Here is a 71,905-nt window from a genome sequence, read left to right on the forward strand (position 1 = left end):
TTCTGCTATATATGCAGCTGGAGCCATGAGTCAGTCCATGTATAGTCTTTGGGTAGTGGTTTAGGCCCTAGAAGCTCTGGTTGGTTGGTATTCTTGTTCTTATGGGGTTGCAAACCCCTTTGGCTCCTTCAATCCTTTCTCTAACTCCTCCAATGGGGGCCCTGTTCTCAGTTCAATGGTTTGCTCCTAGCGTTCGCCTCTGTATTTGCCATGCTCTGGCAGAGCCTTCCAGGAGAAAGCTATATCAGCCTTCTGTCAGCATGCACTTCTTGGCATCAGCAATAGTGTATGGGTTTGGTGGCTGTATGTATATGGGTTGGATCCCCAGGTGGGGCAGTCTATTGATGGCCTTTCCTTCAGTTTCTGCTCCAAACTTTGTAAAAAAACTGAAGTCCAAGTAGATCAAGGACCTCCACATTAAACCAGATACACTCAAACTAATAGAAGAAAAAGTAGGGCCTTGAACACATGGGCACTGGGGAAATTTTCTTGAACAGAACACCAAAGGCTTATACTCTAAGATCAAGAATTGACAAATGGGACCTCACAAAACTGCAAACCTTCTGTAAGGCAAAGGACACTGTCATTAGGACAAAATGGCAACCAACAGATTGGAAAAAGATCTTTACCAATCCTACATCTGATAAAGGGCTAATATCTAATATATACAAAGAACTTAAGAAGTTAGATGCCAGAGAATCAAATAACCCTATTAAAAAATGGGATACAGAGCTACACAAAGAATTCTCAACTGAGGAATATCGAGTGACTGAGAAGCACTTAAAGAAATGTTCAACATCCTTAGTCATCAGGCAAATGCAAACCAAAATGACCCTGAGATTCCACCTCACACCAGCCAGAATGGCTAAGATCAAAAACTCAGATGTTGGTGAGGATTTGGAGAAAGAGGAACACTCCTCCATTGTTAGTGGCATTGCAGACTGGTACAATCACTCTGGAAATCAGTCTGGAGGTTCCTCAGAAAATTGGACATTGCACTACCTGAGGACCCAGCTATACCTCTCTTGGGCATATACCCAAAAGATGCCCCAACATATAACAAAGACATGTGCTCCACTATGTTCATAGCAGCCTTATTTATAATAGCCAGAAGCTGGAAAGAACCCAGAGGAGTGGGTTCTCAACAGAGGAATGGATATAGAAAATGTGATACATTAACACAATGGAGTACTACTCAGCTATTTAAAACAATGACTTCTTAGGCAAATGGATGGAACTAGAAAATATCATCCTGAGTGAGGTAACCCAATCACAAAAATCACACATGGTATGCACTCACTGATAAGTGGATATTAGCCCAAAAGCTCTACCCAAAGATATAATCCACAGACTACATGAAGCTCAACAAGAAGGACAACCAAAGTGCAGATGCTTCAGACCTTCTTAGAAGGGGGAACAAAAATATTCATAGGAGGAGATACAGAGCCCAGATGACTTTTTAAGGCAAGGTTCTATCAAAGTATTAGTTTAGCAGCTCCTGTCAGTAGCTGAGGGAGGGCAGATAAGGCCAGCAGGAGAGGAAGCTGATGGAGACCACAGGAAGAAAGGGGGGAGCACAGCTGTGGAGGGATAGAGGAAGGGAGGAAGGAGAGTGGGAAGGATCATCAGGGTGGAGAAAAGTGGGGAAATGCCTAGATAGGAGCCTCGCAAAAATCCCTACTATAGTAACCACTACAGGAGCTTCTCAGACTCCACAGAGATCTCCAGTTTTCCACAGCAGCTAGAAGCCAAAGGGGCTTCACCTTTACCTACAGAGAGAGGGTTTTACCCTTGCTCTTTGTGCTTGGAATCTGGACCTTAGCAAACAGGGGCCAGGCTCAGGGTTGAATAGAAAGGTTGAGAATCTCAGATAGACAAGGTTAGGGACTAAAGGGTGATGTACCGTTGAGTAAAGGCAAAAATGGGGGTCAGGGCAATTGCAGGGTAAAAATAAAGATCAAGGGGAGGAGGCAGTCTGGGTTGTGGCTGACTGGGCTGGGGAAGGTAGCTACAGACCTGGAATCGGGGTAGATGCAGCTCTTAGTCAGGGAAGTGAGCTGGAACTGGCATAAGCACAGGGGTGGGGCCAGCATGAGGGTTGTGGCCCAGATGAAGGTGGGCGGGCAGGATTGGTTAACCACCAGGAGGCAGGTGCAGTGCACCTGTGGGCCAGCCAGGTGCAAGGCTGTGGGAGAGCGGAGCACAGGGCTCCTCAAGCTAAAGCCGCTAAGGGACCTTGTGTGTCCTTTTCCTCCTCTTGCACCTGTGTTTGCTGCAGGCATCTTTGAAGAGACATGGGGCTCGCCCTGCTGCCCATGGCTTTGCTGATCCTACCTGCCCTGCTGCTGTGGCCTACATTAGCCAATGACTCTGAGGAACCCAACGTGCGTTGTGGAGGTGGGTATATGTGCATACGAGCGTGTGTGTGCATGTGCGTGTGCGTGTGCATGTGTGTGTGTGTGTGTGTGTGTGTGTGTGTGTCTCCCTCTGTGTCTGCTGTGTGTGATGTCTCAGCCCTAGGCTTCTGGGGACACAGCATGTTCCTATTCTGTGGGAGTCAGGCCACTGGGCAGTTCCCTTTCCTCAACGCTCCCGTGTCCCGGGTACTAGAGAGCCCCCGATGCGTCTGCCACGTGGCTGCTGGACAGTCTTTGGAGCGCACTGCTTGCTGCTTGCCGTTCTGGAATGACAGTGCTCTGATCTGGCTTCTGTGTGAAGCTGGAAGATTCTTTGTCTTTGCCAGCCTTGTCTGGCATAGGCCAGAGCCCCAGCGTGTCTGCAGGCAGAGGCAGGCAGCAGTCTTCCCTGGGTAATTTGATGGGTTGATGTTCGGGGAACTAGGTGTCTGGTGCCTAAAGAAGCGCTCTGGTGGTTTGTGATGTCAGCTAACCCCTTGCTAACCCCAGGATTCACAGCAACTCTAGCTATTGGAGAACCAAGGAAGGACAGAACCTGTCTCAGCCCTGTGATCCCCTTTACACCTTTAGTTAACAGAGCTGTGAGGATGGTAGGCGATAACAGAAACGCATGACCAGATGGGAAAGGGCTGTCATGTGCAAAGGAGAGGGGACCTGAGGTACAGTTGGATGCTTCTGGCTGGCTTAGGTTTCATTAATTCTTGAATCTTGAGCAAACTCTTTGCTGTTTGCCTGCCTCTAGGCATCACAAGATGACCACTGGAGGCTTGGGTTTGTGACCACTCAGTCTGTCTCTTTCTGTGGTGTTAGAGTTGCTTCTCTATGTGGTGTTGGCTTCTAGCCTAGCTCTGGGACCAGGATTGGAACAGTTGCAAAAGCACCGAAGTGGGTACAGGGGGACAGAGTACAGGGTTGAGAGGGGAGCAGAGTCCAAGAAGAATATCTATCCCAGGGTTTGCAACCTTCCTGATGCTGCAGCCCGTTAACACAGCTCCTCACATGGTGACCCCCAATCATGAAGTTATTTTGGTTGCTACTTCATAACTGTAATTTTGCTACTTTTACAAATATGGAAAACTACTTCTGGAAATGGAGGTTTGTCAAAGTGGTTGAGAACTGTCTATCCCGTGTGCGTTGGAAGGGGTATAGGGTAGAATGAGGTTGAGATGAAGTGCTCAAGGGTGGCAATGAGCAGGGTGGAGGTTACACTCTTCCTCAGAGTTGTTCTCTCAGTCTCAGGATCAGCTGAGCCTTTCTGCCCCACCCCAGGTCGTCACAGCAGCCCCCAGTCCCCTACGAGGCCCCCAGAGATGAGGTAGAGCTTCTAGCTCCTCGAACAGGCCCTCTGATGCACAGACCCCATACTGGATGTCTTTCTTTACTCTAATCTTGTAAAGCTTCTGCTCCCATGCAAATAGGAGGCCCGACGCAGGGGACCGTGGGGGTGAGGACCAACTGCCCAAGAGGGAGTATGCCTGTGACGGTAGCTGCCCGAGGAAACCTATAGCACCAGTTTCCAAGTCTTCCAGAGGGAGAGAGGTAGTGCAAGGAGCAGATGGCATGGAGAACATGGGCCCTTGGGCCTGCCAAGAGGAGATGTGAGCTGGGAGGGTTTAGAAGGCAGGATAAAAACCCCTGTTACCTTCCTCCTCCTCCCCCTGTGCTGCATGCAGTGGGGTTTCAGAGCTTTGGTGTGTGTTGTTGTAAAAATATAAAAATAAAAAAAAAGTATAGGGGTCTTTTACCTTGCTAGGTCCGGCACCTCAGTGCCCCAAGATATTTGCTAGACGTCTTGGTGGAAACACATCCCAACTCCTCCGAGGCCCACTGTCTCCTGCCGCCGCACACTTTCCTACACTCAAACCGTCACATAAAAGAACACACAACACAATAATCTTTGACCCAACTGATAAGATATAATGGCCCACCTAAACATACAAAGCCCTGTACCATCCATCCCTTGAGAATATTCGTAACAACCTGTAAAGGTGCAGCATGGAATCTTAACGTCACCCGCCATATTGTCCTGCCACCGCTTCTCTCCCTCTCCCTCCTGTCTCTCCCTTTCTGTTCCAGTCTCCTCCTTTTCCTTCAAACTTCTCTCCCACTCATCCCTCCTTCTCCTCCAATGACAGGCCTCCTTCTATCCTGTACCTGCCCCTCACCTGTACTTTAAAAATTCAATGCAGAGAAGGTTCTGGTGAAGTCACCTGATTCCTGAGTACAGGACTAGGCAGCTGTCCTTGGGGCAGTGGAATTAGCATCAAAATACAGACAACTCCAGGGCAAACCACAACAGTGTAGATTTTAAGTAAACATGTGTTAGGGGTGCTTTGTACATTTGGAGATGCCAATGAGTTTAGGACACACCCAGCACGGGCTGGGAACAGGGTCATGTGGGCAAAGAGCCCAAGACCTGGGTGAGGAGTTAGGAACCAGACAAGGTCCCAGCGTGGGCATGTCCCCCACCCCCACGCCTCCCTGTTCATTTGGTTGTGTGTGGGGGGGGGTATAGATGTTCACGCGGGGCGTACCTGTGGAGGCCAGAGGTTAAGGCTGGATATTTCCTGAGTTGCTCTCCATCTTAGTTTTTGAGACAGGGTGTCTCACTGAACCTGGAGCTCACCAGTTAAGCTAGACCACTAGTGGCTGACCATTAATCCACAGGGATCCCCTCCTATCTCTGCCTCCCCTCTGGGATTACAGGTGCCCGCTGCTGTGCCAGGCTTTTCACTTGTGTTCTGGGGATTAAAAACTCAGGTGGTCACACTCCTCACACCTCCCCTCACACTTTTCCTCACACTTCCTCCCCACACTTCCCCTCACACTTCCTCCCCCCTCCCCCCTCCCCCACACTTCTCCCTACAACTTCCCCCTCAACACTTACTTCCTACATTGCCACAGCAGCACTTTACTGACTGAGCTGCCTTTCTCACCCCCATTGTTCCTCTAACCTCTCTCAGTGGCTGCTTCCATTTCTATGTGAAGCAAGCCCACTTAGGACAACTGGATGGGCATGGCTCCTGGTTTGGTTTGAGCCCCTGTGTCCACGCAGATGACTTCAAGCAGACAGTGGGTACCAACATGCCAGAGGCAGTGCCACTCTGTGCTTTGAGGCAATCCTAATTCTCCTTTATGGAGAAACAGAAATGGAAGCCTATTGCCACCCAAAGGGAAAGAAAACACTTGCTGCCCCATTTAGGGGTGACACCGGAGGCGGAGGGCAGAGCAGCATTCTATCCCACCTTCACACTGCTCATTGTTGTCGTCACTGAGGACCTGTTTGCTGAGCGTGCAGTTCTGACTTGGTTTCCCCTCCAGGGATGCTGCAGATGGTGACTTTGCACCTAAGGCGTCAGGCTGTTCTTAAAGCCTGTGGGAGCTGATGGGACTGATAAACAAAGCGAGGTGGAACCCTGTCCCACACACCCGCAGCACTGGAGCAGTATCTTGTGGAAGTCGTCTCACAGACTTCCAAGGTAGAACCCCAGCCTGTGGGTAACCTGCTGATGTCCCTATGCTGTGAAGTCCTAAGAGCTTTGGTCTCCAGAGAGGTCTTAGTCTGAAGGCAGCACCAATGCCAGTACCTCTCCGATCAGCCCCCAGAACCCATGGTCCAAGCTGCTAGCTCCTTGCTCCTGAAGGCAGCTCTGAAGCTTGTTCTGCACTTGCTTGTTCAGCACATGGCTTTGGTAAAGGGTCAGTTAGAAGACAGCTTAGATTTCACAGGCCAGACAGTCTTTACACTGGTAAGACCTTTCTTTCTATAACACAAAAACCACCCCCCAAACATATAAATGGGTCAACAACGTGGTTCAGCAGGTAAAAATGCTTGCTACCAAGCCCAGTATCCTGGGTTCAATCCCCACAACCCACATGGAGGAAGGAGAAAGCTAATTCATAAAGTTGTCCTCTATTCTCCATGCATGCACTGTGGCACATGCATATCCCCTTCTGAGAGAGATAACCAAATATAATAAAAAGAAAGCCTGTAAACCCTTGAGCACGCCTATGTTCCAATAAACCTTTATTTATTTATAAGAGCAAGGCGAAGAGCTCATTCCGACCTGTGATTGTTGGTAGCTGCCCAGCCCTGCTGGACAGGCTCTGCGTCCGCCCGCCCACAGCTGTCCCTCAGTTGCTCCAGGCTCTTTACTCAGAACTCGCTCACTTCCCTGCACACCACTTCTTTGTCCTGAGGACTCAGTTTGAGACATGGGAATTATCATCCCATTCGCCAGGGGAGGCCTGGGCATGCCCTTCCCCAGGGTCCTGCAGTTGCAGCGCTGAGTTCTGGGCTGGCTCCATGCTGACTTGCGTCTCCACTGCCTAGTTGAATGCCGGGAAGGGAAGAGTCTACAAGAGCTCTGGGGAGATGGTAGGGAAACAAATGTACTGACAAGCACCTAACCCTTGGGGACAGGAGCCCTGTGGAGAGGAAACTATTCTTCTCTTCGGGAAATGACTCCAGCTGAACCCTACCTGTTGAAGACATGGGGTCCCCACTGTCGTTGACACTTCCTTCCACTCCTTGCCCTTAGTTTGCCATGTGGCCAGTGAGGTGACAGCCCTGTGGTTCCTTCCTTCCTTACTGATGCAGTCTAGCTGGAGCAGCCACATTAGACTCAAAGGCAGAAGCCACTTGTGGGAAAGCACTATGATCCCAGCCCTGAATTTCCGCTGACCTCTGACCTCTGGAATGCATTTCCACTTTGTCTTGGGCATTTGGTCTGGAGTCTTGTTACTGCTGCTTCCCAACCATCACTCCCAACCTTCCTATCAACACCCTACATCCCTCACCATCACCTCGCATCCCCCACCATCACCCCCACATCCCCACCATCACCCCACATCCCCACCATCACCCCACATCCCTCACCATCACCCCACATCCTCACCATCACCCCACATCCCTCACCATCACCCTACATCCCTCACCATCACCCCACATCCCCACCATCACCGCACATCCCCACCATCACCGCACATCCCCACCATCACCGCACATCCCCACCATCACCCCACATCCTCACCATCACCCCACATCCTCACCATCACCCTGCATCCCTCACCATCACCCCGCATCCTCACCATCACCCTGCATCCCTCACCATCACCCCACATCCCTCACCATCACCCCACATCCCCACCATCACCGCACATCCCCACCATCACCCCGCATCCCCACCATCACCCCACATCCCCACCATCACCCCACATCCCCACCATCACCCCACATCCCCACCATCACCCCGCATCCTCACCATCACCCCGCATCCCCACCATCACCCCGCATCCCCACCATCACCCCACATCTCCACCATCACCCCGCATCCCCACCATCACCCCACATCCCCACCATCACCCCACATCCCCACCATCACCCCGCATCCTCACCATCACCCCGCATCCCCACCATCACCCCACATCCCCACCATCACCCCACATCCTCACCATCACCCCACATTCCTCACCATCACCCCACATCCCCACCATCACCCCACATCCTCACCATCACCCCACATTCCTCACCATCACCCCACATCCCCACCATCACCCCACATCCCTTACCATCACCCCACATCCCCACCATCACCCCACATCCCCACCATCACTGCACATCCCCACCATCACCCCACATCCTCACCATCACCCCGCATCCCCACCATCACCGCACATCCCCACCATCACCCCGCATCCCCACCATCACCCCACATCCCCACCATCACCCCACATCCTCACCATCACCCCACATTCCTCACCATCACCCCACATCCCCACCATCACCCCACATCCTCACCATCACCCCACATTCCTCACCATCACCCCACATCCCCACCATCACCCCACATCCCTTACCATCACCCCACATCCTCACCATCACCCCACATCCCCACCATCACCGCACATCCCCACCATCACCCCACATCCTCACCATCACCCCACATCCTCACCATCACCCCACATCCTCACCATCACCCTGCATCCCTCACCATCACCCCACATCCTCACCATCACCCCACATCCTCACCATCACCCTGCATCCCTCACCATCACCCCACATCCCCACCATCACCGCACATCCCCACCATCACCCCGCATCCCCACCATCACCCCACATCCCCACCATCACCCCACATCCTCACCATCACCCCACATCCCCACCATCACCCCACATCCCCACCATCACCCCACATCCTCACCATCACCCCACATCCCCACCATCACCCCACATCCCCACCATCACCCCACATCCTCACCATCACCCCACATTCCTCACCATCACCCCACATCCCCACCATCACCCCACATCCCTTACCATCACCCCACATCCTCACCATCACCCCACATCCTTACCATCACCCCGCATTCTCACAGCACCATCTACACTTGTTACAATGGATGGATCTTGCTGTCTCATCATCATCAAAGCAACTTCCTGTATATTCCACAATGTGGGCACATAAATGGCATGAGTTACACAGAGTCACTTTGCTGCTCTGAAGCACTAGATTTTGAGCTTACTCCAGCTGGCCTTCCTTCCTTGTTTTGTTATAACCTTGTGTGGGTGAAAATGTAGTGATTCTTCTGTGTGGGTGTTGTATCCTGACCCCTGCATCACTAGCTAGTATCCTGGGCTTTACACTTGTAGATTGCCCTGGTATTTCATGCAACATATACTTGTCTGTGTTTCTGGCTTGTTCTGCTCCCTCAGCCTGATCACTTCCCACTCTAGTACAGACATCTGATATTCACAGCCTTTCATACACTTTTCTGGTGCCTATGGCCATGTAGTACCTGAACTTACCCAGACCTGTCCAGCCAAGCTCTGACCCATCTTCTCTGTGCCCTGTCCTTCTCTGTGGAGAACTTGGTTCTATTCCAGATGTTACCCTTAGAGCAGTTATGTGAGTGAGAGTGTGCAATGGGTGTGCATTGTGTGTGTGTGTGTGTACATGTGTGTATTTGGGCCATATGGGTTGTATGTGTATGAATGTATGTGTCTTTAAATCATGTGGGTTGTGTGTACATATATACAAGTATGTCTTTGGGTCATAGTAGTTGTATATATGTAGATGTATGAATGTACGTATGTGATGTATGTGTGTTGTTGGGTCATGGTTGTTGTGGATACATGTATATATGTGTATACGCATGACAGTTGTGTATATGTGTATGTGTGTCTTTGGGCCATGTAGGTTGTGATATATGTGTGTGTGTGTGTGTGTGTGCATGTGTCTATGCTTGCACATTCATATACATGTACACATATATCTATGCACACACACACACACACATATATATACATATATATATGCCTTTGGGCGGTGTGGGGTGTACATGTGTGCATTTGTGTCTTTGGGTCATGTTGGTTGTGTGTGTAGTTGCATGTGCATACACATGCGCATGTGGTGGATCTTATAATGACAGCCAACCTGCAATCATTATTGTATTGACCAACTTGTGTTTATCTTCTTGGGCACAGCCCCCTTTCTCTTAATGATCAATTCCTTCTCAAAGAAGTAGATATGGCCCAGGAAGATGAGTCAATAGGTAAAACTTCAGCCTGATGATCTGAATTTAACCCTCATTAAAAGAGCTCGATGCAATGGTGTGTATTTGTAATCCCAGCTCTTCTGCAGCAAGGTGGAGGTAGCAGAAAGGACAAGGGAGGATCTGCCTCTATAAGGAGGAAGACAAGAACAGACTCCTGAAAGCTGTACTCTGATCTCCACATGCATGTCTTGGTACATGAATGCACCCTACCCCATTTCAAATGTTTTTTAGAAAGGCATAGAAAGGAAGGAAGGAAGAAAGGAAGGAAGGAAGGAAGGAAGGGAGGGAGGGAGGGAGGGAGGGAGGAAGGGAGGAAGGGAGGGAGGGAGGAAGGGAGGAAAGGAGGAAAGGAGGAAGGAAGGAAGGGAGGGAGGGAGGAAAGGAGGAAGGAAGGAAGGGAGGAAGGGAGGGAGGGAGGGAGGGAGGAAGGGAGGGAGGAAAGGAGGAAGGAAGGAAGGAAGGAAGGAAGGAAGGAAGGAAGGAAGGAAGGAAGGTTGAAAGCAAGGAAGCCAAGCAAGCATGTGAAGCTGTGAAGCATGTGTGGACTCCTGGGGTGGTTTGGGGGTTTGAATGAATTTAAATATTGAAAACCCATTCTTTGTGGTGGCCATGTTGGCTGCTGTAGGGATGGCCCTTCCTGGATAGCAGAGTCCACAGTCCTTCCTGCATACTTTGAGCAGTTCTCTCTCACGCTCTGTGGATTCCTTTTTTCAATCTTCTCACCGGGGCTCACAGTGCAGATGCAGCCCAGCAGGTCATTCCAAGGTCAGTCCTGCTTTCCTGGGGACACCCGTGCTGTAGCAGCTTATAGATAGCAGCTTTCTGTATCTTCTCACCCATCAGCCACTCATAGAGGACACTCTGCCTTGTTGCTGGCAGACCTCTCAGCCCATCAGCCCTCAGCATAATGGACAGTCTAGGCTATTGATTTAGTGACAGCCGCTCCTCTGAGACTAGAGCTAATGTTTTCATTACACTGAAAACACTGTAACAAGTTCATTCTGAATTAGGGAATGGGTAGTGTTTGCTGAAGGAGGGTGACATTTTGGAAACCTGAGCTAAGACCTACTCACAATGACCCAGAGGCATGTATCCAGTCAGAAGCCTGCGACTCAGGAGCTCTGCCTCCTTTCTTTCCCACCTCACTGGGGCACTGGCAGAAGACCCTTATGTCTCTGGGTTCCAGTTTTCCTCCTCTTCTTCAGCAGTCAGCTTGGACTGCATCTCCGAGAAGTGTTCAACCTTCTCATCTGGCTTCTGGGCAATTTCTATGGACTTTCTTCACCCTACCTACTCACATTTTGTACTGTTCATAGACCCATTTGACTCTCTATCCCATTGCCTTTAGGTTCACACGTGTGTTAGGTACATTTTATTGTTGTGATAAAACACCATGGCTGTTCCTCCTTACAGAAGAACAGTTCATGTGGCTTAAGGTTCCAGAAGGACAAGGTCTGTCACCATCCCAGCAGGTGACAGCTATGGCCACTGGGGCAGCCAGCTGAGAGCTCAGACCCTGAATCTCAAGCAGGAATCAGAGAGAGTGCACTGTTATGAGATACTTTCTTCTACAAGGATACCTTCTAATTCTTCCCAAACAATAGAGTCTAAGTTGATTAAATTTCCTTCTCCATACCTGAAGACTTGTGGTTGGGTACAGGGACTGGTGGCTAGATGGGGCTTGACTTCCACTGTGGCTGTGGCTGGTAGACCAGAAGTCTCTTTGGTGTTTTCTGGTAGGAGCCAATGGGAAATTGAGCTGTGTGTTAAAACAGGCCAAGTGCTCTCCAGCCTTGCTTGTGTCTCTGCCACGACAAGAAAAGAAACACAAAGGACCCCTGTTAGAACTGAAACATTATAGCAATGGTGGTGTTCACTCATAAGCAAATCAAACTTCTTATGAGTTTGGGCCACTGCTCTCAAAATGTCCATTGGAGGAGCCAGCACAAGCTAGCTGCCTCACTGCACACTGCCCAGACTGAGCTTTGCATGTTGCAAACCAGTTTCTTCATTGAAATGTACTTTAAACTGACTTTATTGTGACATCATCCTTCTTCCTGGGCAGGACAAGTTTCTGAGCCTGTTGGAGTAGGTCCAGTGCCTGTGCATGGAACTATAGGTGTTCAGTTATAGTGATACCCAACAACAGAGGTGGTTGGTTGGCTCAGAAGACAACAGACAAAGCTGGTCTGGGTGGTTTCTCTATCTCTTTATGAGAACTCACATGAACTGTGTCTTTCAATTCTTTCTACAACCAGACTATTTTCTTAGGTTGTTTTTTGTTTGTTTGTTTGTCCGTTTGTTTTTTGAGACAAGTTCTTGTTATGTGCTCTGGGCTAACCTTGATCTCACTGTGTAACCCAGAGTGACCTCCAAGTCACAGTAATCCTGCTTCAGCCTCCTGAGTGCTGGGATTATAAGCATGCATCATCACTGTGGGTTGCACCATACTTTTCCTCTGGAAATGTGGCTCTAGCTGGAGTCTCAGGACAGAGTCTGGCCTTAAGACCACTTTCGTGGCTATACCTTGAAGAGGTTTTACATGCCCACCCTCTGCCCACTAGCTACCTACTCACATGCTTCAGAGGGAGTCACGGAAGACGATAGCCAGATTATGGGGCTCAGGTAGCTTTTAAATCTTTGACCATGACAGAATGGGACCCAGACCTCAGGCCTCACCTAGCGTGTTGAGCAGTGTTCACTGAGCATCCAAGGCCAGCAGTGTTCACTGAGCATCCAAGGCCAGCAGTGTTCACTGAGCATCCAAGGCCAGCAGTGTTCACTGAGCATCCAAGGCCAGTAGCTGCTATTGCTGCATGTGGCCTCCAGCTCCCCCAGGAGCCTCAGGGTGGAGCCTCCCCTGTGCACCTCTAATTATATAATGGTTTCTTTTCACTGACACAGACCCACAGGACCCATGGGATGGGAAATAACACAGAAGCACCTGCCTGTGTCTTGTGAAACAGCGAAGCAATCCACAGCCTGTTGCTTTTTCTATTCTTTTGTCCTCCCCCCACCTTTCCCTTTTCCTTCCCTCCATTGCTTTGCTTTTTGAGGCAGAGTCTCATCACAAGCATGCACCAGTACATCCAGGTCCAGACCTAAAGCTATTAAATATTTTATGGTTCAGCATGAAGGAAACGTAGAGTCTCTCAGACTAAGAGCTGCCTAATTCAAAAGCATTCAGAGGCAAGGCCTGAGTGGTGTCATCTGGCTGGGCTCGGTGCGTTTCCAGCTACCTGAAGGCTGGCTGCAATTGCTCCATTTGGTGTTAGCACTCAAAATCTTACTACCATGTGTCTGCCCATATTTCTACCAAAGCAAACAGCATTTTCTAATCATGGTTCTCGGTGTCCTTAGGCACACAGGGCCATCATCTTGAGCACCAAAAATGATTGCGGCTGGTGGTAAACAGAAAGATAGTGAAACTAGACAATTTCCTAAAACAAATCCCCCACACTCCAATACATTCTTACATCTTCCCAGAAGCAAGAGGGAGCTGCTTTCCGGCTCTGTGCAGTTGGTCTGTTTTAAAGCAGTATTCAGTAGGGTTTTTGTCCTTCCCAGCATCCGTCCCTCATCTTTGCCTCTCAGCCAAGGCATCTTAAAGTTGTGAAAATGAGTTCTTTCCTTACAGTGGCTCCGATTTTAGACCTGGAAAATATAATTTGGGTTAAAACTCAGTGGGGAGCCCCTCCCTCAGCCGGGTTGCCGTGGTGATGGGATGGGGGGGGTGCAAGACCTGCTGCTACTTGCAGGAGCCCCGGGCTCCAGTTTTGTCCACACCAGCTGGTGAGCCTCATCTTTGCAGACCCCACCCCCACCTGCTGCCTCCTGAATCCCTGCCCAGTGCCTGACCCTCACAGAGTGGGATGCTGCTCTCTGGCTAGACACATACTTGCTAGCTGAACCCTGATCTTGTTTAGCTAATGAGCAGTCAAGAGCTTTGGAGAACGGGCCAGATCTTCCCTAGCCCTGAAGGGTGACCACAGCCTGCCTCTGCCAGGCATCCTGACTGCTTCCGTGTAGGAGACAAGGTGAGGCCAGGCCACAGGCTGACTCTGGCCAAGGCAGCAGGCCTTCAGAGATGGAAAACATTCCTTTAAAATGACAAGTGGACAGGCTTGGGAGACCCAGATGCAGGGCTCGGATTCTAAGGCCTGGAACTGTGGATGACACCCAGTGTCCTGCAGGGAGAGCCAAGAGCATTGCCAAGGTATGAACCAGACAGGCAGTGAGAGCTAAGGCAAGTAACCGGGAATGGTCAGTCTCTGGGCTTCTTTACTGCAGAAGGAGGCTTTCCTTTTTATTTCCTGTTGGGGCAGAATTGTGCCCCTCTCCATTCATATGCTAAGACCATAACTGTGCACATGGCTGTTTTGGGAGAGAGGCCCTTTAAATACAGGGTTAGAGTGAGCAATGTCTGTAGGGTGGGCCTTACCCATACATGGCTAGTTCCCGATAAAGTGAGCAGGACGCACATAAGCAGAGAGATGGCCATGGAAGGACACATTGTAGGAGGCATTCCAGGGTGAGACACATTGTAGGAGGCCATTGAGAAGTGAAGCCCTGGGAGGCACTGCCCTGTCCCTCACACCTTCGATTCACAGTTAACCTTCAGATCTGTGAGATACTTTAGGCCTCGGATCCTGTTTGTAGGATTGACAACAATCCCAGCAACACTGTCGTACCACAGAAGGCCACCAGCTTCAGAAACAAGCATCATACTGACAAAGTGCTTCAGCCCCTGGGGTTGGTTAAACTGCACCCACAAAGTCAGGAGCCCACAGAGGTCTCAGCCATGTCCCCAGAACTCCAGATTCTCCCTGGGATACATTCTTACAGTTCTGTTTTTGTGAAAAGGGGAAGCTTCCAGAAGATCTGCACAGCTTTTGCTCCCCACACATCTCCATGGTTATGGTGCACACTCATCTCCATACCAGGAGCTGGCCAGGATGCAGTTACTAGCGGAAGAAAATGCATAGCAATGATATTAGGGAGGCAGCCAGCATGACCACCCTGCCCTGAGCAGCCACCTTGTTACAAGTGCTCTTGATTTTTGCCTCCTGGTGAGCGCTCAGATTCACTGACTTACTAGCATTTCGCCATGGTCATGTTGCCTGGACTGTGGCAGCAGCCCATTGGCCATCACTTACACAGCCTGGCTCTTCTTCCTCCGTCTGGACCTAAAGAGTCTGGCCAACATGGAAATCTCAAGGGTCACAAAGGTCAGAAGACTCGTCTCTCTTGCCTCAGAGAGAAGACGCCTTCCCTTCCCGCCCCACCCTCCTGCCACCTCACTACATAGCACTCAGTCCCTCCTCTCCAGGGATCCGGGCTCTTGTTTTTTCTTCACTCCTCCATCTTGTCTTGTGCTTTTCCATCACAGTGTTTGTATGGTTGTATGGTTTCTCCGATTCTTCTACTAGTCAACGATGCCCAATTCTCAGTCTCGATACTGGGGCCCTGGCACTGGCTGTCACTTGCTTTCATTCTCATGCAGCCTGTCACTGTGAGGTGACCAGTATGACTGCTTACGCAGTGGCCAGAGCCCTCTCAGAGAGCCATGGTGAAGCTGAGAGGGATTGGGGGCCTCAGGTCCCACATGTTGTACAGTACCATTCTGCCACATACATCAAGCAAGTACAGTCCTAGACCCAGGACTGCCAAAGCAGACACCTCAGTATCCCTGTGTGGAAGAGGCTGAGTCTATGTGGCACCCTTCTGATCTGTGCCATCCACCCTATTCTTCTGGCATATAATTCCTCCTTTCTGAAGGACACCAGAGCCCTTTACCCATAAGCCTTTGAGTTGCAGAGCCCTGAGTGTGTGCATTCTGAACCGTGATCTTCAACCCACAGAGAGGCAGTTTTAGTCTGAGTGAAGGTGTTCAGGTATCTGTTGACATAGAGGTTGTCACCAGGGTAGATCATCCATCTTTTAAATGGTCTGTAAAGGAACAGAACCTGCAGTTTACCTGCAGTATCCTGTTGGGATATTACGTAACAATTTAAAATTGACCATGCAGAGGTTAGTAGCCACCCCAACTCATGCTCTCCTTGTCCTAGAGGGCTGTAGAAAGTTCTGTGGGTCCTGTCTCCAGATGGGTCAGATGTCATTGGGCACGAGTGATGTCCTTTGGATGCTTCTCACCATATGGCTTCTCCTCTGGGATAGAGCTCACTGATATCCCAGGCAGACGTGCATGCCTGCCAGGCAGGAGTGTGGTTTGTGCTCAGTGACTTCTCTGTGCCTCAAAGACAGACAGTGTCAAACATCAGAAGATACAGCACCAAAAACATTCAGCCCCTGAGTGTCAGTGCCTGCCTATTCTTACTGTGCTGACTCTCTTGTCATGTCCAGTGCAGGCTGTATACCATGCTGGCACTGGAAAGTGACACAGAGTGATGCTCTAGTGCATGTCTGGAGATGGCCCATCACCTTAGTACCAGGGGTCACTTGAATTATCTGTCCCCATTTTCAAAGTCTCCTCTGAGAGAGAAAGAGGAAGGCAGGAAGAGAGGAGGAAGTGCAGCAGGGAAGGAATTGGGAGACCCAGCTGGGCGGGTGGCTTGCCCTCTGGCAGGCAATGTGACCTGCCAGTGCCCCCACGAGGCTCCGCTCCTGCCGTCTGCTCTAATAAACTCGAAACTCCAGTGGCTTACGTGAAGATTTCAGATTAACATTTAAATTAATGCTGGACTTAAAATATGGAGCCCAGGTCGCTGATGTGACTCTTCTTTAACATGTTCTGTGACCTGGGGCAGAAATTTAAAATGATCTTTTCTCAAAGAGCTCTTCCTCCTTAGGGAGGCCAGGGATGGCATGGCAGTGCTGCAAGTGCCCTCCTGCCCATTCTGTCCCTTCCAGAAGCTAACGATGTCCTCTTGGTTCTGAGAAGCTCCCCCAACCATGGCTGTAGGTCCTCCCCCTGGAGGCCATAGCCTTTTGGGTAGCCCTTTAATGCCCCTGCTCCAGACTTACTGGGCCTCTGGGCTTCTAATGAAGCCTAAATGCAGAAGGAACCCGGAGACCCTAACACCTTAGATGGGGTTGTGAGTGTGATGTGTGTAGGAGTAGCTCCCAGGAAGTCTCTGGGAGGGAAAAAGGAGGCAGGATGGTGGGAAAGAAAATGTGCCCAGTGGCAGCCCTGCACTCCACAGGGGACACAACAGTGGTGTCCAACTACAGTCCACCTCAGGGAGGATGACCATGACATGTGCTTGCTGGCTGGAAAGAGTCCAGATTTAGTCCTTCCCAGGAGGGACACCAAAGTACAAAGCCATCCCTCATCTTCATGGTTCTTCCACCACCCTGCTTTCTCATGTCCATTCATTCCCCTCCACAAATGCCTTCTCTTCCCCTCAGCTATTCAGGATGAGGGGTATGGAGACCCACTGGGAGACACTGGACTCAGTGTTCCTCACCAGACATCTTACTGTGTCCTGCTCCTGACTGCCCAGAACCAGCTCCAGCCAACATCCTCATTCTAGACGTAGGACAAGAAAGGCCAAGGGTGAGCTGGCCCTATTGGAAGGTTCCAGAACAAGCAGCTTTGGAGCTAAGATGCACCAATGGGAGGTCTGCTTGCTTTCCATGACCTAGGGTATCTGATGGTAGCAGCCTCTCAGCCTCAGAGGTCATGTCAGCATAATGCCAATGGGATCATGGCCAGCTGTACCACGACTAAGGCCAAGCGAATCTTCCATCCCCGTGGACCATGGTTAAGGAGAAACCCCAGCTGTCCTACGGGAGGCCTCAGGCGGCGTGGGCTCAGTTTACCATCCAGTAACAGTTTCATATCCAAGTGCTAACCAGGCCCAACCCTGTTTAGCTGCTGAGACCAGATAATATTGGGTGGTGTGACTCTGGGGTGGACAGACACTGGTTCAGTGAGGTAATAATGGCTGGTGACAGCTTGCTCTGACCTGGCTATCTTTATCAGGCTGCGGATCATAGCTGGGCTTGCCTGGCACTAATGCCTTAGTTCCAAATCTGTAGCTGAGGCTAGCTCAGAGCTGCTGAGCTAGATGCGCATGAGAAGCAGGTACCAGGGAAGTCCCTTCCAGCCAGGCCCTCAGAGAGGGAAACTCCAGCATTTGCCGCAGGGCAGAAGCAATGTCACCATCGAACTAGAGCAACATCTACCTAGCAAGTGCCTGGAAAGCAGCAAACACTCTGCCCCCAGCCATAGTCCACTTTGTGCTGCCATTTGCTACATTCAGGCACAAAATCAGAAGAGCACCTAATCTGGGGTCAGATTCCAGTGGCAAAGTCTAGTTCAGGGCAGTTCAGTTATACTACTTTAGCAAGGAGGCTACAAGACAGTGATTCAGGGTGGAAAAGACAGCTTTGACGGCTCCCCAGCCTGGTGACAAATTGCTTGGGACCCAGACTTTCCCTGTTGAACTTCTTCAATGTCCCCCAAAGCGGCTGCCTTTGTGCCGGCCTTTTGTCCCCAGCGAGAGAGACAAGGAATCCAGAGTCGACCTCCAGTATAGCTGAGGAGGTTGGCGAGGAGGCACCAAAGGCTTTACCACGGGAACAGCTCCACTTTCTCAAGCTGGATCTGAAGTACCGGAAGGGAAGAGAGAGATTTTAGGCAGATCTACCAGATCATGGAGATAGGCCCTCCAAATCGTTTCAGAGTTCGTGGAGACGGACTTTTAAGAGCAGGGGGCATCTTTGACCAACTCTTTCCTGTGGTGCAGGTGGCTACTTAGGCCAAAGCGAAGCCACCAGAGAGGCTCAGGGATATGTGATGAGCTGGCACCACCAGCAGCTTCCCCTGGGTACAACAGTGCCATCTACGTGCAAAGGAAGACATATGGTTTGAAAGATCAGAATAGAGGGCTGGAGAGATAGCTCAGTGGTTAGACACACTTGCTACTCTTGCAGAGGACCTGGGTTTGGTTCCAGCTTTGCTAGGGACTGTTTCCTAAATGCAGGCCATATGGGGGAAAAATCTTTTTTCTTCACCTTAGTAAGGATTTAATTTGTCAATTGAAACATACAGAACACACTAACAGAATGCTACAGAGGACCGAGGTGTACTACCCAGACCCGGCACCTCCTCCAGTCCAGTGCCCTATTCTGGCATCCATGCACATCAGACATGGACATGGCACACAGACAGATGCATAAATTCAAACAAATGATCTTGGTTTTTGTTTTTAGAAATTAAAAGGGAAGACCACTGTACAGAAAGGATTAAGTAACCTAGGTCTTGGTCCTTTTGTCTTTGGACACTGCAGAGCAAGGATTCTTGTCTCTGAGCCAGGTCCACACACATCTGTGGTTGCAGGAGCTCTGTGTCCAAGGGCGAGGCAAGCGTTGCCTCCTCCCACCTGCTCCTCTCCCCTGACCACAGCATCTGTCTTGTTTAGCCTGCAGGGCCCTGATGGACGAGGTGGAGTATGACGTCACTAAGGCTCGACAGAAGAAAACCAAGGTGGGCTCCTACCGGATCCGGCCTGACGGGACACAGGAGAGGAAAAAGGTAGCAGAGAAGGAATTATGTGCCAGTGTATAATTGCGGATATGGGCAATTACCAGCCATTTATCCAAACAGCAGTTGGTCTTAATCTTCTAACCTTGCTCTTGTTCAGGGTGTCAGCTCTAAATTGCTTCTGAGTCCTGGGGGACCCAAAGTAATCTTTAAGCTTGAAATTGAAGTATCTCTCTCAGCACCTAAATTTTGTGTTTTGTCAAGTTGGAAGACATTTCGGCCCCGTTGTTCATCAGAATAAGAAATAGCGAGTCCACAGTTCCTGGGCAAGACCAGCAGGGAGCCCAGGGAGGTGGCAGGGCAGATGCTCAAAGGCTGTGCAGAGCCCTGCTTGGGTACTCCACCCCTCCTCCTTCCTGATTCTACACATTTCCAGTGTGGAGCAAAGCAAAGCTCTTCAGGATACACAGGCCCATGGCTAGGAGGGGTTCTCCTTCAAAAGTATTCAAAGGGGACTTGCCCCAAGAGTCCACAGTGGCAGTTGCTACAAGGAAAGATGGGCTCGGCGTGCAGGCAGGAGGGCTGGCCAGCTGAGAGGAAGTCAAACATTTTAGGAGACACCATTTCTTCTAAGCACAGACAGTGAACACTAAAACTTAGAATAGCTGTCCCCATGGTGTCCAGTATAGGCAAAGCTGAATAGCCACAGGAACTGGATTCTTGCTGTTTTGTCTCGTGTTAAAGCAAACATGGAAAGAATTTGTCTGTACATCATCTCCATGGTATTCCCAGCATTGAGGGAAGGGGAAGAACCCAGACTGTATGGAGGTTGACTCTGTGTGTGTGTGTGTGTGTGTGTGTGTGTGTGTGTGTGTGTGTGTGTGTGTGTTCACATCTAGAAGTATCACTTTAAAAGAACAATTTTCATGGAGTAATTGGGGTGTCAGAGAAAGTAGAGGAAGGGCATGGAAAGGTCAGAAGGGGATGGCTGTTTTCTGGGAGCCACAGTATCCCAGCCCTTAAGCAATTTCTTTTTTTTTTTTTTTTTTTTTGGAGCTGGGGACTGAACCCAGGGCCTTGCACTTACTAGGCAAGCGCTCTACCACTGAGCTAAATCTCCAACCCTTAAGCAATTTCTAATCCTGGAAATGACCTTGCAGAAGACGTAAGACCCTGTGGTACTGACCATTGTGGAAGAGCCAGGCACACAGCTGCTCAGAGAGTTGGATGAACTGACTTGAGCTTCTCCCTTCTTACCCTCCTGCAACATCCTGCAGTGACATCACCAAGGGCTGTCCATGTATGAATTCTGCCCTTTCCTGGGGTCTAATCCCAAAAAGGAGTTACATTTACCACTCACTTCTCCTGCCTGATCCACCTTGGTAATCTTAGTCCAAAGAGTTTTCTGATTTGCCGGGACACAAAGTAACTTCAAAGAGTCCACTCTGCCATATGAATCATGGAACATTAGACATGGGCCAAGGTCAAGATGATAGCAGTGGCTCAGGGACTGTCCAGGGCTCTTCCCTGCATGGCACACCCTGTACACTCACAAATTGCAGTTCTATTGCTGGGAGATCTGGAGTGATCTGGTCATCACTTTTCTGCGTCTGGCTGCCTCACAGTGGAGTAACCTCCATAGCAGCGGTCTTAGAGGAATTCCCCTAGCCTCAGAGGAAACTGACTGGAGGGTTTCACATCTTTTCCAGTTAGTGAACTCTCCTCTCTGTGATTCAGACCGCAGGGGTTTGCTTCAGTCCTCAGCTAATTGGCCAAATATTATCCACAGGAGCTTGCCTAGTATACACCACAGAGGAGCCAGCAGCTCAGGTCAGGCCTCGCCAGCTTGGACCAGATCCAGGCCACACAGCCTTGTCAGTGGTGTAGATATAGAGGCATCCTGTGTCCTTCCTGAGCTCAGGATGGGACTTGAAACAAAACCGAGTGTTTGGTTGAGTGGCTGGACACTGGCATTCTTACACACCGCGCTCGCTCATCTTTCTTTCTCATACATCTCTCTCTTGCACAAATCCCCTGTCTCACGTTGCTGCCTTGTACCCGTCTATCCTGCACCCTTAATCCTGTACTTCTGTGGCGCAAACTTTTCTCCCACACTACCTCTTTGGTTACTGACATCATTTGTGGCCTTCAGGGAAACCTGTCCATTCCAACACTCTTCCTGACTCTCCGGTTAGTAATGAAGCCCTAGCAGGCAGCCAGATAGCCTGGCTAAGTCCCTTGAGCTATCCAGGACCAAGGGCCACAGCCAAACACAGGATTCAGAATTCCCCAGGTCTCCTCCCCTCTGCTGTCTGTCCCCTTTGATTTGGCCTTCCCACCTTGTCCCTCTCTGGGACCTGGATGGCTGCTCTCAGACCCTGTCCTGCCCTTTCTTTCTGGGCACCATACACCAAATGCTCTTGAGTAAAAGCTGCCTTAGACAAGGGGAAGCCATTGGCTAGAGCCATCATAGACAAGGGGAAATCACTGTCTAGAACCATCACATCTCTAAGAGATACCTTTTCTGTTGTGTACTGTGCAACACCAGGATCCCCAGGCATATACTGTACTCAGGGTTTCGCCTGCTAACAAACGGAGGGTGAGAGGTCATTGACCCAGCCGGCCAGGATGCGAAGGAGAGGTTCAGTCATCAATCAGGAGCTTAGCCAATAATGGTGGGAACACTGTCAAAGGGGGTGTCCTTATAACACCTGGGACTTTGTGTCCCAGAGGCTTTCTAGTGGCAAACAGACCAGTGAAGTGCTGGGATGGTGCAGGGCCCTTATCTAGACTGCCACATCTGCCTGGTAACTTGAGTGTACTCAGAGAGGAGGCTCAAAGCCAGACTCTTCCCCCTACAGTGCAACACCTTCTACTAAGCGAGCAGGCAGGATGGAGTTATAGAAAACAATTTTCACTTGAATGGCCTGTGACATCATTTCCCAGGGTCAATTTTACAGACATCTGTGAAGGATAGAAACACTTGTTCAGTAACAGGTACTGTGCACTGACTCAGCTCTCATACACTTCTCAGAGGTCAGAAATACTCTTCTCACCTAAGGGACTCTGTTCCATTTGCCTTGTTATGCCTGTAAACAAGACCCCTATAGCCAAAGGGAGCCTCACTGCACCCAGCCCTTTTCCCCTTTAGGAAGAAATAAGCTGACCTCAGCGAACTGTCTCCTAGTACTGGAGGCTGGGGACAAGTGAGAGAACACCCAGGGGTTCTCCAACTGTGGATCTTAATACATCTACCAGTGTGTTTCAAAGCCATGTCTGGAATCTTCAGAAGTCAGAGTCACCTTGGAGGTGTGGTGTCAGAAATGGTGTCCTCAGGTGGGGCCAGTGGCATGAGCCATGGACTCACACTTATTTTTGTATAGTGAAACCCTAAGCTCAGTCACTGGACACAGTTGTAATTTTCTGTACTAGTTGCCTATGAGGCTGGAAAGTGTGTTGTATGATTTAGTTTGGAGGGTTCCTCTGCCCAGAGAAAATCAAGCCACATACGATCTGTAAGAAGGTATTTGAACAGACGAGAGCCACCAGCTAGGGCTGGTATTAAAGGGACCAGTATTTTGCTAAGTCCAGACACTTATGTCTTTGGTTCCTTTTCTGTTTTTAACAGTTAGCTTGGAGGTAAGCAACCCACTTGAATGGTTCCTTTTACAAACAGAATATTGATTCATGAATCACTAGTGACTTGGTTTTTAAAAATGGCATTTATTTGATTTCTTGAGAAGCAAGACAAACCTCAGTGTCATTTGCTGCTGGCAGAACCGCTGTGTCATGTTATGTCCTCTGCGACACCCAGGTGCTCAGGAATCCTGGAGCTGTGCAGATCCAGCATATACTACTGTACTTGGGGTCCTGTCTGCTAACAAAAGAAGGGTGCTAGGTCATTATCCCAGCCAGCCAGGAGGCAAAAGTCCATCCAGAACTTTAGCAGCTGCTAGTGACCCTTAAAATCAGCTTAATGGAGCATTTATAAGAAAACATCTTCTTCCCTGAGGGGAAAAAAGGTAAAAAAAATAAAAATAAAAATAAAAATAAAACATATAAATGCCAGAAGTCATCTTCTAGAGGAGAACTGTAAGCTGTGTTATTTTATATAAAGCATTAACATAAGAAGTAGGCCATGTCTAAAAATCCAAAAGCCACCATAGCAGTTGGCTGTCCCCAGCAAAGGAGAGTGGCCTGAAGACACTTTGTTTGAGAAGACTATTAACTGAATGATGTCACGCTCATTCATGCTTCCCTATGCAGAAAATGCCAAACTTTTCTGAATGCAGAGGCTCTGGCAGTCATGACTTGGGGTTTAAAGGCCTGTTATATATTTTTATATGGACTGAGCCTAGACTGGGCACCCGCATGCAGGGCCAGGCTCTGGAGGGGCCTTAGGATATCCTAGCAAGAAGACAAACAGTTTAGTGAACATCAGTGTTATGGAAAAACAAACAGTATCTCTTTATGCCCCTTTTTATAATTGTGGGAAGTCACAACCTAAGTTCTACCCCCAGACCCTTCTACCTCAGAAGGCCTCACTCACACACCTAGACCAACTAGCACCCATGGGTGTGGCACTTGCAATGACCCTCTCAGAAATATCCAGACTCAAACCAAGGCTGGGTGCTTGCCTGTTCCAAGTATAGAATGAAGTTAGTGCCTACTCTGTGTCACATCCCCCGCAAGCATGCCACTCAGGGGATACAGAAGCCAGTGGAACGTGGATTGTCCTTGTTCTATAAGGAGTCCTATGGAAAAAAACAGAGGGTGGGACCTTCTTTGGCATCAGGATACCTCTTTCCTTTCCATGACTCTACCTGGTTAAGAACACTGTTCTTCTGAATAAGATGATCATACCTCTCAGCTGCCTACCATGACATGAGCAAGATTCTGTGGCCAGGAACAATAAGATAGTTCATCCTTTTCCCTGACTCTGTACCTCCAGATCACCTCATGGAGGACAAACACCAGTGGATGGATGGATGGATGGATAGAAGATGGATGGATGGTAGATAGACTGATAGATGGATAGATGGGTAGATGGTAGATAGATGGATGGATGATGGACAGATGGTAGATACATGGATGGATGGATAAATGGATTGGTAGATGATGGTAGATAGATGGATAGATGGGCGAATGGGTAGATGGGCGAATGTATGGATAGGCAAATGGATAGACGGATGAATGAATAAAATGAATAGATGAAAAGATGAATACCCTTAGTCTGAGTAGATGGATGGATGGGCAGATAGACGGATTCACAGATGAATACCCCTGGTCTACAAGATTATATAACTTGGGCTGTACACAAATTTTAAAACAAATTTATTTGACAATATTTCACCGGATTTTATTGCAAAGCTTCTGTCTTCTTAACTTGGCTTATATATAGGAACCGTTTTTTGTTGTTGCTGTTGTTGTTTTTACATTTCTAATTTGTTTGTTCTTTTAGTGAGAACAAGAAAACGTTTACACAGCACACACGTGAAGGTCAAAGGACAACTTATAGGATTCAGTTCTTTCTTTCTGCCATGTATATCCCAAGAAGCAAACGCAAATGTCAGCCAGCTGCCTGGGCAGGTCTTAATGGAAACGCATCACTCCATAAGCAGAAGGGCACCGAGTGCAGGGACAAGGTGCTTCATCCGGCTTCACTGACCATGGAGAAGGAGGCTCAGGGGATGGCAGCCTGCCTTAGCCAGGGCAGTGAGCTTAGGCTCAGGAGATCTGTCTTGGAACTGTGCCCGAGTCACTGGATCTGAAGAAACAAAAACAAAACAAAAAAAAAACAGAAACAACCTCAAACCCAAATAAAAGCCTGCCCCTCTCCTCAGTTCACAACTATCCCCTTCACATACCATAACCTAATGTAGTAGACAGCTCCAGGATGAGTCAGGCAGCCAGTGCTCACAGCACACGGAAAGAAGAGGCACAGGTGGTCAGTTCAAGCGACTGCACTTGAGTTCCACCTGAAGTCTGGGGAATACAAGAGCCAAATGTCACCTCCACATTCATTAACCTTCAGGAACAAAGATGCACATCAATGTCAGGAAAGGGGAGAAGGCAGAATTGCCTTCCGGTTTGTACTGTGATTTAGCTCCTTGGGAGAGCCTCTCTAGCACCACCCTGAGCATCCACCCTGTGCAAGAGATAACAGGGTTTTATTTTGGGCTTGACTGTGGGACACAGAGATGTTCCTCTGGTCAGTCCCCTTTTCTCCAGTGCTGTCACACTAGGAAGGGAGGCAGCAGCACTCGCTCAACTGCAGTGTCCCAGATGTTCAATAGGGTGGTGGGCGAGACCTGATGCACACAGCTTTTTGACTGTTCAGGACCAGTGCCAACATCCTGTGTCTGTGTGATGCCTGAGACCAACATGGGAGCTCACCTCTAATCCCTCTGTTTAGGTCAGCCTGCTCCCTGATCACTAGGGCTGCCTCAGGCTTTCTCACCTCCCACACCCCTGGAAGAACCCACATGTCCACATCCAGAGAGAACCTGGAAAGATGGAGACCATGCCCTATAGCCTCCATCCCTCAGCTGTCCTCTGTGACTTAGAAGCATCCCGTACTTGCTGACACTGTACCTACAACCCTGTCCACCTCCCATGCATGTTAGCTGTAGGGTGTCTGTCACCTTCACATGTGGTCCTAGAGTCCTGTCACCTGAAAGTCTCCATGCCAATCCTTTGCTATCCAACAGAGGTGACCTCCAAAATGCCTAGATTCTAACCTTAGGGCTCTTTCAAGGTCAGTGCAGCTGGACTGCACACTGTGGTGGGAACAGGCTTAGCCACAAGCCCAGCAACCAGGCTCCCTTCCTGATCAGCTTCTTGCTAGCAAGTCTGAAGTTGCCAGGCAGGCCATTATGAGACTCTGAGTTAGTGAAAGAAAGGGTTTCCAAGTCTGTATATGCACATGTGTGTCTGGTTGTGTATACTCAATTATATGTATGTGCATGTATGCATATGTGTGTGCACATGTGTAAGTGTGTGCATGCACATCTGTATGTCTTCATGTGTGTATTAGTGAACTGGAGTGTGTGCGTGCATGTGCATGTACACATGTGAACAGGTGGGTGGCTATCAGAAAAACAGGCTCATGTTTGCCTCTCAGGGCAGAGACATCCAGGGCATGACTGTGGCACTTTGCCTTGGCTACAACGGTGACACTCTGATTGATTAGGAAGCTCTTTGTATCCCAGAGCTGAGAAGGGAAGGTAAGTCACTTTTTCTGCTACTGGGCAGGACTCACAGGGTGTTGTCCTACTGCACAGTCCTGTGGGACTTGTGCTGTTCCAGGAAGAGCCAGCAGGTGGATCTTTCCCCCAGTGCCTCACCCTCCAGACCTCTCAAATGCCGCCGCCGCCGCCTCCTCCTCCTCCTCACCCTCACCCTCCCCCTCCCCCTCCCCCTCCCCCTCCTCCTCCTCCCCCTAACCAAGGGAATTTAATGTTTGTGTCTTCTCTGCCGGTATGGGGAGGGGTTTTGAGTTAAAAGGGGAGGGGGTGTCTTAATCCTCCTTGCGGGCATTGAGACAGTGCAAGAAGCAGCCAGACCCTAAAGTTTGGCCATTTGAAGGGAGGAAGAGCTTCCCCACAACAAACAGGTAATTACAAACTTCTTAAAGAAAAGCCCCTAATCCCCAGATAGTGTTCTCTGTTCAAAGGTGCTCATTTCCTCACTTTGTACTGTCTGATTTTGCATACTCCACCCATGGCCTTTCTTGAGCATATATAATAACTCTGCTGCATCCTGAAAATGGCCCAAACCTTCCCCCTTTTGGAGAATGGCACACTCCAAGACTCAGACAGCCTCATTTGTTGGCCCGCTAAAAATGTCAGGCCCTGTTGGGTACCTGGCTCTTTCCTTCTCCCGCATCCTCTGCCCTGGGCTTCCTGTGTGGAACTTCCTGAGTTTGCAGGATGGCTGCAGCAGGCAAGGGAAGCCTCCTGGAGACAGAGCTTCTGAGTCAGCTGTCACACTGTGTGCCTGAGAAAGCTGCCCCTGTCCCACTTATTCTTGGCTACCAGACCTGCTGTAGACATTCTTTGCAGACAGCATCTTTTTCTTGCATGTAAGAAGGTAGGTGGTGCTGGTTTGAATGTTGGGGAGTTGATAGTGAGGAGTAAAGGAGAAAGGAGCAATTTCTGTTTTCTGAAGATGGAATGAGGTAGAGGTGCTCAGAGGACCTTCCTTCCAGTGTTCTCCTGGCCAGAGGAGACACCCTGCTGCAGGTTGCATCCCACTGTAGTATGGGATGGTCTCCTAAAGGTGGTATGGGGTTTATAATTCAAATAGTCCAGCTAGACTTTTTGTTTTAAATTCAGAATACTTCTGAGAAGGAAGCAGAAGGCATCATAAAATCAAACAGAGTCCTGGGGGCCATAGAGCTGCTCAGTGGGCAAAGTGCTTGCTGTCCTCGGCACCACATTAAAGCTGTGTGCAGCAGCAGGACCTGTAATTTGGTGCTGGGAAGCAGGAGGACCCCTCAGGCTTGCTTCCAGCTAGTTTAGGCAAACCCAGGAGCTCCGGGTCCAGTGAGACACTGTCCCAGGAAACAAGGTTTGAACAATGGAGAGAGAACAGATGTCACACAAACTTTTTTTTTCCTTTTCTTTTTTTCGGGGCTGGGGACCGAACCCAGGGCCTTGAGCTTGCTAGGCAAGCGCTCTACCACTGAGCCAAATCCCCAACCCCTTACCACAAACTCTTCTATCTGAGGAGAGGGAAAACACTTTACAAGAGTGGTTTAAAGGCTAGGGCCTAGAGGGAGGGGGCTAGAGAGCTGGCTCAGTGGTTAAGAGTGTGTACTGGTTTTACAGAGGATTCAAACTCCACCTGTGCCAGGTTCTCAAAACTGTGTATAACTCCAGCTCCTAGAAATGTAATATCCTCTTCTGCTTCTGTGGGCACTGGCACCCATGTGTACACACCCACACACGCACACACATAACTAAAAATTCAAAAACATATATCATAAAAAACCCTTAAACTGTTCATGATGGTATAGGGTTTTAATTCCAACACTTGGCAGGCAGAGGCAAGCAGACCTCTGTGAGTTCAAGGCCAGCTTGGTCTGCATAGGAACTCCAGGACAGCCAGGGCTATATAGAAAGACCCTGTTTCCAAAAGCCCTAGAGGCAGACATAGAGCCCACAGGAACCTCACTGACGTCTTCTGCCAGAAGCATATAGAGCTCTCTTTGTCGTCATTCAGAAGCTATCTAAACTCTCTAGAGCACATCCCCAGACTGCAGTGGAGGCTGACTCCTGCTTATCACATTGATCAGACATTCCACGGTGCATACTCTAGGGTCCTTCTGGATCCCAAGTGTGTCTGGATCTCACACAGATTGGGACACACATAGGGGCTGGGAGCAGCCACAGCGAGAAACCTGTCTTTGGACAGGTTCTTGCCATTGCTCTTGAGCATCTGGGATGTGGTGATTACAGGGCCAAGCCCAATGGTGATGAGGCCGGAGAACCCTCTCCCCATGGAGCCCTGGCGCTGGGCCTCCCCTCCAGAGTCTGACATTCCTGCAGGGATTTCCTGTCCGCTGTCTGCCTGTGTGATTGTACGTGTCTGAAAGGGGCCGGAGCTCCCAAAGGGTCAACTGAGCAGCTCTCAGGAAGCAGAGGAACAAATAGGGAATTATCCCCGCTGAATGCTAGTCCGCTCTACTCTGCTCTCCCATGTGGGAAGTGCTGATCCTATGCTGAGGGCGAGCGGGAGGAGGGCCTGGGATAAAAGTTGGCTGTATTTTGGATTTTCAAGTGTCTTTTATTGACATTTTTAAATTACAGAATAGTATGTTGCGATATTAACCACAGATGGAACGGTTCCCTTTATCAACACTTTCTATTATAAAAGTTTCCGTTTCCTGCAACTATACTGGGGTCCAAAAATACTAAATGGAAAACACCAGAGGATAATTCAGGAAGAAGGGTTTCATGACATATTATCAAGACAGAGTTTTGTACCCTAGGGTTTATTATTTGAGGAATATTCAAAATATTTTTATTTCCAAACATTGATATTTAGCAAATCATTTTGACTGGATTTTAATTATTAGACTTTAGTCTACTCTGCTGGCTGGCTTCATGTCAACTTGACACAAGCTAGAGTCATCTGGGAAGGAAGAACCTCAGCTGTGGCAGTGCTGTCACCAAGTGGTCTGTAGGCAAGCTGTGGAGCTTCTCCCGTTATGAAGTGGATGAGGGAGAGCCCGGCGGCGCGGGTGAAGTGGCCCTGGGTTCCATAAGGAAGCAGACTGAGCAAGCCTTGAGCTGTGCTCCTCCACAGCCTCTGCAGCATCAGTTCTTGCCTCCAGGTTCCTGCCCTGACTTCCCTGGATGGTGAGCCACAAGCTGTAAGCGGAGATAAACCCTTTCTTGCCCAGGTTGCCTTTGGTCATGATGTTTTATCGCAGTAATAGGAACCTTAACTAAAACATCTCGGCCTTAGTCAATAATCAAACTTGTGAAGAATTATCTTAAAAGCCGTCTTAGGTTTTAGACTTTCAGTGCACAGACTGGGCCTTAACGTGGGCAGTTCCCACTTACCCCATGTCCCTGTGCCCCTTGTCCTGTTTTGCAGTGAGATCTTGCTGTGCAGCCCAATCTATCCTTGAACCTGCTCTGAACCCCATCTCCTTGTGTAGCCGAGGCTGCGTAGTTGGAGTCTCCAGGCGTAACACACGCGCCCTCTCTTACGCTTTGCCCTGCTCAGTGTGGCGATTTGCTAAGGGAGCATATGGAATAGGCGGGTTAATTCAATTGTTAATTCACACTCATGCGAAAAACAGATTGAATTTTTAAAAGCCATCGTTATTATATGTATTTATTTGTGTGTGTGTGTGTGTGTGTGTGTGTGTGTGTACAGAGACCAGACGACAACTTGTAAAAGTTGGTTCTTTTCCTCTACCCTGTGCATCTTGGGAATTGAACTCGTTATCAGGCTTGGCAGCAATTGCTTTTACCCACTAAGTACCCGACCTGAATTTCTTCACATGCATGTTCCTATAGTAAAAAACAGGATTTGACATTATTTGTGGTTTGGGGGCATCTTGATCTCTATTAATGAGGGAAGCTGACTATACATGGAGAAGTTCCTCCACCCTACCCTAGTCCATCTTCCCTAGTTCCACCCCCCCCCCCCCGGTCTCGAGCGGATGTATACATGCATCAGATGGTTAGTGTTTTCTTGGCGTCGCTCATTTTTAACTGTAGGAAGATGATAATGTATATTTTTCCTCCACTGAAGAATATGAAAATGTTAAGTAAGCTTATTGTTATACATATATACTTTCCTCTTGGAATAGGCCTAGTTGTATCACCTCAAATCCATATGACAAAGCTCTACCTCCATGACTGTATCTAGAGGCAGGTAAATCTTAGGTAAGACCTGACTGATAGGAAGACACCCCAGAGTGCACAGTGTCATTGCGGACACAGCTCTGTCACTAGGACTGAACATTCCAAACAATGATCTTGGACTTCTGACCTCAGGAGAGGCCGAGGGGAATTGTAACGCTCACATCTTGGCAAGTGTCACAGTGAGGGATGTGGAGCTACAGGCCATGAGGCATCTCAGTCAATAATGCCATCTTCCACAGCAGTGAGTGGAAATCTACAGAGGTCTTTAAAATGGGTCCCAGGAACTCAGACCCTTCTCTTGCAGGTAAACTTTCCGAGGCCCTTCCAGATGTTTTCCATCCAGCACCATTACAGCAAACCTCTTGGACTCAGGGTTCCCTAGGACTGGAGTTACAGATGTTAAAAGCTACCACATGGGTGCTGGGAATCGAACCAGGATCTTACGTTGTCAATGCTTGGTGATCCAGGACCTTGCACTTGGTAGCAAACACATTACCACTAGTTTACCTCCAGCCTTGTTCACCTGATTTCTATAGACTACATTCTAGATTCTTCAGTGGTTTGGGGTCAAACCATATAGGTTATACACATTTTTAACTTTCGTCTGTGTCCCTGGATAACCTCCCTATGGCCTCAGCATTTTGCAATCCAACTGGCAATGTTTTACTTTTGCCCATTATGGAAAATACCATTTGTCCTCTCTTCAGTGATACGCTAGGAGCAAAAAATATCGTTTCACTCCTGTTTTAATTTCCCTTCCTGGTCTGGCAGTGAGCGATCTCTTTTGTCTTGAGTCCTGCATCTGCTTACTTATTTGTAGCTTCTCCCATTTTTCCATCAGATTATTGTTTGTATTTTATTACTTTGTATCTCTGTGCACTACTGCCTGCTGCCTCTGACACTCACACACCCGCACCAGCTGGGCTTCCCCCAACCCCCAACACTGACTCCTCCCCTTTCACTGTGCTTTGGGGCCTGGCTTTGTCATGCAAATGGTTTTCTGGGTTTTCTTCCCAGGGTTCCTGCTTCTTTTCTAGGTTTTCCTGTAGTGTCTGTGTTGAGTATATCTTTTAATGCTGCGTACTATGAGTCTCAAGTCCAGCTCTCTCTCTTCCTGGTGAACAAGTCCCCTGTGCTAGCACCATTTCCTAAAGAAGCCTTGCTCCCCAACTGACCTGGAAAGCTGCTGTGTCTGCCACCTTAAGAAATACAGTTAATGACTTTATATTGTAGCGAGAATTCTGGAATTTCGATTTCTTTAAAAAACCACAGACATATAAGAATATATTTTCATTTTAATCCCAGGCGTGGGGGTATAGGGCTGCTTCACAGCAGCTGACGATGACGTGCCCCATGCTCCAGCAGAGTCACGGTTTTGTCCACTGCAGAGAGTTTGTTTCTATGATTGGGTAATGTTCAGAACTCTGAGCACTTTTCAGAAGGTACATAAAGCTAGGTCCGAGAGGTGGCGGTGCATTGTTGGTTATTGCCGGCTGAGGTTTGCTGTGGTTTGTAAAGTCGTCATGCCCGAAGGAGAAGCAAGAAGAAATTAGATATCCTGACAGCGAAGATCAAACTTGCCCCAAGGAATCTGACATCCCTAATCAGCAGGAAGTAGTCTAATGATAATGTCGACCCTTTCTGACCCCTGACTTTACTCAGAGACCTCTCTCCTTTCTTCTTTATCCTTTTTTCCCCTCTTATTTAGTGTTAGGGGGTTGAAGGGTAGAAAAAGGGGTAGAGGAGGGTGGAAAAAAAAACCAAAGAAGCTACATATGCACGAATGCCTGTGCAAAACTTGTGTGTATAGCACCCAGAGGGCAGAAGAGGGTTCCCTAGGATTGAAGTTGCAAATGGTTGTGAGCTACCATATAGGTGCTGGGAATCAAACCAGGAGTGTTGAGATTAGAGATATGCGCCATCTTGCTCAATTTATGTGCTGCTGGGCATTGAACACAGGGGTTCAAATGACTCAGTTCTCCTGAAGCCTGTTTAAAAACTAGGTGCATGTGTGCATCTGTGTGAGAGACCAGAAGAGAATTAACTAAGACCGGGGTTATAGATGGTTGGTTGTGAGCCACCATGTGGGTGCTGGGAATAAAACCAGGATCCTCCGGAAGAGCAGCCAGTGTTCTTAATGGCTGAGCCATCTCACCCTTGTAGGTGTTGTGAATCAAACTTGGGTCATCTAGAAGAACCAGACATGTTCTTAGCTGCTGAGCTGTGTGTCAGCCCCACTATACTGATCTTTAGGTGCTTTCTTATACATTGTGCACCACAGTATTTTGCTTATAGCACACACCTGGCTCTGTCAAATAAATCAGGGAAGGAAGAAACGGTTCATGTGGCCTTGTTGCCTTATCAATTTCAGAAGGTCTTTTGGGACTGGCTACTTTCACTGTGTTGTGAAGCCTGGTTTCAATGTTTTATTTGTACAGGTGTTTTACCTGCATGTTTGGACAAAAAGGGGGGGATGTAGAATGTTGCTGATACACAGATGAAGGCAGGTGAAGTGTAAGACTAGAGTCTGTGATTGGGCAATGAAAACAGAAGGCGAGGCTGAGAGTTTCAGACAGAGAGGACAGGAGACAGAAAGAGGACAGAGAAGATGAAGGAAGAGGATGAACCTGGTCCACATGGCTTGAAATAGCCACAGGTAGCTATGAATATTATAGAAGAGCATAGAATAATATAGGGCAATTTGTCCAATCTAGGTGGGCAGTTTGTATCAATAGATATTGACTCTGAGTTCATTGTGTGGGCGTTTTGTAGGTTGAGAATTTATTGGTATAAAATCTGACTGATAATTTACAAGCCTCTGGACTTTTGATTTTACTGGGTTACAGGAATTTGTGACAGCTAGTCACAGGGGGCAGATGGCTGAGAAGATACTGAATCTGGGGGGAGGGTGTGGGGGTGCAAGGGAGGGGAGGACAGGAAAGACCTCAGTTTGCAGTTTTCAATGAGGGACGGGAAACTGTTACTAGAGTATAGCCGGTGATAGTGTGGTTGCTTTTTAATTATTACATGCGGCATACAACTATGTACTGTGTGTGTTCTTTGTGCCCCAAGAGACCAGAAGAAAGTGTCAAGTCCCCTGGAGCTGGAGTTACAGATGGCTGTGAGCTGCCATGTGGGTGCTGGGAACTGAACCCAGGTCCTCTGCAAGAGCAGACAGTGCTCTTAACCTCTGAACCACCTCTCTAGCTCTGTTGTGAAGTCTAGGAGAGCAGCAGAGTTATGGAGGAGAGGGTTACCAGCCCAATGGCCAGCTGTGTCACTTGCTGCTATGAATCTGTACTGTAAAGATTTAGCTGGTGATGCCCAGTACAGAGAGAGTCACCTGTGAGATTGGAACTCTTATTTCAAGGACAAGGTACAGTAGAGTGGTCTTGTGGGAGACCTGTTGTCCCTGAAAGGGATTCTGCCCGATGGTCAGAAGGTAGGTCTGAGAAGGACTTAGGGCAACCCACCCTCTTCTGCACATCCACTCATATGCTAGGTTATCAGGATTAGAACAGCTAGCCGGAGTTTAAAATCTGGTAACAGTGTTTATGATACAATGGAGATACAAAGACTTTATTAACCAAAGACTCTGGTTAAGAAACAAAACCTGGCATTACTATTTGGGCATATATAAAGACTAGACACTCGGCTGCCCTTGGGGAGGAGGAGAAGACAGATGATTCAATACTTCTGAACAGATAAAAATAGTAATGATCAGTAGGCACAAAGCAGCAAGAGAGAATGAAAGATTATCATAGCTTAGTGCAGATTAGGGTTAACTAGCCAAATGCTGGTGGTGCATGCCAGGCATTTATAAAGACAAACAAAAGCTGTGACTGAGCTCTGATTGTGTGAAAGACTCAGCGTCACCGGCCTCAATCTTCTCTGGGGCTCTGGAAAGGAGGAGCCCTTTCCCTGTCCAGAAAGGTGTGGCTTTTCAGTGACTTGTACCTCATGCAGGAGGTATGCGGCACTGGGCATGGCAGCCTTCTGTCCTCCAGGGTTGCACAGCAAAGGGGCATAAGGTAAGACTTACCTTCTCATAGCACATCAGGGACGAGAAGTGTAGCACTGAGGATGGTAGGGTGGCTTCTCCTGAGGACTCAGGAGGAAGGAAGCCCACGCCAGGATCTTCCAGCCTCTGGAGGTGTTTCCCTACTCAATAGGGTTCTAGCTGGGGAATGTAACATCTTAGTCCACCCTAGGGTCACATACCTGTGCATCTCCCCTCTTGCTATAAGGACACCCACCACATGGGCTTCAGAACCCATCCTAACACAGGACCTTGGCTTAACCATGCCTGTGAGACCCTTTTCCAACAAAGAGCACACATGGAGGTTCACATCAGGACCTGAACATATGCTTTGTGGACATAACTTTACCACCAAGCAGAAAGAGCTGGATGACCCGGACACTACACTGGTTCCATGGGGTAAGTGCACCCCCTGCACCTTCCTGCAAGGTATTCTTGGGTGGGAGGTGGGGGGGGTTCAACTCAGTCCCATTGCTGCTCAGACTTTCCTGTGGTTGAGTAGTTCTGGGGCAAGCATTGTCTCCTGAGGGCTGGGCAGGGGTTTCCCACTATCCCTATTGGCCAGCAGCATCCCCTGTCCCTCCTTCTGCACAGTGTCCCTATGGGAGCAGACCTTAACATGCACCTTGATGGCTCCTCATAAGACACTACACTCTTCCCTACCATCCCTGACCTGTCTGAGTGTGTGACTGCATGTCATGTGTCCTTTATCTCTGACCTTTGAGTCTGTTTCTGGTACATGACTTGTCTCTTGCCATTTGGCAGAACTACTTCTTCAAGTCTGGCATTAGACATTTCACTAAAGTCTAAATACATAATGCATCTAACCTTGGATTTGGTAATTCTGTCACACTCAAAACAAGCTGTCAAAGCCGACTGGCATGACTTATCCTTAATAAATCCCTTGTCCTGTTAATTGCTCCTTATCCACTGAATAAGAACTGTGTGGATCCACAAATCATGAGAAGAATGGAGGATAATGGGGGAAATGCTTAAAGGATTGCCAGTTTCCCCCCGGGAAAAGGGGAGCTGGTGACACAATGGGCACAACCATGCCTGGCGCAGGAGCAGCTAGAACGGATGTGCTTTGGCTTTGAGTCGGTTTCTTTGAAGGAAATCAAGGGTACCAATTATTTTGGAAGAAGAATGAGTCCAGAATGCTGTTCTGGAGCTATGGCCATAGGACAAGTGTCCAGACATGGCTGGAACTGGCTTGCTGTGTGAATGGCCAAGGGAGGGTGCAGGGCAACGTCATACTCTTCAGAGGTACCCAGTACCCTTTACCAAATCTAAAGAGGTGCTCTCCACTGTGGCCTCTGATGCTCAGGGCCTTTAGCATCTGGCTGGCCTGGCTTGTCTTCTACCTTCAATATGTAAACTAGGCCTGTGACCCTGGACAAGAAACCTGTTTCCAGAGGCTGTTTCTGCTCTGTGGAGAAAAAAGATGAATGATTAGGATGGAGACCTTCACAAGCGCCTGGTCCTGCTGTCTCCCCATTGCATCCCCAAGACAGTCAGGGGACTTTAGCAAGGGATATGTCCAGGGGAATAAAACCACTTAGGGTTTTCTCAAGGGTCCACCCAGTGGAGTGAGTAATCCGTAGGGTATCATTATACCTAAAAAGGTCCTCGTATGACCCTGCATCACATGTGACCCTCAGTTCTTCAAGTATGCCCATGGCCTGATGGGAAAGAGTCCTTAGACCATGCCAAGGTACTCTTAGGCATATGTGTGTGCGTGTATATATCTGCATGCATGCATGTGCATGCATGAGCATTTGTGAATGTGTAAGTGCATGTGTGAGTGTGTAATTGTGTTTGCGTGTATGCATGTGCACGAGTGTGTGTATGCAGTCATGTGTGGGCATATGTATGTTGCACAAATGTGGAGCTACAGGTGTTATCTTCCAGGATAGCAGAGCTATTTGGTTTCCAGAGGAGAGAGGGGAATCAGCAGGAAGACAGGGTGACATCATACTAGGGGTAAGGCTGTGTTATACTTGGTGCAGGACCATGCTGAGATGCAGAGTGTGAAGTCACCTGAAGAGAAGCAGGGTTATGTGTAGTATTACCTGTAAAGACTGAAGATGTTACCAGCTCCACGGTGAACCCAACTGCACCTCTTAGCTTCAGATAGTATGTAAGTGAACAGAGCTGCTTAAGTGGACTGGAACTGTATCTCAGTGTAGAGCTCTTGCCTTTGGTTTAAACACCAGTACCACAAAAAGGAACTTTTAGATGCTGAAATGTGAGCTTTGCATCCTCCCCCACTGTAAAAGCACCTCTTCCATAGCACTACGTGACCTTTCCCACTCTCCATAAATACGAAAAACTGCTCTTGTCAGGCAGTATCAGGCAGATAGATCTCTGAGTTTGAGGCCAGCCTGATCTACAGAGTGAGTTTCAGGACAACCAGGGCTTCACAGAGAAACTTGGTTTCAAAACAACAACAACAACAAAAACAAGCAAAACAGCTGTTCTTAGCTCAAGAGTCCCCAGTGTCCAGAGCCTTTTAGCAGAAATGGCCACCTTCAAGGCTATGTCCTCTACATATGACTTCAGGCCCCAGCCATGGTTCTTGGGACAGGGTCCCCTTCATTTTGCTCACTGATATGACTACCGTGCTTGGGACATAGTGACTAGATGGGCCCTCCAGGACTATTTCAATGGACTCTCTATCCAGATTATATTTTCCCCATCATTCTTCGGTCCCTGGCATAGTGAGAAGTTTGATCAATAGAAATGTGTTGCTGGTCTTCATCTCCGTCATCCCTAGCTCAGAGCTTCTGATGGAGATGTATCCAGTGCACTTGGCCTTTGCAATCATGGTCCCTCACATGATCAGGAATTCTACTGCCTGGAGTAAGTTAGCTGGAGTATGAGTTGGCAGGGAGATTGTACTGTCCCAGTGCAGTACTAAGAAGGTTGGTCTCTATTGCTGTGATAAAGCACCATGAACAAAATCAATGTAAACAGAAAAGGTTTACTTCAGCTTACAGTTCCACATCCCCTTTCATCATTGAATGAAGTCTGGACAGGAACTCAAGGCAGGAACTGAAACAGAAACCCATGGAGGAATGCTGCTTATTGGCTTGCTCTTCCTGGCTTGCTCAGTTTATTTTCTTATACTCCCCCCCACCTCCAACAGGACCACCTGCCCAAGAGTATAACAACTCAGAGTGGGCTGGACCCTTCCACAACAATTATTCAGCAATAAATTTCCCCCACAGAAATGCCTACCGGCCAATCTCAGGAAGCATTTTCTCAATTAATAATCCCTCTTTCCATATATGTTTAGGTTTTTGTCGATGTTTTCTCTTGGAGTTACTAACCTTAAGTAGTGCAGAAAACTTATATGGATAGAGACATTTGAATAGGTTTCACATCTATTTCCTAAAATAAATCACTAAGGTGAAACTTCTGTTTTGCTGGGACAATTAATACTGTGGGCTGAAGAATCAGCTGTGATTAAGATAACAACATTCAAATAAACGTGGTAATGAATTGTGAAAGACAAAGAAAGTGACTACTGGCCACTTCCCTGTCTCAGATGCTGAGACAGATCTTCAGGGAGGAAGGCAACATCTAACTCTCTCTGTCTGTCTCTGTCTCTCCATCCCTACCCCCCTTCTCACACCTTCTCAGCTTGATTAAAGGAGACAGCATAGGTGGAGGAATAGGAAGTCACAGTTAGTGACCTGTTGGTGGCTATCCCTCTCCAGAGTGGGATACGCCATCGCCATCGGGAAGGATCTGCTCACTGTTTGAGTTTATGTTTGCATTCCTGACATCTGTTAGCCAAGTTCCCTTTTGCGACTGTGCCTAGAAAGACAGCATTCAAGACAGCACACGGGGAAATACATATAAGACTGAGGCCCCCAGTTCCTGGTATCTATAGCTAGCAATATGCCAGAAGAAAAGAAGCCACCAGGAGAGCATACCACATGCACAATAACACTCAGAGCACTATTATTGGTAAGCGTTAAATGTTATCACCACCATTAAAATCTCCAAATCAAGGTACTGGGTAATGAACCCTGAATTTTGGGGGAGGGGACTCAAAGGGTTTTTGTTTTGTTTTGTTTTTGTGTATGTATCAGTCTGTCTGTCTGTCTATATCTCAGCACACATTCATCAGAGCACACATAAGGAAGTCAAAGATCTCTGTTTTCTCTTTCCACACTGTGGGTCTGGAGGATTGAACTCAGGTCCTTTGGCTTGGTAGCAAGCACTTTCATCCACTGAGCCGTATCACCAGCCCATGAGTTTAACCTCACACAGTGCTCCGCTAACACACTTTTAGACTGTGGAATGGCACAACTGTCTGGCTCATTGCTTCCCTGTGGGGTGCAGAGTGGAACCTTGGAATTACAGCCTTGGAAGGAACAGGTTGTTTTCTCAGGATGCTGATGTTTTGAGTGAATTTTTCCCTTCATGTCTGGATCCCATTGCTGTTTTATTGAATTCTTGGTGGTGAAGACATTGATTATGTGCCATGCACCTGCTAATGGCTCCAGAAGGGGCAAACACCAGTGTCAGAAGCTATTTAGTGAGGACAGGATGGATTTACCAATACAGCTGCCTTTTGTTGGGGACACATAGATTGGGTTTGCCCCTGTCGTGTTGTGTGCTTGTTTACTTTTGAGATGAGTTCTCATTATGTAGCTTTGGCTAGCCAGGAAATCACTAGGTACACCAGGCTGGCCTTGAATTAATAGAGGTTTGCTTTCCTCTGTCTCCCTAATGCTGAGATCTAAGATGTGTGCCTTGTATTTCATACTCATCCTATCCAAACCTGAGGAGATGCTTCCTAGTGCAGAGAACTAAGTGAATTCAAATAATCCACCCATCAGATCCCAAATGGCTCACCTACCCTTTCCTATTTGGAATTGAACCTGTCTCGTCATGGCCTGGTATTTCTGAAACAAACTTGTGAGTTGGGAAGAAGCATAGCAACCTAACGTTAAACATTAAACCCATGTCTCACTGCAGTCTGGAAGGACCGAGTCTGCTGAGAAGTCTTTCCCAAAGACAGCAGGGAGGCACATTCAGGAGGACACCTCAGCCCGCACATGTCCCTGAGTAGTCCCCGAAGAAACCCAAATGCTTGTAGGAGGAAAGAATGACATTAGGGACGGTCAACAGTGCTGGGAGTGCTCAGTTCTCTAACAGCACAGAGGATCTCACACCACAGTTCAGGGAAATGCCAAGACCCCTCCCTACTTCTGCTTCCGGTCTCATTAGTAAATATCTCAGTCTGCTTGTGCTTGCCTTCCTGAGGGAGGAACTCATACTCTGTCTCATCCAGGCAAGTACTCTTTCACTAGCTACACCCAAGTTCTACAAAATTGATTATTATTGTATATAAATGTCCACACTCAAGCATGATGTGTGTGTGAACAGGACACACATGTGACATAGTATACATGTAGAAATCAAAGGACAACTTTCAGGAGCCACTTCTCTCTCTTTACCATGAGATTAACATCCAATTCAGGCTTGGGGTTTGCATTGCAAATGCTTTGACCTCTAAGCCATCTGGTCACCCAAAGCTCTTTGTTCTTGTAGAACAGTGAGGTGGCCAAGATTATGAAAGAGTAGGATTTCTGGCACTCTGTAGGGGCTGCTCTGGATGAAATGAGTCTCAAAACTAAGGCATCTTTGTGTATGTGTTGTCCAAAGGACAAGGCTTAGGTTCAGGACCTCTTGATCCTAGTGCTAAATGGCTCTCCTTCCAGGCTCTGCTGGCCTGCTCTTTCCAGATACTGCACACACACACACACACACACACACACACACACACACACACACACACACACAGACACACACACCCTTAATGATATTTTTAAGGCACCACAAGCAATAGCCTCTCCCACCCTCCGGCTCTGACTTGGCCAAGCTTTGACAAAGTGATGCAGCTAAGATCCTAAAGGAAAGTTGCTGGTACTGGTCCTAGAACACTGATTGGGGAACAAGTGATGCCACCCATCCCAGAATCTCTTGTGCCAAGAGACGCTGGAGAGGGAGAAGTGAGAGCTTTGGGGTACAGGGGGTGCCTATGTGCTGACTAGAGCTCACCCACAGCTGTGCTTTCAACATGTCAAAAATGACTGTCCTCCCTCTCACTTTTCTGTGATGAGTACAGAGGTACCCCATCTCCTGAAATTTGTGTCATTAAAGTGTGTAAATTCTAAGGCAGTCTTCCCCTTCAGAAGAGAATACACACCCTGCTTTTGTCAGTGTGGCTTGCCTAGTCAAACACAAAATGGTGTTACAATGGCCCTGTTGACCCACGAGGATGCTGGGAGGCCAAATGTCACTGGCAGCCTTTCCCACAGTCTGGTAAGAATAGTCTGACTAGACTCTTGTATTTAGGCCAGTTCCAACAAGGCTCCTTCTCCACCAGGCTACACTGATGATCACAGGAGGCAGAGCTTCATTGGGCTTCCTTAGGACTTGGCCTGGACAGCCTGTCTCTGCATTTGGGATCTCTGCAGAGCACTGTAACCTAAGCCTTAGGGATGCTCTGGATGTTGGGCCTGCACTATAGCCAGCAAAGTGGAAGCTGAGCCTTCAGGATCCATGTGTGTTAGCTAGGTCCCCATAACAAAGTCCTACTGATGATACACTATTCAGTTTTCCTGAGGCCGAAGTCAGAGTTGACAGGGTCCGGGGGCCTAGAACCTCTGTAGTTTTTCTGGCCTATGGATGCTCTCTTCCCTCTATGTCATCCTTCTGTGTATCTGTGTCTGAATTGCCTCCTCCTTTGTATTGTATTTTTTGGGACAGAGTCTCACTGTGTAGCCTTGGGTGGCCTGAACTCACTACATAGGCCATGCTGGTTTCCAGCTTCTGCCAACTGAATGCCGGAGACGAGAGGTGTGTGCCACTGCACCTGACTCTAATGTCCTCTTCTTGTAAGGAAACATACATGCACAGTGAACAAAGGGCCACCCCCAAATATCACTTAACCTTGGTTCCCTCTTCCAAAAGACTATTTATAGATGTGTCATTTATAGAAGGGCCTGGAGGCAAGAGTTGGGGAGAACACCATTCAACCTCCACCCCTGCCCCACCCTGCCCTCTAATACGGACATGACAAGAAACAGATGCTGCTGGAGCTGGTTGAGAAACAGAACACGAGGACACTGGGCTGTGTCCAGAAAGCAAGGCGCCATAGCAGTTTAGGAGTGCTGTCAGGCGAGAGGGAACTGCTGCCAGGTCGTCCTCCTGCTTGAGACTCTCCTGAGGTATACATGGCTGGTCACACTGTGCGCTGAACAGGACACACTGTGCGCTGAACAGGAGAGCTTCCCAACAGCCACGGCTCTGCTTTAGGTCACAGCTGTTTCAATCAGCTCACAGAGAACCCTACCAGTGCCGTGAGGTCTGCTGCGGGTATGAACTTTACTTTCCTTATATGTTTTACTCCTTTGATCCTTTTGGATTTTTAAAAAAGAAATAAAATGCAAGTGTTATTCTCTGTATGGAAGAATATTTTTAAAGAAAGACGTCACAGGGAGGCGCGGTAGATGACAACTGTAATGGAAGCACTTGGGGCGCTGAGGCAGCCAGGATATAAAGACAGATTTTAAAAGATATAGATAGATAGATGGCAGATAAAATGAAGATGATAGATAGATAGATGATAGATAGATAGATGAACTGAAAGAAGAGCGTTCTGTCTGTGACCTCCAGGGATCAAGACACATGCCTTTGGAAAGACTACGCTGTAGGAAGGTCTCACTTCAGCCCAGTCTGAGCGCTTTTCTCCCTCTGCTTGTAGTTATGAAGACAGCCTGCCAAGACGCAGGGTCTGTGGGTGGCCCAGGGAGTTGCTTAGCCTCTGCTCACCAAGACTCCTATCATGAGCAGGGGATCAAGGCTCAAGCCAGTGAGCTGAGATCAGAAACTCTGCTGTCCCTGGATTCTTTGAACAGGGAAGTGAATGGTCCAGGAATACACCAGAGAGGGGTAGAAAGCTGTGCCAACTCTCCAGAGTGTCCTCAGGCTCAGCTGGGGACGGGTGGAGGGTGGGAGACAGCCACTCACAGAACACAAGTTCGTTCTTAGACTATAAAAGAAACCCATGAACTGGGGGACTGAGACCGGGATGGGGGTGTGGAGGCCAGATGATCAAGAACTCTCATGAGAGACTCTAGCAGTCTCATGAGGAATGGGAACCCAGTAGGCATCCTGACTAGAGTTGTCACTAACCCCACTGAGAAGCCAGCCACACAGTGCCTTCAGGTTTACTGTCAACTAAGAGGCCAGTTGGTGCTCTCTGCATAATTTGCCTCTCTGTGTGTGTGTGTGTGTGTGTGTGTGTGTGTGTGTGTGTGTGTGTGTGTGCGCACGCTCGCGCAAGTGTCTATGTGTGAGAGAGTGTGTTTGTTTGTGTGCATGTGTTGGTTGTGTCTTAGCAGCTGTATATAAGTGTGTAGCATGTCTCTGTGTGTGTGTGTGTGTGTGTGTGTGTGTGTGTGTGTGTGTGTGTGTGAAAACATGTCTGTGGATATGGGAATATGTGTGCTCTTTCCCTTTGTGGAAATGATACACTTTAACTCATTACTAAGGTCCCTGACCACCTTCCTCTTAGACTTAACAGGTTTCACCAGGCAATCTCACCACATGGCATGGAAAAGACAAAGTAGCTGTGTGGCTACCCACTCCCTCCCTACACTGGACCACGCTTGGCCCGGCTGGCTCAGCAGACAGCTTAGAGATCTGCAGGACAGTACACTGAAAAGCAAGGCTGTGTTGGAAGGAATCTGTAAACTGTTGGCAGTCTCACTAGACATGGCCACACTACCACCATCTACTGGGACCATAGTCTAGTTAAAACATCTTATTTCAGTATTATTGTAGAATCACGAAGAGTCTTGAGGAAAATCTACATTTGGTGCTGGAGGGATGGCTTGACAGTCAACAGCACTGGACACTCTGTCACAGGGTTGGGTTCATTTTTCAGGACCCACATGGCAGTTCATAATTGTGCCCTCTGTGGGCACACATGTGGTACACGGACATGCACACATCCACACATATAAAAATAAAACAATAATTTTTAAAAGTTTGTATTTGAAGAAATGCATTTGTCTTCAGCATAGATGAGGCCCAGTAATTACTTGGGGAATGAATAAGCAAATTCTTTTTATTTTTATTTAAATGTTGACCTTTTGAGTACTGCAGCTTAGGCTACTCAGAAACTTACTATGTAGCTCAGGCTGGTCTCTAGCTTTGCTCTAGCTTTGCTCAGTCTTACATAAACAGTTTTGTCTTCCACTGGTCTGCAACTGGGAACTCTGGCTTTCTCCTAGCAGGGATCATCACTGCTAGGTACAGGACAAAGCTAAGCACCTGGTGGCCGTGTACCTGGCTTCTAGGACCTCACACAACTTGGAAAGTGGCCCTGTTTTCCAATGATAGCTGTGCATATCATTTTTCCATATGTTCAAAACTTAATAGGTTTGAAAAGTAGCAGAGTATTTTTATGAGAAACCTAATAGCAGTGCCAATTTGATACGTAATAATGAGGAAAAGATACACACTTTGGCAAATTTAGAAGTCAAGTTCAATTAGATGACTGCCTCCATGCAGAGATCATCAATGCTCTTCCACAGTATGATTTTTAAAATTCTCTTTTGTCACTGTTAAGCTGAAGATAACATCAATAATAATAATAAGAAGAAGAGGAGGAGGAGGAAGAGGAAGAAGAAGAGGAGGAGGAGGAGGAGGAGGAGGCGGCGGCGGCGGCAGCAGCAGCAGCAGCAGCAGCAGCAGTAGTAGTAGTAGTAGTAGTAGTAGTCGTCGTCGTCGTCGTCTGGGTGGGAAATTCCCTAGATCAGAGTGTTCTCATTTTGCTACTATCTTTCAACTCCCTAAGAACACATGTTACTGGTAGGTACCCTCATACTCCAATGATGAGGACAGAAAACACTTGCAAAAATGGCCTTTCAAATCAGAAGGGCTTGTTTCCGTCATTCAGATTGTAAGAAATAGATTTTTTTAAAGGCAAGGATACTGTAGTGACTGCTGGGCTTGTGTAGCCCACAGACCTACCTGTACAAACAGGAAGTTTGTGGAATCTTGAAACATCAGTAATGAGAATTTTGTGATGCTCCAGCTGCTTTTTAAATATAGTACCAGAAAAGGGCTCTTATTGGTTTGTTCCAGAAGTGACTAAGTTTTTTCCCTGCTGTGTACAATACTGGAAATCCATCAGCTTTTATTATTTCTCATCAAAATGAATTCCTTTAGAATAGTAATCATATTGTCTTATAAAACCAAACAGTTGATGTAATTTGCATATTAAATGAAGGAGTGTTATACAACAAACTCATAGCAGTCAATTAACACAAAGGCTAATTATATGATTCATCAGCCTACAAGAATTTCTGGATCCAAGCCTAAGTGAGGTAAGATGCAGTAACTTTCGAATCTAAATTTTGACTTTTAACCAATATCAGTGATGATTCCATTCTTTTCAGATGAAAAGTTACCTGTTAGACTGCATCTAGAGTTTGCTGTAAAACACTAATAATTGCTACTTTAACCAACCCTCAAGAAAGGAAAATCTTTGCAACAATATGAAATTACCAACCACTAAGCAGGTTAAATGTCACCTTCATGTCTGAAGGAAAACTACAAAACAAGCATGAAGATGAATGAAGTTTATTGGCCAGATGAATGAAGTCAGGCTGTGATGGCAAAGAGGGACCCATCACAACCCACAACCAGTATCTGCATGTCCATTGTGCTATGATATAATTGTATTCCTGCCTGGTCATGATAGCTATCAAGCAAGAAATTTGCTACAAGATTAACAGAGACACAGTAATGAAAAAACATGGAGCATGCTGTAATTGGCTGTTATTAAAGTGTAGTCATAGTGGTTTGTAACAAAACCTAGCTGCAAATTCATGGAGACATCCAAACCAGAATTTTCAGATAACTTTCCTTCAAAGTTGTGGTCTGGGTGCCTCCCAGCCCATCCCCTTGCTTACTTCCCAAGCCAGTGGTCAGGAGAAGTCTAAGGAGGCAGGAATGGATACCACATATGCCACATGTGATTTAGAGGTGCAGGAGGGCTTCAAAACTGGGAGACCTTGGGTTTACTTTGATTGTGGGTCCCCAAGATAGTGAGGAAAAGATCCCAGATCACTTGTACATTTCTAACATGCTATAGGAGTCCGGGTAAAACAGGAAGAAAACTGTTCCAGTAGCATGAACGGCTCTCTCCCTACACAGCAGTGGTGACAAAGGCCTGTTCCATTCATATTTTAATGAGGCCAGTATCTCTGAGACAGTCCTTGCCGGGGAGGCGAGGTTCCTGGAAGATCACAAAGGGAGTCGCTTTATTGACAAGTCCCATTCAAAACCTTCACTGTGTACAAAGAAAGACTTGGTTCTTATTCCACTTGTCTCACTACTTACTGCACTCTTAGAATCCAAACAATGGAGGGGGGGTCAATTATTCTATGAACAGTCTTTAAATATACCAAAGTTGGTTCAGTTGAGCACAATCATATTAATGTAATGTTAATACATGTATAAAGAGCTGAGATGAGAAACATCTTTTAAAAATATTTTCCAAATACACTGTGCTTGGGGATTTTAAGATCAAAATATGGAGACTCTTCAGTAAGATGACCTCAGCGCCCGTTAGATTGGGAGGGCTCCCTTTCCTTTTCTGGAGATGCTTATCTAGCATCTTGTAAGCCTTCACCAGCAACTGCTCCTGATTTTAAAGACTCCTGCAAAAGGCTAGCTAGCTAACACCATTCAAAAGCTGTCAATCTTCAGATTAAAAAAAAAAAAGCAAAAACAAAACCTGCAGAAATTCACACACAGGCACATGCACGATCACACACATATTTGTGCTAAAACAGAGCACACTGCCTCCCTGTCCAAAGGTGTAAGGTTATACTTTAAGACAACTCACTGTTAAGCCCACTGATGGTTTTAAAGTGAAGGACTGTTTTCAAAAAGTACAACCCAGGAGATTTTTCTTTTTATTAAGTAAAAGCTTTCAAAAGTAATCTGTAGAAACCTTTCATGATTTTGCCTCAAACTTAGAAGACTCAAACAGTCTTCTACACACAGCTTGGAGTATTAGGTCAACTTGAAAAGGGAGAGAAAAACAGAACAGTTTCTAGGGAGGTGAAGAACCGCTTCAGCTTTGTGTTGTGAGGACCTGATAAACCGAGTAGTCTTTCCAGGGTCCTCTTCCCTATGCTTGGGTGCACTTCCACCCAAGGCCCTGTCCCACCCCCACACATAGACTGCTTTTTTTGATGGGAGGAAAGGAGAGAGTGAATTTCTTAGTTGTTATTAAGTTTTTTATGAAAGGCACTGTGACTTAAAACCCTGCTTTGTGGACAACTATAAACTGATTCTTACATGTAACAGTTTAGGAAAGATGCTCAACACAGGGCTATCCCTGAAAATGCGGGCCCTCGTTGTATTAAAGGCCTGCTTTGAATATTAGCGTAAGGATTCGCCTTTGCGATCTCTTGCTTTTCCAAGTGATCCCTCCGAATTTACGGAGTGTCCATCAGCTCTCCGATTTTCAGTTGTGTCAGTAAACCTGTGAATTTCTTCTTTGCAACTTATAAAGCTTGAAAAGCACAAATAAAAATGCCTTGTGTATTTGAAAGTGCCACTGTAGAATCCTGGTTTGTATTTTTTTTTTTAACTGTAGATATTTATTTTTAACTTAATGAATTTGGAAAAAAGAACTTGACACCTGCCGTGGAGTCTTCTCCTAGTTCGCAGACACATTTAACTAACTGCGGTTGGAAAGCCGGGGTCTTGAGAGTTCCAGGTGGCCACCTGGGCCGCAGAAGGTACGGAGCAGTGACCCAGCGTGTCCTCCCGCTCCGTTCCTGCGCTCCACGTAAAGTGCGCGCCTGGGGTCGGTTCTGAGTGGACGCTGGGGGCGGCGGCCGATCTGGGGGTGTTCCTCGCGGGCTCCGCCGTCCGTGCTTTCATATTAATTGCGGATCGGCTTTGCGGCCAGATGGCGGGGAAGCGCCCGGACCCTTTGTGCGCCCCGAGCGCGCCAGTGAATGTCGCACAGTCGTTGGCACCGGAAGGGTTCACACTGCGTGTGAAAGGGGACAAAGGGGGCTGGATATATCAACACTGCAGAAACCGAGTTCATTTGTCATGCAGCCCCTTTCAACGCAGTTGTCATGCAAACTTCCTTCTTTGATCAGCAGAGGGTGGAGAGAGAGAAAGCACGCAAAGCCTAGGGCCGGCTGGGCGCCCTTGGCGGCTCCACGCCCCTTCCGGAAGGAGCCGCGGGGACCTGGCCTCCTGCACCTTGACCCGTCTAGACGCCGCACGAGGTTTTGTCTCGGTTTCCAAGGGCGCGGGGTGCTCTTTGACCCGCGCCCGGGGCGGAGGTGGTGGCATGGAGCCCAGCGCACCCTGGCAGGTCCCGGAGGGAGAGGGGCGCCCGGGACGCGCGCCAGCTGTTCCCAGAGCAAGCCGGGGCCAATGAGGGGCGCTCCGGGGCCCGCTGCCCGTGACCACCTCGTTGTGGACCCCGCTTAGCTTCCTCGAGAAGTCCGGAAGGCGAGGGGGCAGTGCTACGCAGGATTCCCCACAGAACCGATGCGCTCTCGATGCCCCTTTCTCCTCCCATTTTCTGTGTTTCATCCTCTATTCAACAACTTTTAAAAATGGTATCTACAAGTACTACTTCTAGATTTTTCCCGTCTCTTAACTGTCCACTGTCAGGCACGTTATTTTCTGGCTAGAATTTAAGCTCGCTTTAAGCTGCATAAAGGACGATGCGGCTGCTTCCATTGAGAAGCCGTCCTTTCCACTTGTTCATTGGACCCGCGTGGGCGTGGGCAAGTGTCCTGGCTGGTTCTGTTCTTCTTGTAGGTTCCACTGGCTCAGTCCGAGGCGTTCCTCATCGACCTTTTGGATAAAGTGTGTGTGCGAATGAACGACTATCAGCTGGAGGACGACCCAGTGACCAAACAGAAGTATTTCAGGAGATATGCTCCGAGAAAGGGAGACAAAATATACAAAGAATATAAAAAGTTCTTCTTTTATTCCGATGCCTACAGACCTTTGAAATTCGCGGTAAGCCCCCATCTAAGAACCTGTTGGGGTCCCCTTTTCCTGACTGTAGCTACTCTTGAATTGTTACTGAGCAGTGGACAGTCAGGCACATTCACAAGCCCTGGTGTCCTGTGCTGCCCCACTGCTTAAGTTTTCACTGAGCCCTTGGTTCCTTGGCTTGTGAGACATCTCAAGGGTTGTGGCGTCCTTCAGTGATCAGTGGGGAGGCTGAAGCGACTTTTATGGAAAGTGCCTTATGTCCCCTGTCCTGGGGACATGGACACCATTTGCACATTGCTTGTCTGTGTATTCTGCTGGTGTGGAGTGAGCTCAGCCTCTCTTGTTACCTAAGGAAGCAGGGGTTGTGTTTTCTAGTCTGAAATCCGAATGGAGGCCAAGAGTCGTTAGCAAATGTGTGTAGATGAATGTTGAAGCAGTGGTCCCCAAATCCTCTCTCCACTCCCACAGGCTTCTATGGGAGAGTGTTTCCTAGGGTTGAATCAAGTTTTGTATCTCAAGCTAGGCTACACCAAGGCTTTGGGTCGAGAGCTAAAGCTAGTTTTACAAAAAGTTGACCTCTGGGTGTGCCTCGCAAAAATACATTGCAATGTATTTCCCCTTAACGCTGTAGAATCATACAGTGATGGGCAGGCCTTGTTAAAAAATTTATTAAGTTCACACAGTGGCCAAAATGTCAGGCGTGCTTCAGCCCCAACATGGGGCTGTAGCTGACATTTGGAGATTTCATTTTAATTAAAAAGTGAGGGCAACGATTCAGGGCTAAAAGCCCAATGGAACCCGGATGCGGATGTGAATGTGTTTGTCTTTCACAGGTTTTAAATAAACACATTATAGTGGAATTTAAATATTTTAAATGCCATTTTAAAATCTTAGAGTCTTGCTTAATGAACTCAGAGATGGTTCACAAGCCTCCAGTGGTTGGCCGTCAGTAAGTAACCTCACAGTTCCAAAAACGGCCGCCTGGTAGTTCTTGAGAGACAATACTACACACAAAATTTAACACTTTCAGATCCCATAATAACTTTGTATCTGAAGTGTCAGGTTGTTTGTTTTTATTTTTTATTTGCTCTGGAAAGCAAACCCAAGATTTGGGCTAAGTTCCTTCCTAAAGAGTCTACAGAGAAACTTTCCTTAGCCAGCAAGGCAAGCACAGTGCTCTGGAGCTAAAGGGGTAGGTGCTGTGTTGTGAAGGTGGAGGAGCCTCAGTTGTTTCAAAATCTCAAACCACAAAGTGGATTACTATGTTCAATTGAAAGGACATTAAACATTTCTAGGAAGTGTGGTCTTTAAAATGCTGAGGCACAAGAAATAAAAGCTGTTACTCCCTGCTTTCTGCACTCCAGACTTTAGGAAGAGAAACAAACACAGCCAGCCATTTTCCTTCCTTCCTCCCTCCCTCCCTTCCTTTCCTCCTCCTCCTCCTCCTCCTCCTCCTCCTCCTCCTCCTCCTCCTCCTCCTCCTCCTCCTCCTCCACCTCCTCCTTCTCCGTCTTCTTTTAGATCTTGCAACAGTGTAATCATTTAGTTAAATCTTAGGAAAACGATACGATTAGCATCCCTGGAAGAAGGTTACTCTTATGCAATGATGTATCAAACCAGGGGCAAAGGAAAATGGACCTCCTTGGTTACATGCTTTCCTGTGTTCAGCTACTAAAATGTCGTTAAGTCTGTGCTAATAAGGGGCCCTGCCCATGTGTCTCTGCTCACACGTGTTGCTATTGTGTTTCTGCAGTGCGAAGCCATTATTGAAAAGTATGAGGATGAAATATTCGAACTTATCGCCCAGGAGGCACACCATCTAGCTGATATGCTGTGCAGTGAAAAATCAGGTACTGTGTCTGATGTAACACTTGCTCCCAGCCTCACTTACTGGCTCTCACTCAGCCTTGCACAGCTCATCTGCACGGTAGCCTGGCTGTCTCACTGCCAGCCCAGTTCTATCACAGCCTTCTAGGGACCAGACCCCTGTGCCAGAAAGGAGAGCTACAGAAGCCTTCTCTGCTGCCTTTCCTTCTCTGTCTTTGTTTTGTTTTTGTTTTTGTTTTTTGTTTTTTTCCAAAGAATTTAGTCTTGACTTTACCATTGATTTTCAGAGCTGGGTGACCCCCAAAGTCATAGATGTTAGATTTTTGTATCCTGGCCCAGGAAAGAATGTACCTTTCATAGCTTAAGTATTTGTACTAACAACAAAAAGTGGGATTTTTATTTTGAAAGAAGAGTCATTAAGTTTGTTGCTTGTTTGGGTTGGGGGTCATTCGGATATTTTTTCCCAGGTTCTTTTCCCCTGACTCTCTTCATCTAAAAGGTTTTTCTGTCCCAACATGTTTAAATAATACTTGCTGTATATTTTTAGACACATGTATGCCCGCTTAGAAGCTAGGAAAATAACGAACAGGTTATCTACTATACGCCAAGCCCCTCCTCAGTGTTCTGTCTTCACACATGTTTATACAGAGATAAGCATGGGCTGAGTCTGTCGAGCAGCATTTCTCAGACATCCTTAGGAAAAAGAATGAGTTTATGTGAAGACGGTGGTTAACCTAGTATAGTGCTCTGTAAGCCATGTAGAAGCTTGAGATGGAATTCAGCAGAATACGTGCATGCCAATAACACGTCAAATATGGTACCCAAGTCCTTGAAGAAATATTATTGTGTGCTTGTAGCTGCATATTGATGTCATTTGAAGTTTCTAGATAAGAGGGCCTCAAATTTACTAACAAGATAGTCCAAGTTTTCTTACGCTGAGTAGACAATAATGTGGCCTTCTATTTAAAATCCCATTCCAGTGGGAGCTTATAGAAAAATTCAGGAAAATGATAGAGAAGATTGTCTAACAGCCTGAGGTATTTTACAGTTATTTATATAAATATAGATATTTATATAGGTATATAGTTATTTAATTACAGAGGTGTGACATAAGTTCATAGTCATACTTTCCAAAGAAAGGCTTTTTGAGGTATCTCAATCAGTTCGGCTAAGATAGGTGTATGGCAGATATTAATACATATACGGTGGGCAGGGTTTGAACTGTCTGCTAGTCTTCCTTGTAAACAACTGAACCAGCATAGTTACCTGTGACAGGCACCATAAATGATTACGTGAACACCCAAGCATTCCAGAAAGACCTGAGGGGGTGTTAGGCTCTGTCTCGGTGAGTCACTGCCTCTCAGTTAAGATTTTTGGGGAGGACTATTCCCAGGTTCAGTGATCTGACTCAGTTTTAGCACCCTTGCTCCAGTTTCTGTATAGGTGTTATTGGAAATAAAAATGGAGACTATAACTCTGGAGAATAAACCTGTGAGCTGCATAGAGTTGCTAATGTGAAAGCAGACACTAGATGACTCTGTGTTTGATTGCTTTTCAACTGTTCCGAGCAGCAGCTGGGCTATGCAGAGTCAAAGGCAGTGCTGTGGCCCAGCATGGTGGAGAGAGCTCTTTCAGACTGTACTCTTCACAGAGCATGTGAAGCTTACATGTGAAGCTTACATAGGTACAGAATCTTATATGTAAATCAAAAACTGTATTTAACAGAGACAAAGCTCCCTAGAAAGCTACCGTGAAAGCAAGGTAGAATACAGACTGACATAACTTATTGCTAGAAAAGAGTTAAAATAAAACCCACTAATAAAAATGTCTACCAGCCAAGTCTCTAGCTCTAGAAATGTCTATTCTCTAAATAATTTTTGTCTTCCTAATACCAATAGGTGAGTGTTTTCCCTATTCTCAAGATAGCATCTTGTATGTAACGTAATTGGTTAATGGACAATTACTTGTGCCTGCTCTCCAACACACACACACACACATACACACACGCACACGCACACGCACACACACACACACACAGAAAAAGAGAGAGAGAGAGAGAGCACTAACTTCAGCCACAGGGGCTCAGTTAACACCAAGTTAACAAATAAATTCTAATGACTGGAAGAGGGGCCAAGGCTGCTACTCCTGTTGCTACACATGGAATAGTTTCAGACACCCATGGCATGAAATGTGACTCTTTCATGTCACAAAAAATTCTTGAAGCCTTGATATGTCATCTACAATACAGTACGGTGGCCTTTCTACCAGAGCAAGGTACCAAGATTCACTGTCTTATGTTTCATTATAGCTTTGCTGCTGCCTTAGCTCAGCAAAGTAAACTATGTCTCAAGGCTATGTCTTGTATATACATGTGTATGTGGTGGTGGGATACGTGAGGGTAAGTTGCCATCCCGAGAACTGGAAGATTGTTTGTCCATAGACACAGGGAGATCAATAATTACTTAGAAAATGGATGTGTTTATAACTAGAGATTTTTCTGGACACTTACTTTCTATATCTAACAAACACACTGCACATATGAGTTTTTCTTTGTCCCACTTTGTCTAGATTGTCTCCCTTGCTTTGTCGCAGAGCAGATGAAGCCAGTCTGGCTCTTCAACACATCAAGGCTCAGCCATTCACCCTCATGCGCTGAAGTGCGTAGCAGGGAGAATCTCATAACCACTGTAGAGAAGCTCTCACTGAGGGAGGGTGCTGCATGGATCCGTGGTGCCACTGTGGTGCCATGCACTAGGCAGAAGGACCCTGGGCTCACTCTTCTCATGTGTATGGCAGGGGAGTCAGGTTCACTCATCTTTTTGTCTTTTCATAGACAAAAGAAAAAGGGGTGGGAGAAGTGACTTCATGAGGTCTCCCCAGTGGCATCTTCTGGGCCAACCCCTGCATCTCCAGAGAGTCACTTTGATATCTTAAATCGATGACTAAAACAATGATATAATATAGATTATGACTCAAAAATATGACTGTGTCCATAAAGGTGGAGGGCATGAGGCTGTGGACTGTGAGTGGCTCCACTGTATCCTAGAGATGTAAGGGTCTACTTGGAAACATAAATAAATATATTCTATATTGATCACTCTGTGCTAATATCTAATCACAACCTTTAGAAACATATTAAGGGAACTCGTGGTGTAAGGTGGCAAGTATCTAGAAATGGCTAGCTGACATTTAAGTGAGCGAGAATCTTCAGTTTTGTCTGACTTCTCAACCCAAGAGAGGAGACTTAAAAAGACTATGGAGCTAAAGTAACCCACAACCTTTCTTAAATAGAACTGCTCCCCTTGCTTTCAAAAGGAAAGTAATGTGGAGCAAAGTAGCTGGTGCCTCCTGCGTTCCACACCAGCATCCGCACCCATTCTGACGTGAAGTGGCCCGCACACATCTTCCTTAAATGTTCCCAACCCCATGGAGCCCTCAGATGAGCAAGCATTTGCTCAAACAAGGTTGGAAGATGGGGTGAGAACAGCAGGGTTGGCCCATGAATCATTCTGGAAGCTGGGCTTGTGATCCAGGCAGGTGTTGGAAATGTGTTCCTTTCTAGTTTTCCACATATTTACATTTTTACTGAGAAAATCTTTAAAATATGCTGCCATGGAGAGAAAACGGCTCAGCGGCCTGGGATTTACTGGTTAGTGACACCGTTACTCTTTTTCAGATCTGTGTGGCACTCCTACAAACAGTCCTGAACCCGAGGTGTGAGAGGAGTGGAGTCAGCCTGACAGGTCACTGTGCACCTCCACATCGTGTGACTGCCGTGATAAGGAAGTTCATCTCCTGTCTGCTGTACTTGTCTCATGCGTGATATTGGTTTGAAAATCTCTTGCTTGGCATCGTGACAAACCCCAAGTCTTGTCTTAGGTGAAGAGAAGTTTATAAAACAGAATACCCCTTTGCATATTTGTATGGAAGCTGGGTTAGCAATAGAGCATTAAATCTAGCCATGGGAAGAGGGTGAAGTTATTTCTTGAAGTCAGTAGGGAATTAAGGGTGGGTCCAAGCAAATGCGCCTGACATGTCCATATACAGTTTGCAGTTTCAGAAGAACTCAGTTTGATTTCTCAAATTCTTGATCAGCCACAATTCAAGGCATTCAGTTGCAACTAATGCCATGGATTTGCTATTCTGGAAGGTTCTGTGTGGTGCTTTTAAAGCCACCCCTCTCAACTAGGAATGGGACTTACACATCTGGAAACTCTTATATTTTAGAACTTTATTCCTAAGATTAAATAGGACAAATAAAAGAGTGAATACTTCTCACAGTGGTTTCCTGGCCATGCCCTGAGTTCAGATGATTCTGAAGGGTGTCTCATAGTGGGTTTCAAAAGATGCGACACTCAGCACATTTTTGTCTTGCTTCAGTCTCTCTTGGTTGGTTTTTCCCTCATTGATCATAGTGTGTAGTTTTTCCTACTGGCTGACTTGTCTCTCTTCTATGGGACTTTTATTTATGTATTTATTGTTGGATGTGGAGGGAAATTCACCTTTACCACACTTACTGTAACAAAATGTAATAACAGTTTCTCCTGGGTGTTCTCATTGTCTCTGCTAAATTTGTATTCAGTGGAATTGAACTTTAATTATTCAGCATGTGTGGGTACAGGTTACACCTGTTTAATTAAAGAAATTGTCACCATTGTCATTGAAATTTGCATGAGTAATAGGCAAACATTTTACCAGAAGAGCTAAAATGGTTGTTTATAAAACCATCCAGAAATGACACTATTTAGATTATTCATTGGACACCTTGGCCAGAATAATTCTTATATTTGCTAGATTTTACCAAAATAAGAAAGATTTCTATTTTTTCCTTCCTCTTAGTCTTAAGTCTTAATGCCACTTGTTTTCTGGAAATCTGAGAAAACGTGTGCTTTAGCAATGTGTCTGTGGTCAGTTGTAGGCCCTCTGCGACCCTGAGATTCTGTGCTCCAAACGAACAAGGAAGAGGAGATACACGGTCAGGTGATGCTTCCTCCCAGCAGGGAAGAAACAAAAAAGGGAGGGGGAGACGGGTCCCTGCACCTTATTTTTGTGATCCATAAGATTAACTCAGCATTTGAGGTAGGAAGTCTTTTTAGCATTGCCTTACTTGGGCTTTGTTAGGAAATGCACACTAGGGTCCCATTTCTTAAGATTTGTCCTTCTGGGAACAAAGCTGAGAAGGCCAACTGTAAGGTAGTTACTGATCTCAGACTGCTTTTCGCCTGCCGGGACCTCTGGGGCAGACAGATCCGCAGACACTCTGCTTTCCAAACCGTTCTGGATTTCTCACCAAACAGGGTCTTAAATCTGACCAGTGTTTTGGGTATCTCATGACTCATACTTTTTTGTAATTCTTTTTCATATCAAGTTTGCTGAGCTCATGTAAATGAAGGTAGCTACTGAGTTGCTGATTAAATCTTGGTTCGATTGAGAATTACCCAGAGCCACGGTCTCTCTGCCTGCCTCCTGTGGGATGCCTGCTTTTCTGGGAAGTAGCTATAGGAGAGAGGAAGCTGTGTGGGCCACCATTCCCCTGACTTTAAAATGACACCAAATAAAAAGTAAGATGAAAAGTCAGAGAGAACCACTCACCACTAAAAGCAAGCAAATGAAAGAGATGCCTAGGCCGCAAGCTGACATTTTCTTAAAATTAACAAAAATCAACCCAGATCTGAGTCAAAAAATTAATAATAACAACAATAACAACAGCATTAAGTTTCCTGGGAAGACAGGGTGAGTAATAAAAGTCAGGAAGAGGAAAAATGTGTTAGAGGCTGCAGGGAAACCATTCTTGAGCCTGTAATCGCACAATCCACACACCAAACTGGCCAAAGCAGGATGCTTACCTTGTTCTGCAAGTTGCTGTTTGCTTAGAACTGCTGAACCCACTTAACTGGAGAGCACAGAGTAGAACGGAGCCCAAGTCCCTACAGGAAACATCCACCCTTCCCGAGGCAAGTCCTAAGACAGCCAGAGCAGGGGCTCTGACACACGCTTCTTGGCTCCCGCAGTCTTTATTCTTACACATATTTCCATGTAACGATAACAAAAGTTTAACTGTGTATCACTCTTAAAATTCAGATTACGGTAGGATAGTGGGGGAAGTTAATCTTATACATGTTTGTCAGTCTGCTCTTAAACTTGATACAAAGTTGTGAGCTGATCTTAGAAATGTTAAAGGCCAATCAGTAGAATGTGGCACCATTTGGTGCCTACATACAGTGAAGAACATTAAATTATTGCAATAAAACTATACTTGTAAGAGACCAGTGTGGTTTCTTTATGACTTCCTGACTGCAATATAATTCTCCTTATAAGTTTATTTGCTTCTAGACCAAGGGAAAAGGTGAATAGAAAAGATCAAATGCAATAAATAAAGCCAAAATATGGCCTGAGAATCACCTAGGAAAAGGTGCAGTAAGTGGCATGGTGTCGCTGGAGTACTTGCTGCCTTGCCCCAGACATGTGTGAGGCAGGGCTTATGTCATGCTTTGTCATGGTCTGTCCTGCAGGTCTTTATATAATGTTGGTTAATCTACTTCCTGTTGCTTCTTCATCTCCGGCAGAAGGTTTGCCTTTGAAGGCAGTGTGTGGAGACAGTCTCACTCCTCTTCTTAATTCTCTGAGAAAGTCCAGAAGCGAGTGGAAGGCTGGGTGGTGGATAGATGCTTGGTAGATAGGTAAGTTGATGGTGGATGGGTGAGTGGATGGATGGATGGGTAGATAAATACATAAGTAGAAAAAACTTACATATAAAGGTTAAAACAGAGGGAAATTAATGAAATTGGGAGATGGGAAACATTTGGAGCGTTGATGATCTAGAAAGATCCTGGAGAAATGGTATCTGGAAATGTAAGTCCTTCCAGAAAACACACCTATACTTCTCATCTTGAAGAACTGTCTTCAAGGTCACTTCAGAAAGAGAAAAATACTTTAAATTACAACAGATATGATCCCGTCTCAACAGTAACATATCGGCAAAATATTTTCAAATATTAACTTGCTGAAAAACAAAAGTTCTGTGGAAGGTAGAATCTTATACTGTGCCAGGATCATGGAAGACAGATCTAAAACATCCTATCAGATCTTTTGTGTCCCCTAAACACAGCACAGAACAGAAGCCTAACCAGAATGACCCAGTGGATGGTCTTGCTCCCTCCGACCGCTGAGTGGGAATGAATGGAACCTGGGTGGTTGCACATTCCTTCCCAAAGAGCTGCTGGGTGAGCCGGAGTGAAGGGGATGCTCATCTCTCCAAGTCGGGGAATGAATGTCCAATGTCAGCCAATTGAGCATGGCTGCGACTCAGAGTCTACAAGTTAAGTGCTTGTTGCTAACTTTAAACGTCATGACAGCAAGGCTGGCACTTTAAGCAGCACAACGGACTCCTGGCATTTTCTGTGATGGTTTGCCTTAGCAGCTTTCAGAGTGAGTGGGAATTTCTCCACAGCGCATTGTCTGAAATCAGCAGATAAAGGGAGACTGTAATCCCAAAGTGACACTGCAGTAACAGATTTCAGTCACCAATCTTCTGGGAGTGATCTTTATGGCTCTGCTGTTCTTCACCAGAAGACACCGCTGAAGCACTCCCACACCCCTGGATAATGGAAGACAGCACACACTAAGAAATAGACTATCTGCTCCTATTTAACAAAAGGTCTATTAAGATGGGAACTCTGATACAAATGCAGGTCCCATACAGGATAACAGATAATTAGAATAAAAACAGATGCTTCAACTGCCTTAAATGTAATCAAAGCCCCTATTAACTACAAATATCCTAACATCAGTGGGTGCAGGGTGAATATGTGTTTTTGCAAAGTGATACTCCAAATGGTGGGCAAAAGAGATGGCCAGTTAGTGCCATCATTCCCCTCATAGGTCCTAGCCTGGGAACACATATTGGTCTGGACTAGGGCTGATGCCATACCTGATCATGGGCCAGCGGTGCATCTCTTAGCCAACCAGGAGGCTCAAGCTTCTTGTAGGTATCCACCAGTGGGGTCAAAAAGTCCTTCTTTGGTTGAGCAGCACAGGGCTGGAGGGAACTGATGAATGAGAGGATGCCTGGGACCCTCCAGCGTGGGCATAGCAGAGAGGCAGCAGGGCTGAGGGGAGGGGCTGGGTGTGGGGAACATGGGACTGAACGCCTGAATACAGGTCCACATTGTTTCTGAGTCTTGCTTCTCTCTTTCCCAGTGAGTGAGTCTCACATCAGGCAAATCTCCACTCCCATTCTTTCTGTATAGTTCCTGATGATTGACTCCCAGACAAAAAATACTTCCTCCTGTGGCGAGCAGCTCTACTCTCCTGTCAAGGCAGGAAGTTGGGAGAGGTAGAATCTGTCACAGCCCTGCCCACCATGCAGTGGAGCCAAGGCCAGAGACAGGCAGAGCTGGGGACAGTGGACAAGGAGTTGGGTCTGCCTGTTCTCTGGACCATCTGGATTCCCCTACCAGTCCCCAGCCCCCTCTGAGCAGCCTGTGTCCTTGAGCAGGGGCTATTCGGAGCAGTCAATAAGGGCCCCAAGGGAGCAGTGTGGCTCAGGCAAAAGCCTTCTCTGAAGGATGAGTGATGAGCTGGAGGCTGGGCTCCTTCCCATTACTTTCTTATTGATTTACATCGGGAATTCCCAGTGCACAGCTCTGGCGCCTCTCATAGGCTGGACTGCAAATCCAAGATTCACTATGCCACATCTGGAGAGAGGCTTCTCCCCAAAATTGTGGGATGAAGGGGTTCAGCTTTAGGACCTGGCTAGTACAACTGGGTAGTAAATGATTGCTTCAGAATAGTCACCTGTTCTCTTCTCATCCAGTCCTCCCCACACAGACCTCAGGTGTCCACCATTCAAAAATACAAAATGTACCCTTAGTCCTATCAGCTCCTTGATCACAAAAGCAGCCAGTCTTGGAATGTCCACACTAGGTCCAGGATGAGAAAAGATTTCCAGAGGTCAGGAGCCTTCTGGTTAACCCAAGTCTGTGCCAGCTTTGCTGTGGCAGGTAAGGGCAGGCAGGAGCAATTCACGCACGGGAAGAGACCCAGCAATGGGGAACTCCCCTGAGATGGAGTTGCTCCAGATCCATAGATGATGTGACACATAGAGGAAAGTGGGGACTGGCTTGTAGCAAGGGGGATGGCCATCTGGAGTGTTGTGAGGAGTCCCCAGAGAAACCCTGGTCCCTGTCGGGGCGTGGGCATCAAGGGTAAGAGAAGAATGGCACACCGAGCACCCTGGTACGAGGAGGTGACAATCCCTCAGTATCTCAGGTTCTGAGAAGAAGCAGGGAGTGAGACCAGAGAGAGCAGGGGCTGCAGGTAGAAGAGAGGTGCCCCAACCCTGTCTTTTACCCCTGAATGTCTTGTTCAGTCCTTGTCCTTGCTGGGCTTCATACCGGCTGAAAAGCCAAGTGACATGCATGACTCTGGGCTCCGTAATGGGCTTCCCCAACCCCAGGTAAGTTTGCGTTCCAGGAAGATGAGAAGTGTTGGGGCCCCAGCTTCTCGACAGAACAGCTGTGGGGTTGGTTGTCTCATAGACAGTACTTCTGATGGCCTGTGGGCACAGAGTGAGTGCTGCTGACGCCTGTGGGCACAGAGTGGGCACTGCTTACAGTCTGTGGGCACAGAGTGGGCACTGCTTACAGTCTGTGGGCACAGAGTGGGTACTGCTGACAGCCTGTGGGCACAGAGTGGGTACTGCTGACAGCCTGTGGGCACAGAGGCTTTCAAGGTGAGCACAGGCTCTGAGTGTAGGAGGATGGATTCCTTTCTGCCAGGTGTGGATGAAGAGGCCGTTTCCTTCCTGATTTAAGACTCTTGCAACCTGACTGGGTAGAGTACACAAGAGGGGACAGGACCCCTTGACCAGCTGGTCAGTCATGAATGGCTGTCTGACTCAGGGCCTGCAGCCAGTTGACCTCTGGTCATTTTGTCCTCTTTAGGCCTGGCATGGGAGTGTCTACTATGGTGAGTGGGTTCTTGTACAGGACATGAGTAGAGTTCCAAGAACCTACATGGTGGCTTGCAACCATACGAAACTCCAGTTCCACACCTTCTTTAAAAGGGGAACAAGAATACCCTTGGCAGGGAATAGAGAGGCAAAGATTAAAACAGAAACAGAAGGAACACCCATTCAGAGCCTGCACCACATGTGGCCCATACATATACAGCCACCCAATTAGACAAGATGGATGAAGCAAAGAAGTGCAGGCCAACAGGAACCGGATGTAGATCGCTCCTGAGAGACACAGCCAGAATACAGCAAACACAGAGGCGAATGCCAGCAGCAAACCACTGAACTGAGAATAGGACCCCCGTTGAAGGAATCAGAGAAAGAACTGGAAGAGCTTGAAGGGGCTCGAGACCCCATATGAACAACAATGCCAAGCAACCAGAGCTTCCAGGGACTAAGCCACTACCTAAAGACTATACATGGACTGACCCTGGACTCTGACCTCATAGGTAGCAGTGAATATCCTAGTAAGATCATCAGTGTAAGGGGAAGCCCTGGGTCCTGCTAAGACTGAACCCCCAGTGAACGTGATTGTTGGGGGGAGGGCGGCAATGGGGGGAGGATGGGGAGGGGAACACCCATAAGGAAGGGGAGGGGGAGGGATTAGGGGGATGTTTGCCCGGAAACCGGGAAAGGGAATAACACTTGAAATGTAAATAAGAAATACTCAAGTTAAAAAAATAAATAAATAAAGGGCTGGAGAGATGGCTCAGCGGTTAAGAGCACTGACTGCTCTTCCAGAGGTCCTGAGTTCAATTCCCAGCAACCACATGGTGGCTTGCAACCATCTGTAATGGGGAGCTAATGCCTTCTTCTGGTGTGTCTGAAGACAGCTACAGTGTACTCACATACATAAAATAAATCATATTAAAAAAATAAATAAAAATAAAAAAAAGAAACTCCAGTTCCTCTGGCCCCTACAGTAACCAGGCACATACATAATGCACGCATGCACACACACACACACACACACACACACACACACACACACACACACACATACATCATACATGTGCAGGCAAAACACTCATATGCATGAAATAAAATAGATTTAAAATTTTAAAAGCAATAATCAAATCTTAAAAAATTTTTTAAAAGTCTAGACTAAGAACCAGGTATGATGCACACTTGTAATCTCAGAACTTGGGGAGCTGGGGCAGGACATTTCAAGTTTAAGACCAGCCTCAGAAGTATAGTGAAATCCTGGCCCAAAAAAACCAAACAAATACAAGTGAACAGAACCAAAAGGGGGGGGGGGAGTCAAAGCAAACACTTGAGCATTTTTTGTTAGAAGTGAAATGGAGTACAAATATCTAGAAAATGCAGATTTTAAAAAGCAAACAAGATTTGTCCTAAATCCCATAACCCAGAGGACTGTTTTAACATGTTCTTGTAGGTGAGCACACACATGTGCTTTGTGGATCAGACTGCCTTTTCTACCATTTCTTCAGCGTGTGTAAATTAATTCTCAGTGCCTCACAACACAACTGTCAATGGCTCTGGTGTTTTGACTTCCTTCTCTGTGGCTGCTTCTTATGTTTTCTTCTTAGGAACAGTAAGGGGATGAACGAGCTCCAGAAGCTCACCTCTCGTGAAGCTCACCTCTCGTGAAGCCCACCTCTCGTGAAGCCCACCTCTCGTGAAGTCCACCTCTCGTGAAGCTCACCTCTCGTGATGCTCACCTCTCGTGAAGCCCACCTCTCGTGAAGCCCACCTCTCGTGAAGCCCACCTCTCGTGAAGCCCACCTCTCGTGAAGCTCACCTCTCGTGATGCTCACCTCTCGTGAAGCTCACCTCTCGTGAAGCTCACCTCTCGTGATGCTCACCTCTCGTGAAGCTCACCTCTTGTGAAGCTCACCTCTCGTGATGCTCACCTCTCGTGATGCTCACCTCTCGTGAAGCTCACCTCTCGTGAAGCCCACCTCTCGTGAAGCCCACCTCTCGTGAAGCTCACCTCTCGTGAAGCTCACCTCTCGTGAAGCCCACCTCTCGTGAAGCCCACCTCTCGTGATGCTCACCTCATGATGTTGCGGAGGAGCAGATGCTGCTTGAAGTGCGTGGTGGCGAAGCACTGCAGTCCTGTTCAGAATTTTCACTTTTCTAGAAAGATCTCAGGAGGTCCAGCCTGAGGGCAAACCATGACATCATTCCAGTCCCCCACATGTACCTGGTACTCCTGTAAGTGTAAGAGGACAGCCAGACAAATCTCTTGTTTGGGAAATCTGCCCTCAGCCCAAGGACAAGGAACCTTTGGTACCCCAGTCCTGCACAGGCTGAGCCCCCACTAGGTGGGCCTGAGTGCCTAAAGGTACTCAGGCCCTCAGTGTCTCAGTGATGGCCGTGAATGTTCAGACTCCTCCATGGTACTATACCAGTCCGTCTCCATGACAATGTTGTGTGGAAACACCACTAAAATCGTCTGTGCTATGGATGGAGTCCAGAGTCTGGATCCAGATAAGAAGCTGAAGTCAAAGCTAGACATCCTTTCTCAGGAAGAGACTCCAGGCTTGGAGTCCCTCTCTTTGCCTCCAGGGTCCCAGCCCGGTAAATACAGTGGAACTCTGGTGTTCCTGAGGCTTGTGGATGTCAGGATACCCACACTGAGACATCAGGAAGCATCACATTTGGCACTGTGGGTTTCCTTAAGAACGCAAGAGTATCTGCAGTGCAGCTGACAGTCATTAAAGCAGAGCAGGCAGGACTTGTCCACAGGTGACCACTCTTAAAGACAATAGCATGGGCCTGTCTGTTGACCAGAGAGAGGCCAGCCCGTCACAACTGGTTGGGAAGTGCAGAAGAACTAGAGTCACTGGGCTGTATGTGGCCAGGTGGTGATAAGCAGGCACAGTGCCACATTTTCCAAGGAGCAGGCCCCCATGGAGACAGGAAAAGGGCTAGTTGGGTTCAGTTAGAGAGCAATTAGCAAAGACCAGAACAGAGCCCTCCCCCACCCAAGTTCCCAAGACCTACATTCAGAGCCCTGTCCTGAGTTGTTAGAAGTTAGGGATCCTCTGTGTTTCCCTGAAACACAGAGAAGTCATCTGTTGCTGTCCATGGTAACACAGCCAGCCAGGCTTCTCTCTAGACACAGTCCTTAGATTTCCCCTCTCTGAGCTTTGCATCTCATTTCTTCTAGTTTTCATTTTAAAATATGTTTTTATTAGTTCACTGAGAATCTCTCATACTTGAATACAATGTAATTTGGGCATAATCACTCTACCCTTTCCCTACTTCCTCCTAGCTCCACCCTCTGCCTCCCTACCCTTTCCTTTTTCCTCTTCTTCCTTGTTTTCCTCCACCTCTTCCTCCTCTTCCTCTTCCTCCTCCTCTTCTACAGACCTTTGAGTGCAGTTCGTGCTGTCCATAAACTCCAGTGTATGGGGCCATCTATTAGGGCATGGTCCACCTCTCAGGGGCCACACCCTTAAAGAAAATTGCCCTCACCCAGAAGCCATCAATCCAAAGCTCTTCAACCAGGGTTGGCCACTCATGAGCCCTCTCCGGCCTATGCTGGAAGGTTGACTGGCTTGGTCTCTTGTGTGGGTAATTCCAGCTGCTGTGAGACAGTGAATGAAGCCATCCTGTGATGTCCAGAAAACACTACTTTACTCTGATCCTCCCCAGTACCTAAGTGGCTCTTTATAGTCTTTCTGTCTCGTCTCCTACAGTGGTCCCTGAGCCTTGGGAGGGAGCAGTGACATGGGTGTCCCATTTGTGACTGAGATCTCCACAGATACTTGCTCTCTGTGCAGTTTCTGTGTTAAAATGCTGTCCACTGCACAAAGAAATGTCTCTGATGAGATCTAAGGAGCTCTCTGCCCTAAAACAAACAGCAGTGTAGAGAGACTGCTCCCAAAAGCTGCTGACAGATTTAACAATACTCTTGCTGCCATGACAAATGCTCTGGTGAAACGTACTGTTCTAGAAAGACTCTCAGGAAGCACAAAAATAACTGATAACATCCGCTCTGCACGCAAACCTGTCTAATCACAAGGGCTCTGAGACTGCCTCTCAACTGCGCAAGCCTGGCTAATGCCATCCCAGGGCTCCTTTCTGGGAGGGCAATAAATAAACAATGAATTGCTGGAAGAAATGTCTTGGACCAGCAGCCAGCTGGGGAGAAAGTGTTATTTATAACCAGTGAAGAGTGGGTGCCACTTATGACAGTCCCGTGGAACAGGGAAGTGTAACTCTGAGTCTTGGAGTCATATGTTAACCAAAACAACAACAACAACAACAACCTTTTAAAGAAACAAACAAAAAAACAAAAATTCAAACACACAGAAAACAGAAGAGGATTTGGGGAAAGGAGGCTCCTATAACACGGATTTAAGACGGCACATTTTTAGAAAGGTCTGCAAGAAGAATGGTTTCTCCCTCAACCAATAACTGGACACTGTGTAGCCAAGGACTGCCTTCCTACTGCATTTCCTGAGTGCTTTATAAGTATGCCTGCTTTATTTGGTGCTGGGACGGGCAATGGGTCACCTTTTCTGGGAGAGCCCTTCTCCCACAGCCCCAGCAGTTTGTCCTGCAGCCTTTGTACCCTGAGGGTTCCTCCCTGAAGTGACAATTTTGGAATTTTTGTTTCTTTAAAGAACACAGAACTGGGTTGGAGAGGTGGCTCAGCAGTTAAAAGTACTGACTGCTCTTCCAGAGGTCCTGAGTTCAATTCCCAGCAACCACATGGTGGCTCACAACCATCTGTAATGAGATCCGATGCCCTCTTCTGGTCTGTTCTGGTGTCTGAAGGCAGCAACAGTGTACTAACATACATAAAATAAATAAAATCTAACAAACCACAAAATTATGATAAGAATGTGGTTTCATATTAATCCCAGGTGTGGAGATGTGGGGCTGCTTCTGACTGTCTGTAGCAACTGACCATAATTTATCTCATGCTCTAGCAGAAGCCTGGTTTTGCCAGCTGCAGATCGTTTCTGTGATAGTGCAACATATGTAATTCTGGGAACTTTTCAGAGAGTACATAAATACTGGGAACCCAAGAGGCAAGGGCGGGTGGTTGTTGGTCGTTCAGGGAGTTGGTTGCAGTTTGTTTGTGGTTGGGCTCAAAGAAGAAACAAGAAAGAAATTAGATTCAGGGATCTCTCTGTCTCTGTCTCTCTCTGTCTCCCCCCTCCCTCCTCTCTCTCCATCTCCTTCTCTCCCTCTCCTCTAACCTTCTTTTTCTCCTATCTAGTGTTAGAGGGTGAAACTAGGGGTGGGGAAAAAGGGTAGAAAAAAGAAGAACCCACAAAGTAGCAAAGACCAGCTACACCTTCCTACTCTTCCCTTTCCCAGGGGAGCCTTGTTGTGGCCCTACTGTGTGTCTTCCTACCAGTAGTGGAATGGCCTCTTACTTGCCTAACCCAGATGTGTGGCCACAGCTTCAGCATGAGGACAGGGCAAGCATACAGAGACCTGGAGCTCAGATTGCTACCTCCAGCAGTTAGGTGCTGCTCTGTTTGTGTCCTACTGGACTGCCCCCCAGCCCCTGTCAGCTCTCTCCTCTCTCTGCACTGTCCCTTACTCCTCCATGTGTCTTTATCACAATACCTGGGTGTCTATGGTTAGGTAGAGACCTAGCAATGGTGTGTTTTCTGGGACTCTGGCCTTCACTATAGGTTAGATAGATGGATAGGTAGATAGATACATAGATAGATGGATAGATAGATACATAGATATACAGACACACAGATACATACATACATACATACATACATACATAATCACTCACAATCCATATATACATCGTACCGGCTGCCCTTCATACTCTGACTTCTATGTTCCTGTCCATCTATCTCTGCTCCTACCTCACCTCCTTGCAGGTTCTAGCAGGGCTCACACCCAGTCCCAGGAGCCCTTTCAGCCTCCCCCTTCTTGCTGCTTGCTCCTCACTGCCCCCCGAGTCTTGCCCCCTCCTTCTCCAGCCATTGATGAAGTGTCTCCATTCCCTTCTCCCCTTTTGTTTCCACAGTGTTCTTTACACTGTTCACTTAAAGTAATCTCTGTCTCTCACCTTAGCCATTCTGGCCTCTGCACAGAGCCCACAGCCGTGTTACCGTGAGTGCTAGATGCCTGAAGCCAGCCATGGCAACCGTAGGCATGAAGTGGGGCTCTGTGTCTGTAGTTCAGCCTCTGCCTCAGCTTCCCTCTTTAGGGAAGGGGCAACAAGGAGCAGCCTGCAGCTCCCAGGAGACAAAGGAAGAGCATTTCAGAGACCAAACTGAGTCACAGGTACTGAGTTGCCAGAGACCGTAAAGCTGGGCAGAACCAACAGGTGACTAGAGCAACCCCTCCTTGCCATTTGTGACACTTGGAGTTGGGAATGCGGGTAACAGATGCCAGATACTGATGTATGAATGAAAACAGTTTGTTTGATCCTCTGTGTAGGAGAGAGTGCTAGCCTCTGCCCATGCGTGTAACTTAGCTTTTCTGGTTAGACTGCTTCCCAGACCTTCTCTGCACTGACATCCTGCCTTCTACACTGCAACTGCTCTCCTGAGCCTCACTGTCTCCACTGAGCATGCAGGCAGGGGGGACAGTCCAGCCCCAATTCCTGTGAGAGTTGATGAAACTTCTTCCAGAGATGGCCTCCCTTTCTCTTTGGGCAGTGGCATTTCCTCTGTTAAAGCCACAGAAGATGCAGCCATGCATGCAGGCCTAGCAGCCATTCAGCATGGCTCTTTCCAGGGTTCTGCACAGCATCCATGTACAACTTGCTCCTCCTCGAGGACTTCTTAACCAGAACAGTGGTGTATTAGCAGAGGATGGGAAAGGAGCCCTGATCTTTTAGCTCCTTGTCCCCACAGATTCCACCTCCACCCTACCCAACCCTGGCCCTCAATCTCCCAACCAGCCAGGACTGTTCATATAGAGCTCTGAACACCAGTGGCACGGCCCAAAATGCCATTACTGCTCATTGCCAGGGTTCCCGGTGCCCCATGTGCTCCCAGAGCAAAAGAAGAGAGGTGTCTGGTTACAGCCTCTCCTCCCACTGAGGAGCAGGACACAGCCAAAGAGCCCTGCTCTGCCTCATGTTTCTGAATTCAGCCCATGCTCTGTCCCAGCTCTTCCCTCCCAGGATCCTGCTGTGGCTGCCTCTTTCCCACCCTCTGCCCATCTGCTACTATGGTCCCCAGAAGTAGGCCTCTGTCCTAACCCAACACAACCCGTGGCTCTGGATGTCACCCAAACAAGACGTCCCCATCACCTTGGGTCATCTGTCATTCCAGTGCAAATGGCTCTTCTTAAGTGCACAGGTGCCCCCTCCTCAACTCACAGCCACTCATATGATGCAGACCCTCACTATGGTTTCAGGAGGTTTCTCAGGAGCTTACCAGGACAGAGCAGAATCCTCAAGCTCTGCCATGATTTTGTAAGGTCCAGGTCCCTGGTAAGAGGATCCCAAGCAGGAATGTATACACTTAGAATCTCAGAGAAGTTCCGTCAGTTGCTACACCCCTGCATGCTTTGCTTAAGTACAAGAATCCCTTAAGTCCTTCTGGGGACTGGGCCCTGCTTCCACACTGGTGGAGCAGGGCAGACACAAATTCCATCCCACGGAACTGAGCACTGAGCACAAAGGAACCGCAAGGCTGGTGCTATGGTACCCTTAAGACACCCTACCCAAGCCAAGGAACTGACCTGAGACTTTGGGGCTTTTAGCACAGACAATGGCCAGAATTCTTCTCAGGTCTGTCTGGCCTGGTTCTGGAGTAGGGAAGTAGCCCAATACCTCTGTGCTAGTGTCTGAGAACCAGAGATGGTGCAGAGCCAGAGATGTGAAGGTGGGCCATCAGAAGCAGAAACATACCTGGGAAGCATTGAGGAGCCAGGGCAGTTTCAAAAGGTGTGGCCTGCACAGTCTGTGCAGCCATTCCCTGCGCCCTTGTCAGGAAGGGTATCTGTTTGGGGTTTGCAGGAAGAGCAATGGGGAGGAGGGAGAGCAATGAAAGGATCAACCCAATGGTAGATCTTAATGGGGTCATAGTGTAGATCTGGGAGATGTCCCACAGGCCTTAGGAGGTTGTAATCCACAGGACCCATGATAAGACCCAAAGCAACTAGACCCTGTGGCAGGAAGCCTCGGCGAAGATGGATGAGAACACCTGGTGATAGTATGGGAATCGTGCCCAGGTGGGCAAGAGCTTTGGTGATACCTGTCAGAGCCACAGACCATCCACTGCCCCACCCCCCACAGCAGCATGTGCCTGACCAGAAGATTAGTTTCCAGGGGAAAGAAGATGACCAATGTACTTTACCCAAGACCAATTCCTACCCAAACACTGCCCTTGGTAATGGACATCTCAGCAGAGAATGGTGACTCAGCAGATGAGGCTCGAGTCCAGGTGAGTCCTCCACCCTATTGTCCTGATAGTGTGCATCCAGAGACTTGGATGGTGGGTGCATGTGGTAAGTCAGAACCTCCTAGCACAGGATGGGACTGCAGGACAGTCTTCTAAGGAAAGGGAGAGAAAGAATCTTACTCTAGGAGCTGGGAAGATGGCTCAGTCAGTGAAGTGTTTGCTGTTTAATGAGAACCTGAGTTCAGATTCCCAGTATTTGGATAAAAAGCAGGTTTGTCCTGTAGTTCCTGTGCTGGAAAAGCAAAGACAAGTGGGTACCTGGGGCAGTTGATATAGCCAAATTGGGGAGCTTAGGCTCAGTAAAATATTTGATCTCAAAAACCAAGATGGAGAGTGATAAAGGGAGAGGTAAGATATCGGTCTCTGGCCTACACACACACACACACACACACACACACACACACACAGACACACACACACACAGAGACACACAGACACACACACAGACACACACACACACAGACACACACACACAGACACACAGACACACACACAGACACACACACAGAGACACACAGACACACACACAGAGACACACACACAGAGACACACAGACACACACACACACATACACACACACAGAGACACACAGACACACACACAGACACACACACACAGAGACACACAGACACACACACACACATACACACACACACACAGAGACACACAGACACACACACAGATACACACACACAGACACACACACAGACACACACACACAGACACACACACAGACACACACACACAGACACACACACAGACACACAGAGAGAGACAGACACACACACACACAGAGACACACAGACACACACACAGACACACACACAGAGACACACAGACACACACACACAGAGACAGACAGACAGACAGACAGACAGACAGACAGACAGACAGATGAAGAGAGGCAGATAGACAGAGACAGAACACCCCTCTAGCCTCCACAGGTAGGCATCATCATCCCTCCTGCACATGAGGAAGCTGAGGCATGAGTGGGTATGGGGTGCCCTGTCCACAGCCACATGCTAGTGGCTGCTACCTGGGCTCTGCTGGGACTGGACTCCAGTCCATCTGTACTGCTTGGTGAAGTTGGTTGATTCTAAGGACAGCCAGCATACATCCACTCACAGGGGCCCCTGGAGCAGCCAGGTGTTAGATTGGGGTGGAAAGTGGAGAGCTTCAGTCTGGTTGGCAGTGATGATCACAGGAATGTGGATGAGTTTGATATTACCAAGGTGCACTCTTTAAAATGGCTACAATGGTAAGCTTAATATTATGTGGATTTTGACATGAGAAGCACACAGTTCAGCAGTGGGAAAAGACAGTAACATCCCACACAGGTAGGGACTCTGGCTGGCTCATAGTGTGGGTGGATTAATTATGTCAGTGAATAAGCACAAAGTGAGGAATAGATCAGGGAGGTGGTTTCTCCCTCTTCCCACCATAGCCACAGGCCCCTGGGAGTTTAGAGTTGGGAAAATCCTGCAAATTTATTCTCAGTGGTCTTACAGGATATTTTAGGTCTTCTCTGGTTGTGTCTGGAGTGGAAACTTAAAGGGTTCTTTGGGGGAAAATGATGTTTTGCTGGAGCAAACACATGAACGGATGTTTCCCTGAAGTGGACACAAGTGAGTGAATATTTGCTAAAGAAAACACATGAAGGAATGTTTCACTGGAGCTGACATAGGTGAAAGAATATTCTACTAAAGCAAGCATGAGAAAGGACACATGATGGATTCTTTGCTAAAGACACATATGCATTGGTCCCCCTTATATTTTGTAGTCAAGGGCCATTTGACAGGACTCCATAAAGAGAAATACATCAAAAAAAAATTTCTGCTGAAGTGCTGTAGTTTCTTGATGCTTCCTCAGACTTGGGTTGATTAGTAGAGTGATGTCAGCTGAAACAGATTCACATGCTGAGGCAAGACACATGGTGAGACAAGCCCTGTGGGGACATGTTTGGAGGGTATAAATAGGACAGCCAGTGAAGGAAGCTGAGTTTGGCTTGCTGTTAGAGTTAGCTGTGCAATGCTTGTTGGTCTCACATCTTTGCTGATCTTCACTTTGCTAAGAGAACAGCTCCTGATGTCCTTGTTGGTCAAATCCTGCCTGGCTGTTACTGCTGGGTCATGCCACCTGCTGCTATCCCAATATCACTGAAGTGTTTGTGAGTGGATCAAAGTACCTCAGCTGACCTGTGAACTGAACATCTGATTTCTGATCAATGCAGGTAGAATTTACTCCAAAGAACCATTTCTAAACAGATACACTTCCCCTATATCCTTTCATTTCCGCTACCTCTTGTGGGTAGTGGGCTAGATGGGAGATTAAAGTGTTTAAGGACCTTCACTAAAAGTAGCCTTTGAAAAAAATTAAAATTACAGCCTTCTGTCTGGTCTTAGAGGCTGGACTATAGAGTGCAGCTGCCTAGTAGCATAGGTTCTGGGCTTGTCCTCTTGTTGAAGTGGCTCTGATCGAGCTGGTAGACAGCTGTGAGGCCCTACAAATGAAGAGCCACACTGTCTGACACAGGGGTTGAGGATGCTGATATCACTGGATTGTTCCACAGTGCATCAGCTCCATTGCAGATGCCCAGGAGGCTCATGGGCAATATCAATCTTGCTGGAACATGGGAGAGTCCATTGCACGTCTCCGCAGAGAAATCAGGCTTTCTGAATGACTCTCAGCTGCACAGGTCTGTAAGCCTGAATTATGAGCAGTCAGGACACTTCTGTGCTAAGTCTCTGCTTCTCTAGCATACTCTTGATGC

General features: G+C 47.5%; 1 protein-coding gene across 2 annotated transcripts; it reads left to right on the forward strand.

Annotated features, from left to right (window-relative positions):
- Nucleotides 1-2,151: 2,151 nt before the first annotated feature.
- Cnpy1 (canopy FGF signaling regulator 1) lies at nucleotides 2,152-57,015 on the forward strand. Of its 2 annotated transcripts, XM_063286689.1 has the most exons (5): nucleotides 2,152-2,397; nucleotides 19,361-19,473; nucleotides 48,742-48,945; nucleotides 50,678-50,774; nucleotides 54,428-57,015. In XM_063286689.1, exons 1-5 carry the CDS (start codon nucleotides 2,295-2,297, stop codon nucleotides 54,469-54,471), a joined length of 561 nt encoding a protein of 186 aa, XP_063142759.1. In that variant the 5' UTR covers nucleotides 2,152-2,294; the 3' UTR covers nucleotides 54,472-57,015. The 2 variants fall into 2 exon arrangements, with proteins under 2 accessions (XP_063142759.1, NP_001387888.1); NM_001400959.1 differs by lacking the exons at nucleotides 2,152-2,397; nucleotides 19,361-19,473 and adding an exon at nucleotides 47,918-48,536.
- Nucleotides 57,016-71,905: the final 14,890 nt, after the last annotated feature.

This window comes from Rattus norvegicus, chromosome 4 (genome assembly GCF_036323735.1).
Source record: "Rattus norvegicus strain BN/NHsdMcwi chromosome 4, GRCr8, whole genome shotgun sequence".
NCBI classification, from domain to species: domain Eukaryota; kingdom Metazoa; phylum Chordata; class Mammalia; order Rodentia; family Muridae; genus Rattus; species Rattus norvegicus.

What these genes read in the sequence shown, in the direction of transcription:
- Cnpy1 (XM_063286689.1), top strand. Translation starts at nt 2,295, where the DNA reads ATGGGGCTCGCCCTGCTGCCCATGGCTTTGCTGATCCTACCTGCCCTG. An exon ending in ACCCAACGTGCGTTGTGGAG is followed by an intron (nt 2,398 to 19,360) that starts GTGGGTATATGT and finishes TGTCTTGTTTAG; the next exon opens with CCTGCAGGGCCCTGATGGAC. An exon ending in ACAGACCTTTGAAATTCGCG is followed by an intron (nt 48,946 to 50,677) that starts GTAAGCCCCCAT and finishes GTGTTTCTGCAG; the next exon opens with TGCGAAGCCATTATTGAAAA.